The following is a 72,089-nucleotide window of genomic DNA, read 5'->3' on the forward strand; positions in this document are numbered from 1 at the left end:
TTTGGGGGGGTGAGAATTGTTAATCTCATTCCTTAAATTAGATTATTTGTGTGACATCAATGGGCCTGAGAAGAGAGCACTCAGGGTAATGAGAACATGACACAGGGTTTGCTGAAGTTGCATGATGGAAGGAGAGGGAGGCAACTTGACATGGTACTACCATCTATAGCAACTACTTAATAAAACAGTTAACAAGAACTTCAGTGAAATATAAGACAGTTCAACATTCAATTGAATTTTAATAAGAACACTCTTCTTACAGAGACAGCCTGGTGAAGGCAAATCAAACAAGAGCCAAGATCTGGTATCAATCTTCTGAGACTCCTATTGAGCAACTGTTCCCATAAATGTTTGCTGATGGACAACTAAAGAGGCCATACTGTTTCTTCCTGCCAAATCTGCCACTAAAGCTTCACCTGTCGCAAGTTGCTAAGAAGTCAAAGACTGCAGTTTTATTAGAGCATTCCATAGATCTTCATCTTTTTGCAGAAATTGTAGTAATTTATTAAATATGACTTGAGTTATTGTAAGCATCACTTGATTCTGATTCACGCTGTAGAGTTTGGCTTATGTTAAACTTGAAAGGTTCAGTGGAAGAAACAGCAAGAGGAATAAGAATGCAGGAGCTGCATGTCAAAAGATACCAGGACATAGTACTTTTAGTGAATTAGGTGCTTCATAATACAAGAACAGTTTTGCCTCAGCTAACGTTCTTAGGAGTCATCATACAGAGGGTTGTTGTAGTTTCCCCAGGATCCATAATCATGGTCATCAAAAAGTCTGCCATAAGAAGAATGCCTAGAATGAAAAAGAAACAATATCTTACTCAAGTTAGCCATCCCGTTCACTGTGCCTCCATTACAGATGTTTCTCTTTACCATGCTCAGAGCAAGGCAGAAAATGATCAATCCTATTCGTACTTCTGGAAAATAAAACTCTTGGTCCACTTAGCATCTGTCCTTTATGAATTAAACTGCCAAGTTAATGAGACATTGTAATTACGCTCTTCTAATTAGTTTGGAGAATCAACTTTATTAATAGGTAACTCGCCTCCCCTTAGTTCAGTACTTGCTCCATGGTGATCATACTGTCAATTTTAGGAATAAGTTCAGGAAGACCATCAGCAATGCAGAGATCTACCTCACTTAGTGCTACTGCTGCTACTCTTTAGCTTCCTGGACAAGAACTACAGACCAAGTTCCATATAATAAATGTAAGCAACTATTGTAGCTGGGAGGGAAAAGTGAAGGCGGACTGGAATTGTGGCATTTTGGGGAGGGGAAGCATTAACCACTGCTTCACTTATCACCCAGTCAACAGCAGCATTTTGTCTCAGGTGGGAAGTTCCTATCTGCACAAAGAAGGAGAAGATGAATATACAAACAGGGAAAGAAAGAAAGAAAGAAAGAAAGAAAGAAAGAAAGAAAGAAAGAAAGAAAGAAAGAAAGAAAGAAAGAAAGAGAAGGCAGAAAGTTATGTGGTCGTGCAGGGAAGATCATGCCAATTTGGGTTGCAGAAAAGTATCTTGGGTAGCCAAGAGATAATGGAGCAGCGATAGAAGCAAGTGTCGGGATGCAATAGGAGAAAGAGGTAACAGAAGACATGTAAATCTGTAAATGAGGAGACAGCAAAGATAGAGCGTCAGAACAGCAGTGGTGCAGCAAATGAATGAGAGAGAGAGAGAGAGAGAGAGGAAGGGGAAGGTTAAGAGCGTTTGGAGGTACAGTGAGAGAACAATGTAAATGCAGAGCAATAAAGGATCTAAATGAGGGAGACAGAGTTAACACCAGGACTTAATACAAATGTATGAACGGCTGTGCTCTTGGAGTGATTTAAACTGTATGGAGAATGAGGTAAAATCAGCCACAGTATGAGATGGGCACCATCCCCTTTCAGCAATAAAAACAGTTAAAAAGCCAACCTCTCCCCAAGAAATGACTGCTTCTCCTCTAAATAAGAGGTTGCCAAATCTTACCTGATCTTTAGAAATGCAGCTATGCCGAACACCAGTATAACCACTGCAATCACCGTTATAGTAATAGCTGCAATGCTTCCTGCATAGGAGAAATAGTGCATAAATTGGTTGGATGATCAGTTATCATTTCATGGTATTTTTCATTTTTGATTCATATCAATATAATGTATTTGCATAAGGTGTTCTAATGTAGGAAACGTAGCAATGCAAGAAAAGTTTTTAGGTATACACTGTCGCAAGAATGATCTCGAATTATGCACTAATACTATATTGTGTAATCTACAAATCTTCACTTCAGCATAAATATATTCTTTGCATACTTTCTTACTGCCACACCATTCTTCAGAAGTGCCAGATGGAATTATTCCTTAAATAATGTAGTATAATCATCATAAATTGCACAGACATAATGCAGTAAAAGCTGCTCACGTAGATCAGTATTGTCATCTACGTGCTGAAAGTGGCAGGGGAATAGCTGCTTGCCTTAAGCTATGAAATGACTTCACAACTATGAGATACGATCTGTGTGCTTCTCAGTTTTAAATTTATATCCTTAATTGGTTGCTAAATGCTGTTCCAGCTTCTGCACTAGCTCAGAAAGGAAGAAAAGGGACTTCAGAGAGCAGGTAGTGAATGACTTCCATTCGGGAGTTCTTTATGTCTTCTATCTCCTTGCCAAGGTTGAAGAAAAAGAGCTAGCCCAACTCCCTGGCTTGCAGGGGTTCTTCCCATTTCATTAATACTTGACACACACACGTATCTTTTAAAAGGTTGTACTTGCTATTAATTCTCCTTTGAGTTGTTCCACATATGTAAATTATGTGGGGGGAAAAGTAATTCCTTGACAAAAGTAGCATCCAGGAACTTCTGTGGACTTCTGTATAACTTCGATAATATTAAACAACAAGAAAAGATTTCCTTCAAAACCCAAACTGGCTTTATTTCTGGATTAAGGGGTTCCTACCATATGCAAAAAGTTCAAACAAACAAAAAAGCTATTCCATTTTCAAAAGATTAAGTTATTCATTGGGTGTCTAAATCAGTTATGTCATTGATGAGTTGGGTGGTTTCTATGTTGTTTTTTAATTGTCTGTGAGCTATTCAAGGTTATGTTGCATAAGATGGGAGGCTATATATGTTTACAAACAAATAAAATGTGAATGATAGATAGATACTTTCTTTTAAAGTATTTTACTAGAAAGAGAGGCTCACATAATTTCCAAGCACTGGGAAGAAAGAAGGCATAATATAATAATCTTGCTATACAGTGTCACTGTGGAACTGCTTGTAGCATACTTTCCTGCCAACCATGGGCAGAGCAGGAAGGACAATCATTCCCCAATTTTATGCCCTTTACATATTTTAGACCTCAGTTCCCAGAACTTCAAGAGAAGTTGATTTTTGGGAGAGGGGTTAGTGATGAGATCTTATACTCTAAAGTAACAAATAAAAAGGTAATTCACAGAAAGCCATTGTTATGCAAAGAGTTAATTGAATTGGCTCACCTGAGCTCAAAGCCTGCTGAACCTCTTGCATGGTTACCCCTGAGGAGAACGTGGTACTGCCTGTAGGGGAGGTCTCAACAGTGGCTTTACTTGCTAAAGTCCCTTGTGAAGATGTAAGCTTTACCACAGGGCTTGCTGAGGTGAGAAAATTAGTAGTGTCTCCAGAGGTAGTTCCTTCAGTAGGGTGTTTCTCGGAAGTCACAGGCACTGTTGACACTTCTATACTTGATAACTGGGTAACCCCAGTGCTGGTGTGTCTCTCAGGAGCAGATGAGCTGCTGATGGTGGATGACACACTCATAATACTTGAAGTGGCAGTGGCTAGGGTTTCTGCAGTGGACATATTAGTTGTTGCTGACCTATCAACTGACATCACTGAGGTCGACATGTGTTCTGTGCTTTGTAATTCAGTGCTTGGCGGTGATAATGAATTAGTTGATGCAATCATGTCTGGTGTATTTGATGGGACAGAAGTTTCAGACAACGGGATCCTAGGGACAAGAGTAACAGGTCTTGTAGCTGCTTTTGTGGTACCCGTTGTTATACTACTGATGAGCATAAAGGTCTGACTGGCCAATTCTGTTCTTACAGAAGAGACTATGTTTGAGGTGGTAGATGTACTCGTTGAGGAGGCTGAGTAGATATTTAGTCCTGCATAGGCAAATATGAACAAATATATTAGTAGCCTTCCATCCAGCAGATTTACTTACGTCATTGCCTTTTAGTTATCTGAATGAAAAATAAGTTCCATTATCAGTGTATTAATTATAACTGGTTTTAAATGGCCATTTATTTGCCCTCCTTAATTTATTTTCAGTAAGTTAATTATTGTCATTGAACCCTGAAGGTAAATATAGAATGAGAGAAAAATCTTAAAAGTAAAATAAAACAGAAGTTGCTATTTAGTCCTGTAGAGAAATGAAAGCACTGTACTTGGATAAATTGTTGAGATGAGAACCAAACCTACTTTTCCATGTCAGTATTTATGTTGTGAATTGCAATTCATCAAAATAGGGGCTCAAAAATACTGAATACTGGATGAATACTCCTATCTATATTACTCAGTGAAACAGGTGCATTCAAATGGAAACCAGAGCTGCAACCTTACGAACTGTGTAGAACAAATGTTTCTCTACTTAGCATCAGAAGACAATTAGAATTTCTCAAACTCCCTTAAAAGACCTGTGAGCTAGGGTATAAGCTTTATGGCCAGTAGCAATGATTCCATTTCTGCTTCTCTTCAGCTTCCGTGGTGAGAGTTTCCTTGGCTCTAACGTGACTTGTCTGTTGCTGGCAGCAATGGCTCCAGTTTCCTCAGTCTGCTGCAGGATCCCTACCCTTCTCTCCTGCCCTATGGAGGCTGAGAGTCATCTTTTCACTATCTAATGTCCCTATGGACTCAAAGAAGAAATGATGGAGATTATCATTAAAGAATTAACTAATATATTCAGTACACCCCCCCCCCAAATTAAAAACAGAATTCATGTTCTAGGGGATTCTGGCAGGCTTTCATTCCTATAGTTGCAAACCCAAGAGAGTGTGAGCCATGAGAAGGGACTCTGAAATTTAAGGAGTAAATGAATCAGAGTTCTAATGAGCAGATGTTCTGCCAGGTGCTTATGAGAAGACCAAGAGTCCATGGTAAAAAATAAGCGGCACTGCAAATTTGAATCATTCATACAGATTGCAGCATTGTATTTCTCTTGGTGAAAAAATCAGGACTCTCTGTTTTAGTAGAAAACTGAATTTGGAGAAATTATTCAGAAACTGCTACAAAAACAAAATGTTCAGAAGCATGCTCTCTGGATTTTGTTTCCACCCAAGTCTGAAACATCCCAAACCTTCTGGGTTTTGCTTCTGTAAAACTGTGACTGATCTGAAATGGTATGGCAGAACTTTTGGAATGTGATGCTCTGTTTTGCATTTGAGACAAAACATATTTCCCATTTTCTACACACCATTTCATTTAGCTCTTATGCCCTTTCATTTTAAGGCTGCCTTAGGTACACCACACACTGTAAGTTCCTATTTCTGAAGAACACAGGGAGGTAGAACTTTGCAACAATGACAGCAGCAGCATTTCTACCTGCCGAGTGGGGTCAACTTCAGTCTGACTTTGCAATGTAATTGCACAACTACTGTGTGCTATTCTTCTTTTGATCTTGCACCTTACTTTTCTGCTTCAGGCAAACTGTTTTTAAAAATAAATTAAAACTGCACACACGTCATAAACTCACCTTCCGCCTCTTCATTAAAACTAAACAAAACACAAAAGCTAAACTTGCTGATCTACTCCAGGAATGGCAGAGAAGCTGCATGAGCCAACTGGTGCCATTTTCATTGGCTTTTTTTACTCTGCTTAATTGTTACTTTTTAAGTTGAATTTTTTTTCAGAAAAGAGTATAAGCAAAAGAAAGTACAAAGGAGACAGAAAGGAAAGGAGACAAAACACAGGTCATGAAAAACATATTGACAGGTAAAGAGTCTAAAGTATCATAAAAACGATGATGTTCCAATATATCATTAGTCACTTATAACATTGTAAAATATATATCCATTTTTTGAACAAAATCCAAGAGTCCCTATTTAACTTTCAAGTTCATTCACACACTGTAATTCACTTATAAAACTATAAACTACAATACATCAATACTCAAAGTCTAGTTATTCATCAAATTAAAATATAGACTCTGTACATTCCCACTCCCCCCACCCAGCCCCAACCGTGGATGTGGTACAAATGCATGTAAGAATACTTTCAAGTTAGAATTAAAATCTACATCAGATTTGCTTTTTAAACACAAAATTATTCTGGAGATTGAAGTGTACTCCCACAATTTAGTTAGCCATTTTTAAAGAAGGAATCAAGCATCTTTTTCAATAAAAGCATATAAAATCCTTGCAGCCATTAATATATTCACAAAGCTAGTTCAGTAAATTTTAAAAGGATATATGGTTTAGTGAAATTCTATAAAAATATCTCATGTTGCAATAGAATTACCATATTCAAAATCTGTTCCATTCTACTATGGATAATTTTCCAGAATTACTGGGTTTTACAGTATGAAAAAAATGATCCAATCCATTTATTACATTTCCAGCATTTTTAAGAAAGGGAATTGTTCATTTTAACAATCAAAACTGGAGTAATATGCCAGTGGTAAAGCATGCTGTACCAATTCTCTCTAAGCATAATTGTCAGAATAAATTTAATATTCATCTTCCCTTGAAATTCCTATTGTTGTATCTCTATTACTCTATTCAAATTCTGCATCCATTTAATCAGTCTTTGACTTGTTCAGATTCTGAATCCTACTTCAGTAGTACTTTATAAATGAAGCCCAACAGCTCCTTAAAGCTGCAAGAGACCTGATTTTTTCTAAAAATGTGAGATTGAATTGGTGACTGCGCTTAAAATGTTACCAGGTTTTTGTCAATTTTTTTTTACTTTCCTAGGAAGTTTATTGCTTTCAATTCATTCTACATCATTTTCAGTTACTGCCCCTTATTTAAGGTTTTCTATCCAATCATTTCTTTGGACTTGGGTCATCATGTAAGAGTATCTGTAAAATCATTTCTTTTCAGAAATGATGTGTCTATTGTGTCTATTGTATTATTATTGTGTCTATTATTACTATGGGGTGTCTATTGTGTTTTTATGGTTTTTAATTCCGTAAGCCCCCTGGAGTCACTGGGTGTGAGTTGGGCAGCCTCACAAATCTGTTTAATAATAAATAAATAAATAAATTTCTTTTATCGCATACTGTATATCACATATTCAGATAATCTTCTGGCAGAACCGTATATGAAAACAATTCAGTGGTCTTAAAATGTTAAGTCTGGCATTACCCTTTATTTAATACTAAGTAAATGAACAGGAGGGCCTATTGTTGAGGGCCACCAATAATAGTCTGGTGGCCCTCAACAGAAGTTCAAACAGGGAGAAGAGGCAAGAGAGATGACTGATGAGAGAAACTGTACGTTCTTAGGAACAGTGTGCTCAACTATGTGGGGTGAAAACATCACCCCCTGAATAACTGCAAGAAGTTCATTGTAAGAGGGGCTGATTGCCTACAGTGAGTCCCTAACAACTTTTCTCTCCAAATGGATAATGGTATTGGACTGATAGTGATAATTGGACATCAACCAGCAGTTGTGACATGCAATTCTTGGGGCAAGTTTGTCTTCCAGCCTAAAAACAAACAAAGCATATGTTTACTGCAAGTACAACCTGGTAGGCATACCTGAAGAAAAAGTATCAAGACTGGAGAAGCTGCTACATTTCAACTGACAAGAAAGGAGGAAGGTTATTATATAAGGGGTTGCCCAATTACAGATTGTGACCCCCCGGGGTTCACAAATTTTGGGGGGCACACAAAGATGGAGTCCTGTCATACCACACTCCATGGATGCAAGAAAAGTTGACATGGAAGCTGCTTGAAAAAAAGTAAAAAGAATTATGATACGGAGTGCCACAAAAATGTGTGGAGTTATGCTAATGAATGTTTATGTTAGACAAAACAAATGAAGCCCTATAATAGGAGTTGACAAAGGACACTATTTCTGCATCACTGGAACACAGAAACATCCTTTAGACCTCACAGAAGAAATCTCCTAAGGGAGTTGTTTTAAGTCATGTGGGGACTGACAGCACAATAGGGTTGTTAAGTCTCCAATAGCAATCAGTACCTTGTGAATATTTGATTTTTATTTTTGGTAAATAGTCATTTATATCTAAGGAAAACTGCAACAGTAGGAACAGTTTGATAGTGGAACCAGTTTAGTGGTTGGCTCCTCTCCGCTGCTGAAGAAGGGGCTGGCTAGATCAGAAGTTTAGACTCAATGGCCTCTTCCAATTCTATGATTCTCTATACAGTGGCTATGTCTGGACATTACTTAAAATGCTGACTTAATGATGAATAATCCTGAACATTTTAGTTTCTCCTGCCAGAAAAGATGGTTAAAGAAACCAGCATAATGACTTGTTCTCTTAAGAAATTAGAAGTATGTGTCAAGACTTGTTCTTGGGTTATTAGGAGAGCAGCAAGCTAGCTAGAGAATCACATGACTCAAAAAACAGTGTGGGCAACCTGTAGCCCCAACGTAAGATGCAGCCCTTAACTCTACTTTTTGCAGGTCTTAGATACCTATCTAATCACAATGATTAAAAACTTACAGTTGTTGATTCCCACTACTTAAGATAAAAACCATGATGTAATGCTAACTATGTTTTAAATTATAAGTTTTAAATTCTAAAACTTAAATATCACAGTGAAAAAGCAAAGATCCACACTCTGCCCCTAGAATGAATTGTCTCCACATGCATTGTGTGGCCCCTTCCCCCTTTGTGGTTCCTAGGCCCTTCAAAAACATTAAGCATGGCCTTCAGCTGCTCAGAGTCTCTAGAAATGCAGCAGTATATAAGTTGCAGAAATAAATAAAGACCTTGTAGGAGGAGAGCCATGTTAGTTTACCGTAGCCAAAAATCAAAAGGAATCTAGTAGCACCTTTTCAGAGTAACACGTTTTATTAAAAGGCATCAGCTTTCATGAGCCTTTCCAATAAGTAACAAATGATCATTTAGATGGTACCTCTTCTTGTGACACTAGATGGCTTACAATAAATCCTCAGTGCTAAACAATCTCATTCCCAATCTGCTTGTGCATGTTTTCAATGTAAAATGTTCAATCTCCATACTGTATTTCTCTGAAGCCCTGGGGAGCTGTTGATAGTCAATAGGAACAATACTTAATAAACTCTAGTTGCTTTGTTGCTATGCTTTAATGCCTTTGCCACATTTCAGCTGTTTTAAATACAAAAACAGTAATTAAGAATGTCTCTAAAGTTATCCTGGAACTGACATCTCAAAAGAAAACAAGCAGTACCTAGAAACAGCCTAGCTTGCGTTTTTTTTTTTTTTTTTTAATGTTAATGGTGTTTATAAACAGCCCTGTGTTTCTAACCTGCTTTTTAGATAGAATAGAATTTTAGCCAAGTTGAAAGCTAACATATTTCTGTCTTAATTGCTAGAAAGTGTAATGTTTTGCCCTGGGGTTTTAGAATCATCTGTAACCTCCAGGTCAGATTACTTCTAGGTCATTTTTGACAAGGAAGGCTTTGAAACTGTTACCAGAGAAAAATACATTTAAAGCAACTTCAATTGCTTCTCATTTTAGTACAGTCTGTGTATGGCTTCTCACTTTCATCCTGAGAAAATGGAATAATCATTCTAAACTGAATCTCTACTGCTTAAAAAAACTCCTTGCGAATTATAACTTTATAGAGATTTTAAGTGCTAAAGATTTCTGTTGTTGTTATGGTTTTCTGTATGGAACTCTCCTGAGAGTTTTCAAACATGTGGGCAAGTATAACCGTGTAAATTCTTTTTAAGGATACATTTCAGACATCTGTAGATGAGGTTTCTCATGTTCCACCCGTGGTATCAAGCCCCATGAAGCTGGGCAAGATCAAGGAAGCAAGAACCACAGATTTCAGTAACTTACCTTTAATGCTAGTTTGGGGTAGTGGCAGACTCTCGGAAACTGTAATGGGAATTACTGTAATTCATTTATAGTGCGTTGATTAAGGTTTAGTCTCTTGGAATGCTTGAAACCCAGATTCATCTTCATCTGGGCTATAGTAAGTTGTTATTTATTTGACAACTGCCAATTGACTTGCCTGCTGTCTCTCCACTGTTTGTGTCTGCATTCCTTTCCCACGTGGGGTTTCAGCTTTCCATTGTGAGAAGATTTGTTTTTCTTTAAACTACATTTTCTTAAAATGTTTGTTATTTAACCCATGGAAGAGAATTCATGTGTGTATCAATGCAAATGGAAGAATCCATCGTACAAATGTAAAGCATAAAAAAGAGTATGGCATGTAGGTCAATAACAGTACATTATAATACAAATAGATTAGAGAGATTGTGCAGAAATCAGACTTTTCCAATCCCATTTTTGAATTATGGGGAAGAACTGATGAAAGGATTTTTGTTGCCTTATGAAATGACACGGAACGCTGAGTAAGAATTAACTCTGACGTGCGTTGCTGGTTTTTCCATGAAGCTTAAACTTCTTGATATTTCAACACTGAACAGGCACTAAAATGTTACCTGAGCAGCAAATAATAGACAATAACAATTTGTATTAGACTTTTAAATTTTCCCAATTAAATATCTGTCAATAGAACTATGCTGAAAGTTGGTATCAGGAGCTGCTGGATCATCATGCTAATTTTGCTAAATTTGAATAAATCCCAGGTTAGGTATATTTATGATATTTAACTGGAATTTGAACTTTAAAGCTAGCTTTTGCTAGAAGATTCGATAACTAGCTGCTGGGACATTTAGAATTTTCACAAACTGGAGCCAATAAATACAATTTAGGCAGAGCTGGTTTTGGTACGGAACTCCTGTCTTAACATTTTCTCACAATGAAGAATGCAGCAGTCTTCCTCCTCCTGCTCCTCCTCTTTTTTTGGTTCTTGGTCAATGCAAACCCATCTAAAGCTACCTAGCAAGTCTGGTGCACCAGAATGACTGGGCAAAGAGCTCCATCCTGAACAGTGCTATTTCTCAATCAACCTTTTATCTGGGACGAGAAGAAGAGCGTGGCTAATCCACCAGCCCAATTTTCTCTTTCCTTCAATCTTTATAATATGAATTGGAAAAAGGAAGTCCCATAGACTAAGCAGGACCTCTTAAGTGAATTCCTTGCCCTCTGTAAGAGCCAGTACAGTGACATCTGACTAGCTCTGGGAGAACACAAGTTCATCCTCAACCATGGATGATCATTGATGACTTCTGAGTAATTTTGAATCGATCATTACCTCTCAGCCCAACCTACCTCATAGAATTATTACTACAGGGAGAAAGTGAGCTGCTGGAGTAAAGGCAGATTATCAATCTAATGTATAATAACTGTTTATAGTCTAGGTGCAAGATGATATCCTATGCCAAAAGAACTTGCTGCCATTTTTAGGACAAATAGATCCTGTTCATTCTATTGTCCAAACACTTCTCATAAAACTTCCTGCTGGCCCAGAATTTGCAATTTATGAAAATTCAAACATGATGCTATTGAACTAAGGTAGCATAATATTTAATCCATATGTAAATTATGTAAATATATACACGGTATGTGTGTGTGTGTGTGTGTGTGTGTGTGTGTGTGTGTGTGTGTGAATAGATCCATGTCCCTTCTGGCTGGTAAAGGCAGCTCGGGAGGTGACGTGTGGTTGGGTCCAGACGATGGTAAATGCATCCTTGTGGGAGGGGGTGTTTCTGGTGGTCTTTAAGGAGGCTCTGGTGTGCCCCCTCAAGAAACCATCGCTGGACTCTACTGTACTGGACAATTTTCATCCAGTCTCCCACCTCCCCTTTTTGGGGAAGGTGGTTGAGAAGGTGGTGACATTGCAGCTCCAGAGGATTCTGGATGAAGCGGATTATCTAGACCCCTTTCATTCAGGTTTTAGGCCCAGATATGGAACAGAAACAGCATTGGTCACACTTATGGATGACCTCTGGCAGGAGCGGGATGGAGGCAGTGCATCCATTCTGGCTCTCCTTGACCTCTCAGAGGCTTTCAATACTATTGACCCTGGTATCCTTTTGGGTCAGCTCAGGGAGTTGGGGGTGGGCAGCGTAGTTCTGCGCTTGTTCACCTCCTTTCTCCAGGGCCGGTCTCAATTGGTGTTCTTTATTAATTTATTTAACAAACAGAATTACATACAAACAATAATATCTTACAATACAAAAAAGAAAAGAGAAGAGAAGAAAAAAGAGAAGAGGAGAGAGGGGAAAAAAAAGAAAAAAGGAAAAAATAATAAATAAATAAATAAATAAATAAATAAAAATAAAAATAAGGGGAGGATAAGATGAAAAATAAATAAATAAATAGAAAGATTAGGGTTTCCAACTTTCTAGATGGTACAGCTTAGTATCCTAGCGCGTTATTATTTTTTTCCTTAATACTCTAAATTGCCTTCATTAATTCTAATAAGAGATTAAACAATTAAGTAATTTACTATTTATATACTATATATTCATATTAACTTTTTGAGTCCATTCCACATATTTGAAAAAAGGTGTCCAGTCCTTTTGAAAATCTTCCATATTTTTATCATTTAGTTGGTCTCTTAGTTTTGCCATTTGTGCCAAATTTAGGGATTTAAGGATCCATTCCTCCACAGATGGGATTAATTCTTCTTTCCACTTTGCAGCGTAGAGAATTCGGGCCGAAGTAATCAAATACAGTAGAAGTTTTCCATAGTTTTTTTTCCAAATCTTTGTTCATAAAGCCCAATAAATAAAGTTCCGGTAATTTATCAATATTAACTGCCAGCATTTTACAAATTATATTATGTATAGATGACCAAAATTTTTTCGCTTTTTTACAGGTCCACCACATATGGTATAAAGTTCCAGTTTCTTTTTTACATTTCCAAAAGACATTTGACGTATTTCGAAACATTTTTGATAATTTTTCAGGGGTGGTATACCACATGTACATCATTTTATAAAAATTTTCTTTTAAATTATAATTTGATGTAAATTTTAATCCCTTAGTCCACATTCTTTCCCAAACATCATATTCAATATTATATCCAATTTTTCTCTCCCATTTATTCATACATTGCTTAATTTGTACATTTAGTATTCTCATTTGCAATAACATTTTATATATTTTAGAGATCATGTGGTCATTATTAGCATAGATTTGTTCATCCCACCAAGATAGTTTTTTTGTAAATTTGTAACTTTTAGCATTTATTTTAAATTGTTCTTTTAATTGAATATATGTAAACCAATGACATAAATATCCTTCATTTTCCAATTCTTCTCTTGTTTTCATTGTAAATTTAGTCCCTTCAAATTTTATTAAATCCGAATATTTTAGCCACTTATCATTTCCTATTTTTTTTCGCCTTACAAAAGCTTCTTGTGGGGAAATCCATAGTGGTATTGTCGATGTTAGAGTAGATTTATATTTTCCCCAAATTTTAAGAATAGACAATCTAATACAATGATTGTTAAATGTTTTATTTACTTTCAATTTGTTATACCATAAGAAGCCGTGCCATCCAAATTTTAAATCATGCCCTTCTAAATTTAGTAATTTATGATCTTGTAGGGTGATCCACTCTTTTAACCATAATAGACCACATGCCTCATAATATAGCCTGAAATCAGGAAGACTCAAGCCTCCTCTTTCCTTGTCTTCTTGCAGTAATTTAAATTTAATTCTTGGTCTTTTCCCTTGCCAAATAATTTTTAAAAGATCTTTTTGCCATAATTTAAAAGTTTTATCAGTTATAAATATTGGAATAGTTTGAAATAAAAATAGCATCTTTGACAGAATATTCATCTTAATTGCAGAGATTCATCCCATAAGTGATAAATTTAATTTTTCCCACCTCAATAAATCTTGTTTAATTTCCTTCCATATTTTAACATAATTATTTTGGAATAAATCACTAGTATTGGTTGAAATCTCTATCCCTAGATATCTAACTTTTTTGACACTATTAAATCCTGATTTAATTTCTAATACATTCTGATTATTTTGTGGCATATTTAAATTTATCATCTTCGTTTTTTGATTATTTATTTTAAAACCAGCTAATTCTCCATATTCTTGTAGTGTCTTTAATAAGTAATCAATTGATATTAACGGGTTTTGTAAAATAATAACTAAATCATCCGCAAAGGCTCTTAATTTATATGTTCCTTGTTTAATCTTTATCCCTTCAATTCAATGATCCTTTCTAATAGCTTCTGTTAGAACCTCCAATACCAATATAAATAATAAAGGAGATAGCGGACAGCCTTGCCTTGTTCCTTTTTCTATTTGACATTCTTGTGTTATCTCTTCATTGATCACAATTTTGGCTTCTTGAAATGTATAAATTGATTTTATTGCTTTTATAAATATATCACCAAAATCCATCAATTCTAAAGTCTTAAACATAAAATTCCAATTTAGATTGTCAAAAGCTTTTTCAGCATCTAAAAATAACATAATCTGTTTTTCATTATGAAATTGAGCATACACTATTATATTTAAGACCATCCTTATATTGTTTTTTATGTATCTTTGGGGTAAAAAACCATTTTGGTCATAATTATTTCTTTCTTGAAGTATTGTTTTTAGTCTTTCAGTTAAAATTAAAGTAAATATTTTATTGTTGTTGTTTATTTGTTTAGTCGCTTCCGACTCTTCGTGACTTCATGGACCAGCCCACGCTAGTCATTGTTTAATAATGAAATAGGTCTATAATTTTTGCATAGTGACGGGTCTTGTTTTTCTTTTGGGATTAGTATATTTGCCTCTGACCAAGATTTTGGTATTGGATTTCCTAACAGAATCGCATTCAATAAATCTTTAAGTTTTAACAAAATTTGATCTTGAAAATATTTATAATAACCTGCTGAAAATCCATCTGGACCTGGAACTTTGCCTATTTTCAATTTTCTAATTGCCTCTATAATTTCCTGGGTTGTGATGGGATTATTAATTAATGCTTTTTAGTCGTTAATTTCTTTAAATTTTGTTTTAATAAATAGTTCTCAATTTTATCAACTGAAATTTCTTGTTTCTTATATAAATTTGTAAAGAAATTATGAAATGCCTTTTTAATGTTTTCATTGTCAACTAATTCTTTCCCATTTTCTCGAATTTTAGTAATATTTTTTTTCCTTTTCTTTTCTTAATTTATATGCTAGCCATTTTCCAGCTTTATTAGCATATTCAAAATTTCTTTGTTTAATATATCTCAATTTTCTTTCAATTTCATCTGTTGTAAGTATTTTTAATTGCTGCTGTAAAAATTTTATTTGATCGTTTATACCTTCATCTGATGGTCTTATTTGAAGATTATTTTTTTTTATCATAATTTGGTCAAGAACTGTTTGAATTTTTTGTTGTGTTTTCCTCTTTAAGCAACTATTTAAATACATAAAATATCCTCTCATATATGCCTTGCTAGTATCCCATACTGTCCCAATACTCACTTCATTATTTAAATTCCATTCAAAGAATTCTTTCAATTTCTTTTGGCAATCTTCTACAAGTTCTTTATTTCTCAACAAAGTTTCATTTAATCTCCACCTATAACTTTTTGGGTGGAGTTTTATAGCCAATTGAACTGGATTATGGTCTGAGAAGGATCGGGGAAGAATTGATACATTTAAATTTTTATTTGCCAAATTTTTAGATACCCATATCATATCGATCCTGGAGAACGATTTGAATCTGTCTGAATAAAATGTATAATCTCTAGCCGTACCGTTTTTATATCTCCAGGCATCTACAATAGCCAAATTTTCTGACATATCAAAAAAAGATTGGGGCAATTTTCCTTGATTTTTTAAAATTTGTTGTTCAGATTTTCTGTCAATAATTGGTAAGGTAACTCCGTTCCAATCTCCCATCATAATCCAATTGTTATAAGATAATTTGGAAAGTTCATTTAATAAATGTTGATAGAATTTATTCTGATTATCGTTAGGGGCATAAATTCCAACCAGTATTGCTTTGGAGTTTTGTAATTCTAATTCTATTATTAAATATCTCCCATTTTTATCAACACTTATTAATTTAGGATTTAGATGGGGTTTTACATATATTGCAATTCCATTTATATTTTTTTCATTTGCTGCTATAAATTCATTTCCTAATTTGTTATTTACCAGATATTTACTATCTTTTTTCGCAATATGAGTTTCTTGAAGACATATTATATCTTGTTTTAATTTGTATAAATAGTGAAAGACTTTTTTCCTTTTAGCTGGGGTGTTGGCTCCATTTATATTCCAGGAAAGGCATTTTAATTCACTCATTGGAAAGGAGCATTGCAAATTCTTTAGAACTTGAAGCTAGTTCCTCTGCACTTTGTTCCTCTGTATTTAAACATTTCACTTTACTTTCTTTACTTTTTGGCCTTTCCCTTCTATCTGTTTCTGATTCTAAATCTTTCTTATATTTTCTGAGAAATTCCTGAGCCTTAAAAATAGTATTTAATTTGTATCTTTGTTGTTGGAATGTGACATTCACTCCTTCCAGTACTTCCCACCTAAAGGGGGTTTTATTTCGTTTAAGGACTTCAGTAAGAAAGAAATAATCTCTTATTTTTTAAATATTCTCAGTGGTATGTCTTTCAATAGCATAATCTCCTCTCCTTCAATATTAATTTTTTCCCCCCAGGAGGCCTGTATTATCAAATCTTTGGTCTTCTTCCTCGCAAATTCAATTATTATATCTCTTGGTTTCCGATTAATTTTTGCATATTTCGAATTAACGCTAAATATTTTTTCTATATCTTCTTCTAGCCTTTCTTTCTCCCATTCAGTTAAACTTGCAAGCATTTGAACCACTATTTCTCTTATTTCTGCCTCTTTTTTTTTCCAGGTACACCTCTAAGTCTAACACAATGTTCTTTTTCTTTTAACTCTAACACAGTTAATCGGTCTAATTCTATATCATTTTCTACTTCTAATTTCTCCACTCTTTCTCTTACCTCTTGAATGTCTGCTTTTATTCTTTTGTCCATTGTCTCTAACTTATGATCTAACCTTTGTCAAAGCCATCTATTTTCTCCTCTAATAGCGTTAAATTTTGAGTAATATTTTGAATTGTTTTTTGTGTAAAATCTTCAAACATAGCCTTCAACCATTCTCCTTCCCCAGTTTCTGAGCCTCTCCTTGTGTTCATTTTGTCCTTATAAAAATCTTTATTTACCTATCTTAATCACTACACCTAATGTTATATTTATCTATATAAAGCAGTGTATAATATTTATATCCAAACATACAGAGCATACAATTCAAGATAATCTTATAAACATCTGCAATATAGTCCAATATGGCGTTAGAAATTAATTAATTCAGTTCCTTTTAAGTGAGGACTGGCAGTAAAATTTTTTGGTCTCCAAAGTATAGAAAAGTTTTTTTTTTCCCCGCCTCCGCTTAGAAAGTTTCTTCTTTTTCACTTTTGTAGTCAAAAGTTGTTGTTTCTTTTACTAGAGATGAAGGGGGCTGCAGAATTGCCTAGATGACTAGGCTACTCACGCGGGTTCTACAGATGTACCTCCAGGCTTCCTGGCTGCTTTGTTGTTGCGGTGAAACTGAAATATTGAAATAGAAAGCAAAGCTTTCGCCTGCCGCTCCGAAGCCGCTGGAGTCTTTCGTCGGCAGTGCTCCTTTTCTCGCGCTGCCTATGAGGTCTGCCCGTCTCTCTCTGACTCCGCAGAACTCTCGACCTCCACGTGGTAGATATCAATTTTTCCGAGCTGTTACAAGGCTCGACCAGCCGCCATACTCCTTCACCGGAAACCCATAGGGTTGATAGGGGAGGAGAGATTGGGCCTGCGGCCCCTCCTTTGTGAAATGCCACAGGGCTCAGTACTCCCTCTGCTCCTTTTTAACATCTACATGAAACCATTGGGTGAGATCATCTGTTTTCACGGGATGAGGTATCATCAATATGCTGATGATACTCAGCTATACATCTCCATCCCAGGGGAAGTAAGTGATGCTGTGACTGCCCTTTCCAGGTGCCTGGGGGCTGTTGGGGTCTGGATGGGGAGCAACAGGCTTCAGCTGAACCCTGGTAAGATGGAGTGGCTGTGGGTTAATGGCCCCTCAGTTCCCAGGGATTTGCCATCTTTAGTTCTGGATGGGGTTGCACTGCCCCAGACAGACCTGGTGCGTAACTTGGGGGTCCTCTTGGACTCACGACTCCTGCTCGAAGAGCAGGTGGCAGTCATGGCCAGAAGGACCCCTGCGCAACTTCGTGTTGTGTGCCAGCTACACCCTTTCCTGGAGCAAGAGGCCCTTCTAATGGTCACTCATGCCCTGGTCATCTCCCATATAGACTACTGTAATGCACTCTACATGGGGCTAGTCTTGAAGAGTATCCGGAAGCTTCAGCTGGTACAGAATGCGGCCGCACGGGCGATTTTAGGTGCTTCAAGATCAGCACATATAACACCTTTGCTCCACGAGCTGCATTGGGTGCTAGTTTGCTTTATGGCAGAGGTCCAGGTTACCTGAAGGACCGTCTCATCCCCACTACATCAACCCATCCCACCTGGTCATGCAGAGAGGGCATGCTACGGACCCCGTCTGTAAGAGAATTCCATCTGGCAGGGTCCAGGAGGCTGGCCTTCTCTGCAGCAGCTCCGGCCCTTTGGAACATTCTTCCCCCAGAAGTGAGGTTAGCCCCCTCTCTCCTGGACTTCAGGAAAGAATTGAAAACCTGGTTTTGCCACCAGGCTTGGAGTGGGGGGAGGAATAGCCATTCTTGGGATTGGCTGGTTCCCTAGTCTGGCCTTCGACTGGCCTCACTGGTTTATGAGCTGAACTAGATCTGCCATTACTTGGATTTGATTATATTTTTATATATTTATTAATAGTATTATTTATGATTTTTATTGAATTTTAAACTGTTTTTATTGTGAACTGCCCAGGGTCCCTCCTTGTGGGGGAAATGGGCGGCGATAAAAATGTGACAAATAAATAAATAAAAATATATATTTTAAAAACGAATCTAATATGTCTTCTTGGTCCATGTTAAAAAGAAGCCAAGATTTGTAACCATAATGTACTGAACAAGCTATAAAAACAAATTTGCATGTAATGCTAGGGCATAACAAATAGGTAGGTGTACAAATATTAAGGCAAAAACAAGAACTTAGCCTTAACCAATATGTGATCATAGTCTTTATGTATTATTTCAACTGGGGTTATTATAAACCATGACAGATAGAACAGAAGTATTTATGTAAAAAAAAAAGTGATGGTCATCAGGGACATTTCCTTCTTGCTTCATTTCATACCCTACAGCTGCTATACAAGGATATTTCTTACCTGTTATGTTAAAAACAAGTATTTTGCAATTCTGAAACTTTTTAAAACAAAAATATAGAATGAGAATCTGTGACTGGTTACATAGGCTTGAAAATGTGGTTAGTTCAATACAATGAATTGTATGGTATTGAAATGCAGTTGTATGAACTGAACGGGGGCACTTTGTACAGGTGTGCAACTGTTTTCTTTTTTTCTTTTTCTTTTGTCAACTTTTCTCTTTGGTCATTAGACAAAGAGCAAAGTGGTGTGTATGAAGCAGCTGAGCTGCACATGCCACCTGCCAGTCTCAGCCTTTGTATATGCTTGCTTGCTGGATCCATTAACTGTGAAGCAATAAGGGCCTCCATGGACACACAGTACGGCAAAGAAGCTAAACTATACATCATGTACTATGCATGAGTGAGGACTCTTTCAATGCCTCTCTGTGTTTTTTTAATATATAATTTTATTAAAGATTTTTAAAAAGGAAGATAAAAACGAATACAAGTAAGATATATAATAATATAAAGTAAGAAAGAAAAAGAAAAAATCAGAGAGAAAGCTAAAAGTGCAAGAAAGGGGAAAAAAGTAAAATAAAAATAGAAAATAAAGAAAAAAGGATACAAGCAGCAGCTTCTGATCTTCTTCACAACTGTTGTAAATACAACATAACTCTCCTCTTTCAATAATCTGTCCGGTCTAATCATCAAAACCATAAATCACACGTTCATTTTTTCTGTTTTATGCAAGAAGTCCATAAGGGGTTTCCAGTCAGTTTTAATGCCTCTTTGTAAAACAGGTCTGCCATCTGAACCTTCTGAAAAATTGAGACTGATCTGAGCACCCTTGTAATTTGTAACTCCTTTCCCCATGAGAACAATTCTGTCTGCTGGGAAACCTGGGCAGGAAGGTTCTCCAAGATAGTTTGCAGGGTAGAAACAGGAAATGATACTGTGAAGACAGAGAATGTAGTGATTATAAAAATTCTGCTTCCTTGAGGCCTTTCTGATTGGGTTTGGTGCTTCACAGGTCAATGACCTCGCGGCGTTCACCTGTTTTTCACTGTTCCTTATGAACTCTTCAATCATTTACCAACATCTCTGCTTCTGGAAAGTGGTACACAAATCAAAGTTGGCAAGATGGCAAACAGAACGTTGCAATGCAAGCTCTACCCCTTTTTCTATGTGTGACACTGCATGCATGGCTTGCATCACAATGCTCCATCTCCTTGTGGATGCTGCTGTACTGATACACTTTTCTTTGGGCACCCTGTTCTCAAAGTGAGACCCCAGATCATTCTAAAATATGCCAGGAACTGTAAATCAAAAACAAACTGTTCTGGATTCTGGTTTGTAATGAAAGCAATGCAACAAACAAATTGTTCTCCATTTGTTCAGTGGTCTTGCTTGCAGAGAAGAGCAATTTCAGAAAAATAGCTTATCTCAAAGTGTGAGAACATCACCACTCAGGGGACTTCTGGGGAAGAAATGGCGAACTGAAGATGGTTCCACTAAAAGTGGAGCCGACAATTGCGGTGGAACTTTTGAGTAGACCGGCTCTTCATAATTCCTCTCCAGACAAGGAGAGAACTTGAGATCACCCACAAGTGCTCCAGACAGCTGCTTGTGAGGATGAGACTTTGAAGGGTGGTCACTAGAGGGAACCAGAAGGAACTAAAGATTACAATTAAAGGAGAAGAACACTTAAATCTGACTCACAAATACAGAATGGAGCAAAATACTTCAAACACTGGATGGTATTTTTGAACAACGAACCCAGAAGTTAATTTTAAAAGTGTCTGCCCTTATAGATAGGCTGTCTTTAAAAGATGTTATGGAAAAGGAACAAGTATTACTGGACAAGACTGATTGGAAAGTGGATTTAAAAATGACAGGCTACAAGAATGATATGGAAAAAGATGTTACACTGGACATACAAAAGAAACTGGCTGATGTATTAATAATTAAAAGGGATATACAAAGAACAAACCAAAAGAGTGACCTGGATAATGTTCCTATATTGGATTTACAAAAGAGGCTTGTTCAAGCTTTGAAGAATTTTGTGAGAAGGGACCAAAAAAATAAATAAAAAGAAATCAAGTTCCAGGACATTATTTGAAGGAATTAAAGATCAAGATTGCTAAAAGTAAAAGGAGGGAATGTAAAGTTGGTTTATTTGATCAAGGTTAAAATAGATACAATGTTATTTCTGGTAACCCTTAATGGACTTTTGCTGATTAGGACTGAATGACATAGCTTTAAGGATCTGTTTATAGATAAGATAAGAGATATGGGAAGAAGAGATCATTTGTTGTATTTTAAGAGTAGGTGGTAAGTTACTAAAATTATAGTTGTTGTGATGAAAAAGGAAGTCACTTCTTTATATATTTCCTTTTTTTTCCTATATTCTTAATTTTTCTATCTTTCTATTTTTTTCTTTTCTGCACTTTCTATTTTTTCTTTTTTAGTTTGTATTAGTTTTTTTATTTTTTTAATTATATAATGTTTAGTACAATTACTATTTTTTTAAAAAAAGAACATCACTGTGTTAAATAATCTTAAACTGCTTGGAAAGAAAAAATAGACAAATTGATGGTAGAAAAGCAGGGAACTGAAAGATGAGCCTTTTGATCTGAGGTGGAAGGAATTTTTAATGGTCCTGATGATCTGCCACTTCCTATCAATTCCTCTCAGAACACAAGAATTTGAGAATCTTAAATTGGTTCAGGACAACCTGTAATGAGTAGTGCAAGTAGGAAGTATTATCTGCATGCTAAATGATCCAGGACAAGCTTAATTACTGGCATATCAAAGCAGAACTAGGGCAACTCACACCATTATCTTAACTTGAAACCTGCTGCCCATGTACCTTTTATGCTCTCAGGAGGTTCGAGGCAAGTTAAATAGAAGTTCTACTAGAAGACCAAGGTACCTATCAGGTACCTATCAGGTACCCAAAGCAAACAATGCCTTTGGCAAAGTTTTGGGCTCAGGCTTGTGCAAAATGCAAAATGATTACACACATATAAATAAATATTTCTAACAGCAGGGGTTGTAGGTCTTGAAACATGAAGCATGAACTTTATAAGCATCATGGACATGGTTTGCTTTATTGATCAGGTAATACAATGAAGTTCTGTCTGTCTGAACCCAGCCAGAGTAGAAGATACCTTTTAGATGGAACAATATTCAAGCTTAGCACAAAACAGCTTCCTATGATTCCATAATACATCAAGAGCATCTGTATATGCAGCACATGGAATCGTATTAGCAAGTTTTTGTGGCGCCCAATATCCCTACCTTACTGGTCAACTCCCTCTGCCAACGGATACGTCATCCAAGTGCACATAGCATTATTTGTAGAAGACCTGATGTGCTTCCACTGGGGACTGCACATGTGTTTGCCTAGAGATCAGAAGTTATGGTGCAAGCATCAGAATTACTGTTATACTGGAAGATTCAGAGGAAGAACTTTTCCAGTCTGGGTCCTCCATATGCATTTGATCGTAACTTCCATCAGTCCAAGGTGATTATTGGCTGTACTGGATGCAGAGAATCCAGCAGGGTGGGTAAGGGTTGTGTGCGCCAAATGGTGGAAAAAGTGTTGCACCATCACAACATAAACCCCAACCCTTTTGTATGTGCATCATGATGCTGCATGCACATATGAAAGAGTCAGAGCCTGTGTTGCGACACTGCTTTTGTCATTTTGACAAAAGCATCAGATCCTGTGGATGCCTCTGACTGAATAAGCTCGATAGGAATTCTTTCAACAGGCAATAATGTTCTAAGCAGAAAGAATCAAGGATTCTAGAATCAGGGACAAACTAAGCAAAGAAGCTAATCAAAATGTGATCAGGTTTAGCTTGCCAACAAACTGTAGCAGCATTCTGTAGTTGACAGTACCCATGAAAAACTCAAGGCTGAAAAAAGAAAACATGGCAGCTGTAGAACTGAAATGGAATGATTTTGCAAAAGCTGCCACAAACCTATCATAACAACTTCTCAGTTATGCAAATACTAGGAAACTGGCTCTTGATGTGACTGTTAGCATGAAATATCACACTTGCTAGGTTATATGGTAGAAGCTGGAAAATTCTTAACCTTCTTGGTTACAGAGGAAACTTCAAGAAAACCCCCAGTTATTATCTATTAACTCTGCATTTATCAAGGTCTTCGCCAGCAAATCAGACAGCTCAATAATGTGTTTCCTGGAGGTGGGGCTAAATCTGATCACGGACTTGACAAGCAGAGTGAGAATATTTAGCCCTTTCCTCCCACACTGGTTTCCTAATCTAAAATTATCCTCCTAAAGTTATTACTTATTCCCCAGGAAGACGGGGAAGAAGTTCAGCTCCTCTACCTGCTTCGTTCTCCTGCCAGCTTCTGTTGCAGGAAGGGGGTTAGATTAGGAAAAACAGCTTGGGAGAAAAGGTCTCACCCCCCACCATCCATGTCTCCCTAATCAAATTAATAGCCTCAAACAACTTCTCTCAATTAAAAAAAGTAAGCAAACCAAATGTTTTGGTTTGGAACAGTCAAACCAAATACAAAACCTCAGGTCATAACTGCAAGCCACATGTTCACTCACCAAAAAGAGCAGCAGGTGTTGATTTGTGAGACTGAAAGCTGTCCCCCCCTTATTTCTATTTATTTATGTATTCACCTATTTATATACTAACTCCTCAGGTGTTGACACCCACAAGCTTAGAATATTTTAAAATGACTCTTTTATGTAAACCAGCCTTTAAGTTCTGCCGATCACTCCCATAGACAGTAGTTAGGGTTTTAAACTGAACGACAACACTCCCTGGCCAAAACTGATGTGGATCACAGGTAAAGGGAATCTGATTCTTCCTCGGAATCCTACAGTACAACACTGCTGATTCCCATGGAAGCACATCATGTCTTCTGCTAGAGATGTAACCTCAAGTTGTTAGATGAAGAAACAAACTTTGTGTTAGCAAAAGGACCTTACTCGGGGGGGGGGGGTGATCTGTCTCTTAACCTTGCTATTGTATTAAGGGAGAAAAGAACAACAAAACATTAAGTATTGTGAAGAACCCTAGAAAAGGGGGGGGGGTAGAAGAGGAAGCACCGGGACTATTGGCTCTTTCCTTTCTCTTCCCCCCCCCCAACATGATGCAATGTAGGTCCCAATTTGACTTCATACTTAAATTAATTTTAAGTTTCTGTCTTAAGCAAATTCTCTGAAGTTTAGAGTTCCTTTCCCTTGAAAAGAACATGACTGGTATAAATCACTACTGTGACAATTGTCTTTTGTAACTACAGTAGGTATATACACCTGTAGTCAAATACCATTAAGGTAATTATGATACAATGCTGAAACATGGCTTACATGTTGCTTTTCTTGTCCATTTCCTTTCCTGTTTGTCAAAAAGCATCATGTGTACCTTGATGCAGGCAAAGATCTGTTTTGTTGTTGTTTTGTTGTTTATTCATTCAGTCGCTTCCGACTCTTCATGACTTCATGGACCAGCCCACACCAGAGCTTCCTGTCGGTCGTCAACACTCCAGCTCCCCAAAGGACGAGTCCGTCACCTCTAGAATATCACCTACCCATCTTGCCCTTGGTCGGCTGCTCTTCCTTTTGCCCTCCACTCTCCCTAGCATCAGCATCTTCTCCAGGGTGTCCTGTCTTCTCATTATGTGGCCAAAGTATTTCAGTTTTGCCTTTAATATCATTCCCTCAAGTGAGCAGTCTGGCTTGATTTCCTGGAGGATGGACTGGTTTGATCTTCTTGCAGTCCAAGGCACTCTCAGAATTTTCCTCTAGCACCACAGTTCCAAAGCATCTATCTTCCTTCTCTCAGCCTTCCTTATGGTCCAGCTCTCGCAGCCATATATTGCTACCGGGAATACCATTGCTTTTTAAATCCTTTATTGCCTTCAGTTTTTTCTCGTATTTCCCCATTTTGAGGAAGCATATAACCTATATGAAATGGCAATCTTCATACCTTGGTGTCTTCCAAATGTAAGGAAAACAGTAGTCTCAGTTACAAATTACTGATTAAATCTTGTTGCTCTTTGCCTATACTCGTGAACCTTTTAGGACAAATTAGGAGTAAAATATTTTTGCTGTATTCTTGTGTTTCTCTTCTTAGATCTGTGAACTGCTTTAAGCACCATTTTTGTATATTAGATAAAACATTCTTCAGTGGAGAAATTTATCTTAATTATGCCCATGATCAGAAGAATTATCACCTAATTGAACTCTCCAGAAGCATTTGTTGAGATAATAAAAATATTAGCAAAGATGTATACAAACTGCCTTTTGGAGAAAAAGAAGACAGAAACCATCTTCCATTTTTACTAAGGTCCAATGTTCAACTGCAGCCATCCTGACCCAGCAATCTAATAGCACATAATCCACCTACCCCATGTGCACCCACAACAACAGCCCTTCACTAAGTTCCCACATAATTAGTCAGTCAAGGAAGACAGCCCTCATACAACAGCACCACAATCCCTGTTTCTTATTTTGAATTAATGGGAACTGATCAGTTTCTATCAACCTAGAGAAATGAGCACAAAGACCCCCAGCTTCTTGAATAGCTTGATTCAGTGTTTCTGAAAGTGTAGTTGTAGGACCCCTGGGGGTCCCCCAAGACCCTCTCAGGGGTCTGCAAAATCAAAATTATTTGTCACCCTATGCTGAAAAATAATACAATATTAAAATCCCATCAAACAATCCTGAGAAGCGGTAGCAGCAGTGAATGTATCAATTTTAATTTTCAATAGGGTAAATATTGATAAATATAACCCATACAAACAAAAGCTCTTTTGGGGTCCTCCATAATTTTTAAAAGTGGGAAGGGGTCCTGAGAGAAAAAAGTTTAAGTAACACTGGCTTAATTCAAACTAGCATCTCAAGCTGGGACAAATCCTACTGCTTTTCCACACACACCAAATCCATACATTTGGAAAGCTAGTTTTCATGGAGTAGGGGCTTGCTATGGATGCCCATCTGTTTTTTATATGCACATTTTTTTAAAAAACTCTCCTCAAGTCTGACAAGGCACAGTCCAGACAGAAGTTTACCACTTCACTGAGACATTGATCAGAGCCTCAACAGCTTGATGGCTTTGAATGCTAGATAAAGGCACTTGGAGCACTCAAGTTGTAGCCTAGGGATTTTGCTAAGTGATTCCAGTACAGAGCCATAAAAAGGCTGAACATGTTTCATTATACTGGAAGAGGCAGGGGAGAAAAGAAGAGATTTCTAAGCCTCACTCTCTACAATCTACTTGTTTATGATTTAAAGCAGCCTGCATTCTCCCAAAGTAATTGAATGTCATCTACTGGGAGTCATACATCCCTGTCTGCCTTGCATAAATCACCACCTTCCACATTCTGGCCAGCTGCTGTTTGAGCCCACATCCCTTCACCAGGCCAAAAAGCATCACAAGGCTTTTTCCGCCTTGGCCAAACAGGCTTCTCCGCCAGGCCTATTCTGTTGAACAGAGCAGTCTGCTTTGTGTCACTAAGTCACTCTGACAAGTCAGGTGACATTTCAACATGCAGTCCTTGGAGGTGATAGGGAATGACCTGTTTCTGTACTATTCTTCCTGTACGAATATACAGTTAACACAAGCTATAACAAAAGTGCTTTCAGATCCAACTGTGCTTTCACTATAAACATATTTAACCACCAATGCATTCTTACATAAGCAATTTTTTATGACCAATGAAACCCTATAATTAACTATGGTCCAGGATCTCTATTCCACATTTCTGCAAAAAAGCAATAGTAAAGTAGTATCGACCTGAGAGTTTGATTACCTGACTGATTCAATTTTTTCTTTTAAACGAATAAAGGATTCTACTCCCTAGGATTTTGGACAATATCAGAAGCCAAAGTAAATGCTGAATAGATCACCCAGTAGTCAGAGGATGGAGTTTTAGCTTGTTGCTCCACATAGGAAAACAGCAGAAATTGTTCCAAATACCAATTGTTCCATAAAATAAAGAAGTAAATAAAGCAAGCAATGGAGATTCTACAAATTTGCATAGCCAGCTTAACTTCCATAGGCTACAAAATTCAGATCTTTATTTCATAAGGAATAAATGCAAATATTTAGCATAGGATAAAAGTCCTTTAGGCTTTCTTTCACCCTGATTTTTTGTTCTTTGTAATTATTTTCTCTCTCTTCTGAAAGATCAGTTCAGGCTCATATTTGTTTGCTATTATTTACAGTTGCTCTGACTGAAAATTACTATATTGTGGACGTTAAATGAAATCTTAAGAGTACTGTAGCCTCTTTCCTGTATAACAGCAACATTTCAACAAGACTGGTAATAGTTTACAAAAAGTCTTTAGAATCCAGAAAAGCAAATAAATCAAAAGTGGAAGAAGATGAAAAAGAAAAGTACTTAGGAATTAGGGTAAAATGAACCATGAACTAACAAGGAAAAGGATAACAGAACCTAAAGAAAGAACAGCCTCTCTGTTTTGCTGCAATTGTATTGTTGCACTTTTTCATAAAGAGACTTGCTCTGAAACACGCACATTTTTGGTGGTTCTAGGATGAATTATTCTATCACTTGATTTTTATGTGGAATTTGTTTTTTGGATACTGTTTGTGATGCAATGATGTAACCAATTTCAGGGAATTCTTATGGAGTTTTCTTTTGAGGTATAATAATCAGAAAGCAGCATTTACTTTATCCCTATCTTCTCCCAAATAGCAGTTATTGCTAAATGCAATGAGGTTACAGTATCAGACACCTCAATTAATGCTAAGTTATATCCCTCAAACCTATTAGGTTACACTTTAGATGTACAGCTCAAAGTGTTCTGTATGAATGAGGTGAAGAGATTTTGGGGAACACTTGTAACAAAGAGCTATACTGAACATAGACCCGTGACTGGTTGTGTTTCCCAGCTGAGGGTACACAATGTGGAAGCCACCTAAATGAGCTAATATATGTTGGTTAAGCAAGTCAAGGCACAAATAATCCTCTACTCCTTTATGGAGGATGGAAGCAAATAAGCCATGAAATCTATTATTCCTAAATTGAAAAATGAATGCCTCTGAATAAGCCAGGATATCAATACAATTTCAAACTACCATATTATATCTCAGCTTGCTCAAAAGCCATTAACTCTAATTTTCTGATTCAGATGAAAGAGAAAACTTAAATAATGGAAGATTCTCTTTTTTATATATACTTATTTAATTATTTGAGAGACCAGCATAGTGACCATGTGCAGAATTCAAAAGGGTTTTCTCTTATTACATCTTACTAAGCCGATGTATGATCATTTGAATATTACCAATGTATGAAAAAGATCTTCCTACTCAACATTCCTTGATGCCCAAATTACTTGTGTCCAGTTCTAAATGTTTCAAAGGATTTTACTACACAGCATTCTTAACTAGGTTTTTTCACCAAAGCAAAGATGAGTCTTGTCTCAATGTTTCTACTTGGGCCTGTCTCCTCTTACCACTTAGAAATTTTTGTCATTGACATAGATCCATCTTGTACATCTGATGCCCTCCAAAAGTGCTTCAAAAGTAATTCAAAAGCATGGTTTTAGGACTGCTGGCTGGGGAATCTGGGTAAGACAGTAGGTTGGGGAAGGCTGAATGGGCTATGCTGCTTAATTCATGCCTATGCAAGTATAGTTAGCAACAAAATGAACTTTTATGCTTATGTGTGGTTGATTGGGGTGTCCAGAAAAGAGAGAAAACAGTTTGATTGATTCTTTATATAATCTTGTCCTCCGGGGCAAGGATGGAACACAGCTATGCTCATGGCAGTGCCATCTAAACTCACTCCCTTCTTCCCCTCCACTGCTGCTGCTTCAAAAGCTGGTCCTGTTGCATGCTGGTTAAAGACCATAATAAAGTTTGCCTGCCTGCCTGCCTACCTACCTACCTACTGCCTCTTCAACAGCATGGCTCTTTCAAGCAACCCAGCCCCACAGTTGCTGGAGCTGCCACTGCTGCCTCCTGTTCTGGCTTTACTGACCCTGCTCTAACTTCTGGAACAGCCACAGCTTCAAGAGTATCCTCAGGGAATAGTCAATACCCAGCAAGTGTACCAAGGAAGAAAACTGGAGAGGGCATAAATAATCCATCTGGTCTTCCTCAAGAGCTTGGGCTTCACCAAAGGCACCATTATGGCGCTGCAGCAACTGGAGAAGCAGGAATGGGAAAGCTTAAGGAGGGAGTGAAGTGCAATTCAACATCCAGAATGTTCAAGCACCAACCTACTTCTATTTTTATACTGATGCATGTAGGTAACATCTTGCCAACCTGGGACTTAAACAAACTTGAAGCGTTTAAATTAGGTGATCTACCTTGGCCTGTGCCCCGCACCCTGGTGAATGAGTTATTCTTCACCTGATTTCTGAGGCTGGCTGAATCCTCTGATCCCAGCCATCCGAAGGAAAGTAGTAATGGACATTTTCAGCAGCGATGCCTTAAGTTTGGAATTCTCTCCTCACAGACACTGACTATACTCAGGCTAACTGTATTCTGCTCAGCCCTAGGCAATGTTATTTCTATTCTTTCCGCTTTTGAGATTGAGTTATTCCTTCAGCATATTTTAGCCTGGAGGCAGTGTACAAACTAAGAATTAAAATAGTAAATTACAGTATGTTAATACACAAAGCATAAGGAAATCATACCAGTTAAAGGTTAAATAGATAAAATTCTGCCAGTTTAACTCCACAACTTTCTCCATAAAGGATAAATAGACATCCCATGAACGAACTAAAAAATAACCACTTTCTAGAAAGTATTTATCACATCCTAATTATATTACCCCTACGCCTACAAAGTAATTTGGCCCTTGGCAGTTTAGCAAATGTTCCCAGCACGTCCACAAAGGGAAGGTACTATCCAGCAACTTTTCAAAGCTGTTCTCAGCTGATAAGTCTCTATAAAGAACATGTGATCTACAGTTTGAAACAGCTTTCAACGTTGTTTGAAAGTCTATACTGTATATTGTGAAAGCTTTGATCTCTCTGGTATGCCCACACACTACCTCTAGTCAATGAAGAGGATGACAAAGCCCCTAAATTTAAAAAGTCATGAACCACTGCTTACAAACCTTTAACTTCCAATGTAAAAAGATCTGCTAATGGGGGGAAAAAACTCTTTAACTAAAAAGACACTGCAATCTTTTAAAACAAGCAATTTAATTGTAAGGGCCTTGGCTCAGTTTGATACACTCCACGTTTTACTCAAAAAATTACTCGGGAATATTTCCAGTAGTGCTTTCTCAGCTAAGGCTCAAAGAGGGCACCATATAAAAGAAAAGGTAACACCCTTCCTTTGCATAATTCCAAAACTGGAGGGATCAATTTAATAACTTTGTGACTGAAAAAGTAAAATTCCATTTACAATACTTGCCAAAGATCATGCGACCTGCTTCCACATCTGACTGCTCAAACATGATTCCCAGATAATCCAACTAAGGGCTCTTCTGCACAGCAGACTTAAGCTGCTTTCCTCCCATCTCAAATGAGCTGGAAAGGAAGCTAGCTTAAGAAATGGCTGTCAAAGTGTCAATCCATTCTCCAGCTCTGACTATTTTGGTCATGGGTTCTGTCCAGATCGAAGTTACCATAGCCCTTGACAGGTGAATTCCCTGCTCCTCTGCCTCTCCTGTTTGTGCCTGAAAAGCAAGCCCAAATTGCTTTTCTTTCCTTGGTGGTTCTTTGAGGACATCTGGTTTCCATGGAGAAACCTTCTGTACCAGCCCCCTCTTTGCTGATTTCCGCTCAACAACAACAACAAAAAAAGGGGGGGGGGAGTTTTGGTTTGGCACATCCAGCAACATAACCCTGAAAAACAACAAGAGGGTTATCTTGGTCTAAAAGAGAACACTAGTAAAACCTTTTATCAATTTCACTTGGTTTAAAAAAAGTGTTACCATTTCACTGCCCTCCCAGTGAACCAATTAAAAAGAAAAAGAAAAGATTTAGCATTTCATCAGTCCATAGGTGGCAGGAAAAAAAAAGAAGTCCAGCAATTCATTGTTACTCTCTGACCACTTATTATTTGCCCTACATTGCAAGACGTGTGACTAGCAAATAGAGGGAACTCATGTAGTACCTAAGACTTGCCTTGCAAAACACAGCAAGGTTCAGGCACCTTCCATGGGACAGTCCTCTCTTCAGTTGATGCAGACATCTTGACAATGGCTGTGAGGGCAGCACACAGAGAGGAAGGAGTGTGCTGGCAATTTCATAAGCAATGAACAGCAGTGCAGGTATTACCTAGACTGAATGAAAACACAGCCAAGAAACTGCACTAAGAACACCACTTCTGGAGTAGAGTTTTGCAGGCTGTCTCTGCATAGGGACAGGGGTGAGCTGAGGCTGACATGCTCTCTCAATGCAACTGCTTAAACACTGTCCCCGCCCCCATTAGTGGGTTGTGCAGGTGTAAAAACCAAAACAACAGTGCTTCCTATAAAACATCTGGAGTTCTTCTTTGATGTATATAATGGGTCCTTCAGCAATTCAAGGTTCTAGAGATCCAAGATAGAACAGAACACACACACAGACCTGATCTGTAAAATAATCCCTTCTACTTCAAATAAGGAGGTCTAGGAGGGTCAGTTGGCTTAATCCCTGAAGAAGCACAGTTCTTCTCCCCCTGAACTTAAATAACACAGGAGGATTTGTTCTCTGAATCTCCTCAGGAGCAGTATCTGGCTATGGGGAAGGAAAGAAGGAATTTAAAGCTGTCTCAGGCTGTGGGTGTGAAATTTTAGGATCTAGGAAGGAATATAACTTAACCCAGATTTCTAGATATAGGGAGTAATCAGAGAAAATCACATTAGGGTTGATTTTATTTTGCCTGTGTTCAAGACAAGTTTTCTTTCAAAACCTGTATTTTTCTGATGCTTAAATGAATGGGCTTCTCCAGTGTTCCGTTGTTCATCCTACTTCTCTGAAGCCTAATCTTTTTTTTAAAAAACCACAATACCCACTCATACATTATTCTTTGCTGTTGCACATTCTTAACGCACTCTAAACATTATTTTAAATAAATATTTGTCACCAGGAAGTAACTTGTCAAGTATGATTCTGCCCATTCAGTCTGAAGTGCTGGAGAAGAGTCCTGACTCCACGTGAGGTACAGGATATGGATTTTCTCTAACAGCCCTGCATTTTGGAATCCCCCCTCCCCCAAGTTAAATTTGGCCCTGACTCTCCTTTCATTCCAAATGTCTCTGAAGCCTATTTTATTTCAAGAGGTCTTCAGCTCTTGCTATAACTGTAGATAACCACTGGGTTAGCTTTTATTGGGTTAGAACAGCGTTTCTCAACCTTAACAATTTTATAATATGTGGACCTCAACTCCCAGAATTCCCTAGACAGCATGTTGGGGAATCCTCAGGTGGCTTTATTGTCTTTAGTTGATGAAATATTGCCTTGACATTGACATAAGTAATGGAGTGGGGCATAACCAAACTTTTGCTGCAATTTAGACTCCAAATCTTCATTATAGGAATAACAACAAGAATGAAATGATTTTCCCACACATGCAAAGACAACCAAGTCTGCATACAACTTAACTGGCCCCTTAAAGTTAAACTATATGCCAAAACTGAGTTTCATCCCTTTGTGCCAGACAATGCCTCCCTCTGCAACTTGTAGTATCAGGTTTTCTAACATTTAATCAAGTGTGTGTGTGTATAATTATATATTATATTATATTATATTATATTATTGTTAAGTATATATATGCTTTATGAGTTCAAAATATTTTTGGCAGACACATTACATTTATTTTTTTTTCTGGCTTTGCACTCCAAATCAAATTATTGAGGCTGATTCTCTGTTTTTTGTTTTAAAGGAAATACTACGTTTTGTTTGCAGTGTTGTAAAACAGCCTTGAAAACTGATGTAAAAACAATTAGAAAATGGGTCTGTAAATAGGAATGAGAGATTTGTTAAATTATTATTCCTCCCTTTTCAGCTAAATCAGAAATGTAAGTTGACCGATTAGATGTGGCCAGAGCTAGGTTCCTTAAATCATCTGGGAAAATTATTTTGTTTACTTTTATTAAAAATCAAAACTGAGTCCCAAAGATTTGACTGTTGTGGTCCAGTAACAGTAAGAAAGGAGCATTTAAGGAGTGGATAAACTGATTGTCCACTGCCATGGCCACTACCCCTCCTGGCCAAAGGCCTGTTTCCAATGTCTGTGTGAAACGGGGCATGTGGAGAGACTCAAGCAAGATTCACAGGTTTCTTTAAAGAGGCCTGTTTCCTCCCTAATGAATCTTTAGCTCACTTACTGGATAACTAAGCACATGTTCCAAAAGTCCCAGCAACAGAGCAGGTTGCAAAGTTAGCCAGCAAATACTAAACTGCTGCATCATGTAAGAACAGTATCTGAGTCGAAGCAGAATTTTAGAACAAGATCCGAAGTGTCACTTTTTAAGTCTTTTGAAGCCTAGAACAAAATGAATTTAAGGCAACAATTCCATACCCAAAGGTGGAAGGGTTCATTTTTTCCCCTCTAGGATATTTTGTTTTCCTCCCAAAAAGGACGAAAATACTGTACAGAAACTTTTATGTAAGACAACATACAGTATCAGATCATTATAACTGCTATACAGAGAAGACAAACTACACAACTCTCAAATGTAAGGCTTTCTCCGGTTTCTGAGGGCTCTTCTAACAAAGACAATAAAGTATTGAGGAAACTTAAGGATGAACAGAAGTATTATTGTTTAAACTTCCACGGACTGCATATCTGAAAAAGCAAATTTCTACTAATTTTTCATTTGTTTGAAACCCCACCCCACCCCATCCTATTTTCCAACTGCTTCAGAATTGCTGTAGATGTTTTATCTCTACACTTAACTAGGTGCAAATTCCAATGAACTTAGTTGGAATAATTCTTGAATGTGCGTGCATAGGATTATTCTGTGAAATGCTGTTTTCTTTCTCTTTGGGGTGGCAAGGACATGGCCATTCAGAAGACTACCTCAGTGTTCTGTTCATCGTTCCAATGGTCTGGGTACATCATAACGTTTCGCATGTCAATTTCCTGATCCGTGTCTGTCATTTGCAAGGGGGGGAACTTCAGCCGTGCTGGGCTGTAATCTCCTTACTGTTACTGCGGAATGTATGTTTGGGTTATTGCATGTGTTCAAGGTTACTTTCCCAGGCCGATGTGTAACGGTTACCAACACCTGGGAGGGGGTGGTTGCTATGGTGGGGCGAGGGGCGGGATCCGGTTTGAAGTGAGGGTTTTTAGTTTGTATTTGGCGCGCTTTTGGTCATTCTCAGCTTTCTTTGTATTTGCACACTATTCTTTCAATGAATCAGTTTTCATTAAGAACCTGCTTGTGAGGCTGAGTATGTCAGAATAAGGCAACCATTACACTCAGCTTCAGTGGGATGGTGCCCACCTTGTTATACAGCCTCGTGTGGTGCAGAGTGGTAGGCGGCAGTATTGCAACCGAAACTCTCCCCACAACCCGAGTTCGAGCCCAGCGGAAGCTGGATTCTCAAGTACCCGGCTCAGGTCGACTCAGCCTTCCACCCTTCCGAGGTCAGTAAAATGAGTACCCAGCTTGCTGGGGAAGGCGATGATTGGGGAAGGCAATGGCAAACCACCCCACTATAGTCTGCCAAGAAAATGTCACAAAAGCAGTGTCCCCCCAGAGGGTCAGACATGACTCGGTGCTTGCACAGGGGACCTTTCATACTGCCCACCTTGTTAAAGAGCTTAATACAGTACAACCTTCTTCTACCTGGTACTTTACAGCTGCATTGGGGCTCCAACTGGCTCAGAATTATGGGAATTGCATTCCTAATTCCTCTGTAGCGTACAGCCTATCCTGTCTTAATATTATACTCAGTTGGCAGATAAACATGCATACTTATCATAGTAAAGTTATAAACAATCTTGGGCAAGATTGAGCAATAAAATAGAGGAGCTAGACTGGACTCCATGGCATTCCTATGTTGAATCTAAATATATGCAAGATAAGAGTCCCCTGTTGGGGGAGATGGGCAGTGATATAAATTTAAACAAATAAATAATAAAATAAAATAATAATGGAATAACAAGAATAGATTATTTGGGAAGAATAACTGTCCATGTTAGTCTGTTACCTTATATAGCACACTGGGGAGCAAAGCACAAGCCTTAAGCAAGCATGAATATTTTTTGTGATTGCAGGAACTGTTAGACTCCTTTCATCAAATATGCCTTGTCTCAAGCTTTCTGGAAAGTCTTGTATGCCAAGGCTACTTTATATACAAAACAGTTAATATTGTCATAACAAAGGACAGGACAGACTACCCCAAATTATGGCAACAAGCAAGAATGCTTTTCTATTCCCAGGCAACCACAACATCTGTGCACATTTTAGCATGAGTATTGGGAGGATACTGTCATGGCTGTGAAATTGCTGTGAAAAATCCCTACACTTGTCATTTGATGATGTACAAGTGAATTAGATACCTGTCCTAAATGTAGCCAAGACTTCAATAAACTTCATTAATGGAGCCCAATCACAGGCTGCTTTGGTTAGTTCACACTAATAATCAATACGTTATTCCTCAGCTTTGCTGCTCCTGACCATTTGAAGTTTCCTTTTCAATCAGTTCTCTCTTCCCCAGTTTTTCTTTGCTCAGTGCAAAACCAGATCTGGTGTAAAGTTTCCACAATGATACTTTCCAACCTTTTTTCAACCAGAAGGCATTCATGGGGGCTCTGTTTGTTATGGGAGCAGCAAGGATGAGGAGGGGAATGGATGCTTAACCTTTGTGTCCTTTCCTGGGTCCTAATCCCGCCCCCTGGACCGAGCCTGAGGCAGAGAACAAGACAGCACCCCTTCTGAATTCATCTGTAAAGCCAGCTAAGCAAACAGATGGGAAGGCAGCAGGCTTGCTGAGGGGTGCAGGGCGGGACACATGTGCCCAGCTTTCTATTGCAACAGCTTCGTGCCACCTGTCATCTGAGGCTTAATGGCAAAACTGTCCCTTTCACCATCCTTCCTCTACAGGCTGCAGTTGAAAAATCCTAGGTAATAAATAACATTGGCACAGTACAGCAAAGAGCAGTATCTGCTAACAGCAAGCTCACAATTAGGACAATTTAAACCTGGAAAATGGTAGAGAGGAAACATTAAAGACAAGAGAATAATTTCCTTGCTCAAATAAATATCTGCATGCACCCTAACAATGCTTTTCAAGTAAACTAAACATCCAACAGTGACTGAAGTGACAGAACAGATAAACTGATTAAAAGGTTAGGGAATTATAGGCATATGGGCACCTGCCATGAATCAAAACAGACAGAACGGGCAATTCTCCTTGGCTTCATGAAGACTGTAATAATTCCCCCAGTATTTAGATGAACATTTGACATTTTCCAATATTTACTGGATATTTTAAATAAGGCACATTGACATTTCATAGATTCTTAGGTGGCAAGGAAAAAACTTTTGCAATACTGGGAAGTTTGCACCTTTAATCCATTATGGCGACTCTAAAAGCAATCACCTTATATGTTGACTCCTAACTTGTTGATTGCACCGAACATCCAATAAAAGAGTAATTTTTCTGGCAATGAAGAAAGTTATTTTTCCAGGTCTAAAACACTTAAACTTTTAGGGTTACATTCTGGGTAATTTCCATATACTTCCTTTAACCTTCTTGTAGTTCTCCTCCCCATTTCATTACTGTTTATTAACATATCACTGGAGAGCAGAAGTAACGAACATTGTGAGGTTCTTAGTTGTTATTTGCCTTATTTTTTAAAAAAACTTTTCTAACCTTTTAGCACTTGCTGAAATCAAGAGTTACCAAACAAGTTTTCTTTTAAGCTGGGACAGCTCCTTTGTTTGCTCATGACAAACAAAACTCAAAATTATGCAAATTCACTAAAGAGCAAGGAATGGTAGGCCATGGTTGCTCAAACACAACCAAACGGTGAAGGCTTCTAGAGACCCATGTCCCTAGTACATCTTCAACCCAATTAAGGAAATCTTAAGCAATTATGCATGTAATTAATGCTCTCTCAAGATAATGTTGTGCCATCATAGATATAATGAGCTCCCTAGCCACACTTGCTAGCTACAGGATAGGAGAGCTTCTCTAACTCAGTGTGTCTCAACCTCAGCGACTTTAAGATGTGCGGACTTCAACTCCCAGAATTCCCCAGCCATCATTGCCAGCATCGCTGAGGTTGAGAAACACTGCTTTAACTGCAGTGTACAATTCCATACATGTCCGTCTGACTAGCTGCTCGCTGATACAGCTTTCTCCAAACCTGTACCCTCCAGATGTCTTGATCTGCAATTCTCCAACGGTAGAAATACATGTGGAGAGTGCCAGGTCAAGGAAGGCTGTTTTACATACCTGCACATCACAGTGCATGTTGCAGAAAATACCAGTGGAAATGTAGGTAACGTAGCTGCTTTACCACAGTGAAACATCTCTTCAATACATTTTTCCAAATGTATTCAGTACTTTACATGGTAGTTCTTATACCTACAATGTTTGAATATATATACGATGGTTGCTAAAATGCATTGTTTTATTATATAATATAGAATTTTTTTTGCTCCAGCAAAGGATCATTACCTTGTCGTGGTGCTGGAGCTTGAGCACCTCAGTGATGCCATGAGCTAAACCGTGAAGGGCCACCCAAGACGGGAAGGTTGTGACAGAGAGGTCAGACTAAATAAGATCCCTAGGGAAGGTAACGGTAATGGCACCGCCCCCCCCCCCACCAATATTCTTGCTGTGAAAACTAAATGGATCAGTACAACCAGAGTTATGTTGGTATACCATCAGAAGATGAGACTCCCAGGTCGGAAGATGGTCAAACTGCTACTGGGGAGGAACAGAGGATAACTTCAACTAGCCCCAGATGTGATGACGCAGCTAGCTCAAAGCCGAAAGGACGGCTAGCGGCCGACGGTGCTGGTGGTGAACGGTGAATCCGATGTTCTAAGGATCAACACACCATTGGAGCCTGGAATGTATGAGCCAGGGCAAATTGGATGTGGTTATTGGTGAGATGTCAAGATTAAAGATAGACATTTTGGGCGTCAGTGAACTGAAATGGACTGGAATGGGCCACTTCACATCAAATGACCACCAGATCTACTACTGTGGACAAGAGGACCACAGAAGAAATGGAGTAGCCTTCATAATTAATAGTAAAGTGGCTAAAGCAGTGCTTGGATACAATCTGAAAAACAATAGAATGATCTCAATTCGAATTCAGGGCAAGCCATCTAACATCACAGTGATCTAAATATATGCCCCAACCACAGATGCTGAAGAAGCCGAAGTAGAGCAGTTCTATGAGGATCTGCAGCACCACCTGGACAACACACCTAAAAGAGATGTTATTTTCATTACAGGAGACTGGAATGCTAAGGTGGGCAGTCAATTGACACGTGGAATTACAGGTAAGTGTCCTAACAACCAGGAAACACACTGAGACAAGGAACTGGTCTCTAATATTTATTGCTAGTACTTAACAGGAATCCTAACAAACTGAAGAAGCGTGGGGAAAACCCAGACATATAACCCCCAAGGGTTAAGGCGGTTCCAATCTGTGTCTCTTTGAATGGCTGAACAATTCATCAGTGCTACGCATGCGCTTGACAGTCTGGATGGGAGCCCCCTGCTCGCCATCCTTACTCATGACATCAAGCACGGCCTGGGAGAACAAAACGAAGCAGGACATAGGCTGACAGAAATTTGCTAAGACAACTCACTCTGGATAACAAACATTCTCTTCCAACAACCTAAGAGACGGCTTTATACATGGACTTCCCCAGATGGACAACACCGAAATCAGATTGACTGCATTCTTTGCAGCCAAAGGTGGTGGACATCTATACAGTCGGTAAAAACAAGACCCGGAGCTGACTGTAGTTCAGATCACGAACTCCTTCTTGCACAATTTAGGATCAGACTAAAGAGATTAGGGAAGACCCACAGATCAGCTAGATATGAGCTCACTAATATTCCTAATGAATAAACAGTGGAGGTTAAGAATCGATTTAAGGGACTAGATATAGTAGATAGGGTCCTGGAAGAACTATGGACAGAAGTTCGCAACATTGTTCAGAAGGCGGCAACAAAATACATCCCAAAGAAAAGGAAAACCAAGAAGGCAAAATGGCTGTCTGCTTGGACACTAGAAGTAGCCCAAGAAAGAAGGAAAGCAAAAGGCAACAGCGATAGGGGGAGATATGCCCAATTAAATGCAAAATTCCAGAGGTTAGCCAGAAGAGACAAGGAATTATTTTTAAATAACCAATGTGTGGAAGTGGAAGAAGACAATAGAATAGGAAGGACAAGAGACCTCTTCCAGAAAATTAGAAACATCGGAGGTAAATTCCAGGCCAAAATGGGTATGATCAAAAACAAAGATGGCAAGGACCTAACAGAAGAAGAGGAGATCAAGAAAAGGTGGCAAGAATATACGGAAGACCTGTATAGGAAGGATAACAATATCGGGGATAGCTTTGACGGTGGGGTCAGTGAGTTAGAGCCAAACATCCTGAAGAGTGAGGTTGAATGGGCCTTAAGAAGCATTGCTAATTAACAAGGCAGCAGGACATGACAGTATCCCAGCTGAACGGTTCAAAATCTTGCGAGATGATGCTGTCAAGGTGATGCATGCTATATGCCAGCAAATTCGGAAAACACAAGAATGGCCATCAGATTGGAAAAAATCAACTTATATCCCTGTACCAAAACAGGGAAGCACTAAAGAATGTTCAAACTATTGAACAGTGGCACTCATTTCACATGCCAGTAAGGTAATGCTCAAAATCCTGCAAGGTAGACTCCATCAATTAATGGAGTGAGAATTGCCAGATGTACAAACTGTGTTTAGAAAAGGCAGAGGAACTAGGGACCAAATTGCCAATATCCACTGGATAATGGAAAAAGCCAGGGAGTTTCAGAAAAACATCTATTTCTGTTTTATTGACTATTCTAAAGCCTTTGACTGTGTGGACCGTAACAAATTGTGGCAAGTTCTTAGTGGTATGGGGATACCAAGTCATCTTGTATGCCTCCTGAGGAATCTATATAATGACCAAGTAGCAACAGTAAGAACAGACCACGTAACAACAGACTGGTTTAAGATTGGGAAAGGAGTGTGGCAGGTTTGTATACTCTCACCCTACCTATTCAACTTGTATGCAGAACACATCATGCGACAAGCTGGGCTTGAGGAATCCAAGGCTGGAGTTAAAATTGCTGGAAGAAACATTAACAATCTCAGATATGCAGATGATACCACTTCGATGGCTGAAAGCGAAGAGGAACTGAGGAGCCTTATGATGAAGGTGCAAGAAGAAAGTGCAAAAGCTGGCTTGCAACTAAACCTCAAAAACACCAAGATTATGGCAACCAGCTTGATTGATAACTGGCAAATAGAGGGAGAAAATGTAGAAGCAGTGAAAGACTTTGTATTTCTAGGTGCGAAGATTACTGCAGATGCTGACTGCAGTCAGGAAATCAGAAGACGCTTCATCCTTGGGAGAAGAGCAATGACCAATCTCGATAAAATAGTTAAGAGCAGAGACATCACACTGACAACAAAGGTCCGCATAGTTAAAGCAATGGTGTTCCCTGTAGTAACATATGGCTGCGAGAGCTGGACCATAAGGAAGGCTGAGAGAAGGAAGATAGATGCTTTTGAACTGTGGTGTTGGAGGAAAATTCTGAGAGTGCCTTGGACTGCAAGAAGATCAAACCAGTCCATCCTCCAGGAAATAAAGCCGGACTGCTCACTTGAGGGAATGATATTAAAGGCAAAACAGAAGTACTCTGGCCACATAATGAGAAGACAGGACACCCTGGAGAAGATGCTGATGCTAGGGAGAGTGGAGGGCAAAAGGAAGAGGGGCCAACCAAGGGCAAGATGGGTGGATGATATTCTAGAGGTGACGGACTCGTCCCTGGGGGAGCTGGTGTCATGAGTACTGATGGCGAGCAGGAGGGGGCCTCTATCCAGGGAGGAAAATACATGCGTAGTACTGAGGAATTAAGTAGCCATTCAAAGAGACACAGATCAGACCCGCCTTAACTTTCAGGGTTTATCTGTCTGGGTTTTTCCCACGCTTCTTCAGTTTGTTAGGATTCTGTTTAACGTAGCAGTAATAAACACTAGAGACCTACTCCTCGTCGCAGCGTGATTTCTGACTGTTAGGACAGCTGGGGGTGGCGACGACTGACTGGAAGCTCTGGCATGAGCTGGTCCATGAAGTCACGAAGAGTCGGAAGTGACTTAATGAATAAACAACAATAGAACTTTTACATTGCTGCAAAGCAGCCTGGATTTCTAAAAAATAATAGATTAAAATATATGGCTGCAGTAACACACCCATTAGACAAAGCCAACAATATTAGACAAAGCCAACTATCAGCAGTAATCTACTTTAAATGGAGACCAAACAGCATCCTGTGTACTTATTTATCAAGCCACCCTCTAGATCTCCTGCTCTTTACTACACTATTTGCTGTCTCATCACTCAAGCTAGATTTGCAGTGGTTAACTTTCAGTTTCTCCAACTTTCTCTCTTCCGCCTCTTGATTTCTTCATGTTGTTCCTTTGAAGAACTTTGCCCTCAATTCCCCGCCCCCTCCCATCACACACCCTCTTTTAAAAGAACCTGAAGTGGAGTACTGTATTCACTTTAAATTATCCATTCAATTCCAGCACTTCCATTAGGACAGCATGTCCTATTTGCTGGGTATTTCTATCCAGCCATTTCAGTGCCCCATAGCACCAAATATGCATGCTTAGGACCATAACCCATTTTGAAGAACGGACCCCAAACAGTGCACTTGAAAAATCTGTACTTGCAGGCTTTGAAGATGAAAAGAGGGGGAGGTATTTTCGTTTTAGAAAAGAAATCAATTGGAAGGTTCTTCGGATGACCCATGCTGGCTAGCAGCTTCAAAAAGTTCATTTATGTTATACAACCACAGAACTGAAAGGGAATTTTCTAGACCACCGAGTCCTCTCCTCCATTTAAGTAAGAAATCCAGAATTACAACTTCCCCAACAGACGGCTGCTCCCCCGAGAAGGAGCGTGGAGAGAGAGACTCCCGTGGCAATTGGCTGCACCGCTGAACAGTCGCTTCCATTACAAAGTGACTTCCCTCCTAATGCTCTAACAAAAACCTATCTTGCCTCCTTTGCCCAAACCTGCATAAGGGCCTCCGGATATTTGCAGACTATCTGCCATCCAGCCTTACCGCTCCTACCTCGTCTCCCCCCAGACTGACCATGCCCACTTCAGTTTCACCTTACAGGAGCGGCTGATCATCTTTACACTCTCTTCTGAACCTTTTTTTTTTTTTTTGGTACAATCTTCTCCCATTGCGATGCTCCGACTCGGGTGCGGCAGGAGTCTTTAAGCGTGAAATGCAGCGGAACTATTATTTCAAAGGACTTCGAGAATAAGATGGTCTTAAATCAACCTAAGTATTCGCTTTCCTTATTTTCGGCTGCATCGAACTGCTGACTCACGTTCAGCTTCTGATCAAGTCTATTTATATCCCGACCTGGCCAGAATTGGCGCCTCTGATCTTAATAATAGGCTGACACGCTAGCAGTGTTTACATGACGCTGTGAACCACAAATCAGCAAATCTCATTTTAGCATAGCTGTTGCACCCTACACTAAACCAGCCGGTTAGTTTATGACTCGTCGCCGCGTTGTGAAAATGCAGAAAACTGGTTTGAGCAAAACACGAGTAAGTTAACCGTGAGCGCGTCGTGAGAACAGAGGCCACTTACTATTGGTTAAATACAAGGCTATGCGCGAGCGACTACACTCATAAACTTTCTTTAACAAACCGCACTTCCCGCTTCCTTACCGGCCGCTATGACAATCAGGCAAAGGACAGAGGGAGCCCGGCCACCTTTGGGCGACATGATCGTGCCAACCCGAGGTCCTGGAACGGCAAGGCGGCCTTGCTGGCTTCCGAGTCGCCTTCTTGCGCGGTTTTGTGAGAGGCGGGCAAAACTCCTATCACCCGAATTAGGAGCACTTCCTCTGATCGCTTCAAGAAGCGCGTCTTCTCTCTCGTCCAGGACTGCGGCAGTGAAACGCCTCCCTCGCTGGGTCTCGGTCCGCCGCCCACTGCCACTTACCGCCCTTCGCCGCCGCCGCCGCCCGCGCTCTGTTCCAGGGCGGCCCCTGCTGGACGGTGCGTACAGATTTAGCAGTGGCGGTTGGTCGAACCGGGCGGCAGCCGCTTCCAGTCACACACCCTGATGCTTACTCCTGGCGGTTTTGTCCTCGGCCATCGGGTTGCAGGGTTTCATCTGTTCGGCACCCGGTGCACAGCTAGCCCGCCTAGCCACTTCAACCTTTGGATGTTTGTGCGTCCAAAATAACCGTCAAGCATGCTTATCTGCAAGTGTGCAAATTCTGGCTGTCTCTGCACTACACTGCTCTACACTCTTAAGCCGTGGCTTACCAGCCAATTCATATATCTAGCGACTCTATAGACGTGCATCCCACTAAAAAGTAAGGCCTACAGAATTCTTAGGACTCCCCGATCAGCCGGCTTCCTAATACAGTATAACAATATAGTTGTCTAGTGTAGCTTTGCAAATACTTTTGAAAAACGAATCAGCGTTGTTCCAACTTTGCATCCTTACAAATAATGAATTAAATTTAATACATTAAATATAGTTTATTAAGCCTACACGCAAATCAAAATAGCACCGTCAGCATTTGTAATGTGATACCTAAGAACTCTGTCCCCAATTTGCAAGATTCAGCTTGCAAATGAACTCTGCAGCAGGTTTCTCACCATCTGCTGAAAGAGGGGTTGATTCTACATGCAACATTGCTCTAAATTTCTATAATATCAAACAAATTTGAATTGCAGCTGAAAAAAAAGATGAGTGTCCCATTTGACAGTTTACAAATTATACCTAATATCTAGACTTGTTTTGTTGTTTATTCGTTTAGTCGCTTCCGACTCTTCGTGACTTCATGGACCAGCCCACGCCAGAGCTTCCTGTCGGTCGTCAACATCCCCAGCTCCCCCAGGGACGAGTCCGTCACCTCTAGAATATCATCCATCCATCTTGCCCTTGGTCGGCCCCTCTTCCTTTTGCCTTCCACTCTCCCTAGCATCAGCATCTTCTCCAGGGTGTCCTGTCTTCTCATTATGTGGCCAAAGTATTTCAGTTTTGCCTTTAATATCGTTCCCTCAAGTGAGCAGTCTGGCTTTATTTCCTGGAGGATGGACTGGTTTGATCTTCTTGCAGTCCAAGGCACTCTCAGAATTTTCCTCCAACACCACAGTTCAAAAGCATCGATCTTCCTTCGCTCAGCCTTCCTTATGGTCCAGCTCTCGCAGCCATATGTTACTACAGGGAACACCATTGCTTTAACTATGCGGGCCTTTGTTGTCAGTGTGATGTCTCTGCTCTTAACTATTTTATCGAGATTTGTCATTGCTCTTCTCCCAAGGATTAAGCGTCTTCTGATTTCCTGACTGCAGTCAGCATCTGCAGTAATCTTTGCACCTAGGAATACAAAGTCTTTCACTGCTTCTACATTTTCTCCCTCTATTTCCCAGTTATCAATCAAGCTGGTTGCCATAATCTTGGTTTTTTTGAGGTTTAGCTGCAAGCCAGCTTTTGCACTTTCTTCTTTCACCTTCATCATAAGGCTCCTCAGTTCCTCTTCACTTTCAGCCATCAAAGTGGTATCATCTGCATATCTGAGATTGTTAATGTTTCTTCCAGAGATTTTAACTCCAGCCTTGGATTCCTCAAGACCAGCTTGTCGCATGATGTGTTCTGCATACAAGTTGAATAGGTAGGGTGAGAGTATACAGCCCTGCCGTACTCCTTTCCCAATCTTAAACCAGTCCGTTGTTCCGTGGTCTGTTCTTACTGTTGCTACTTGGTCGTTATACAGATTCTTCAGGAGGCATACAAGATGACTTGGTATCCCCATACCACTAAGAACTTGCCACAATTTGTTATGGTCCACACAGTCAAAGGCTTTAGAATAGTCAATAAAACAGAAATAGATGTTTTTCTGAAACTCCCTGGCTTTTTCCATTATCCAGCGGATATTGGCAATTTGGTCTCTAGTTCCTCTGCCTTTTCTAAACCCAGCCTGTACATCTGGCAATTCTCGCTCCATGAACTGCTGAAGTCTACCTTGCAGGATCTTGAGCATTACCTTACTGGCATGTGAAATGAGTGTCACTGTTCGATAGTTTGAACATTCTTTAGTGTTTCCCTTTTTTGGTATGGATCTAGACTTGTAAAACGAGCATATAGAATCCCAGAGTGTTGTCATATGGTATTACTTTGGAGTAAATTGCAGTACCTCAGTGCCATTTTTTTTTTTACTTTGAGTTGCTTTGTATTGGGACCCATTACAAAAATAAGACTCTCTTAACTTTTGAAAGCTGCTCCTTTGACCTTTCTGCTCACAGGCTTGTGTCAGTATGGAATTCACATCGCACTCCTGCATTCCCGCAACATATTGGATATTGGGAACAGTCAGCAACTGAGTCCCTTTTAACTTAGGTGCTGCTTGAAAGGAAATACTGCAAAAATAGTGTGTTTCATGTTGTGGGACAGGCTGTAGGTTGAAAGTCTTGCCTTATCTATTTATTTATGAGCTTATGAAACCAGAAAGACTCTAGGCGGCTTACAAAAGTTACATATAATGCAATACAAGGCAATGTAATATTTTATTTATTTATTTACAGAATTTATATGGCTGTCCAACCCAAACATTGCAACTCTGGGTGCTGTAAAATAAACCAAAAGCAGAACAATTCCAATTAAAATCCAACCAGACCTTAAGAGGCAGCCAGGGACTCACATGCCTACCCCGCTCAGGATGGGGACTCCAGTCATCCTGGTCCCACTGCTGGAGGAAAAATCCAGCAGAAGTGCAATGTGGCAGTATTGTGACTGACCGCTGGGCCTGCATGCTGCTGCATTCTGGCCTAGCTAAAGTTTCTGAGTGGTCTTTAAAGGCAGTACAGTAATTTAATCTAGAGACAACAAGGGCTTGAGTGACCCCCTTCGGTACATCCTATTACAGGTAAAGCCACAGCTGATGCACTAGACAAAACTCTGCAAAAGCCTTCCTGGCCATGGACTCTATCTGCTCTTTGAGCAGGAGCTGTGAATCCCGGACTCCCAGATTGTGACCCTGCTGTTTTTACTCCATCAAGAATCAAAGATGGTACAATCCAGGAATCAGATGTCACCAAATCAACAGCCACTCCGTCTTGTTTAGGTTGAATGTGAGTTTGTTTTTCCCCAGCCAGACCCTGACAGACTCCAGAGACTAGTCATGACTTCCGCGGCATCTCCTGCGGGAGAGATGTATACAGTAATTGAGTATCTCACCTTCATCTAGATACTATGAAAGCAAAGAGGCTATATAATTCCTCAGTAATTGGACCTGTTACATTACAAAGATGGGTCAAACAACTTTGTACCATCAGAATGTAAAAGAAAATAATTAATATAAAATAGCCATCATGAATCTTACTGCTACCCATATAGTTGAATCGTATGAGTTCCTTGAGTTTCATTTTCAAAAACCAAGGACATTTCAGGATGAAAGTGCTTTTTTATTTTTTGTAACCCAGTGTTTCTCAACCTCGGCAACTTTAAGCTGCATGGACTTCAACTCCTAGAATTCTCCAGCCAGCACTGGCTGGGGAGTTCTGGGAGTTGAAGTCCACGGATCTTAAAGTTGCTGAGGTTGAGAAACACTGTTCTAACCCAAAGGAACGTTGGAAAGGAGCTATATAAAAGTCTCAGGAACTCTGGGATTTTGTCCCTCTGTCAGTCAGCAGGATAGCTCTCAGAAAACAAGGAGAATTGGTCCAACTTTGGTATGTGGGGAGAAGCCAACCAAAGAAAGAAGGTCAAATTAAAAATGGATCAGATCTAGTCAGGAGCTGCAGAGAAAACCCTCCCCAAAATATCCCTAGGAGAGAGACAGTTAGTTGGCCTGCTCCATTCCACCTCCACCACCACCCTCCTCCTGGTTACATGCTGCAGAGCATATGCAGTCTGCCCATAAACACCTGTAGATGTAACATAACAGGAGGGCAGAAACACACACACAGATGCAACACATTACTTTAGTGTCCTGAAGATAATATGGATGCTTCCTATAGCCACTGCTGTTAAGAGGGTAGGAAAGAATTCCAGAAGCTGTGCTGTGCATGCTGCTCCACCTTATTTTTAAAAAATATGTTGAAAGATGAGTTAAGATCTAAGAGGGCCTTAAGGTATAGAAACAGCAAGTTGGCCTTGCCATTGTGCTCAGTGTCAACAGTGTGCAAAGGCAAAGGATTGCTGCTGAAAGACTGATGGAAAACGGATGCATAGATATTAAGCTTTAAATTAAGGTGCTTACACATTTAATAGAGTAACAAAATTTTACAGCAGTAACATGTTAAGACTTAACTCTCATATTGTAAGTGGTAATATAGCATATTGCTCACTTGTACAGCCTATGGCACAATTCTATGCATGTCTTCAGAAGTCCCACAGAATTAAATGGGCCTTACTCCTAGACACGTGTCCCAATCTCATGGATCCTTAATACGTAAGCAGCTACTGACAAGTAAAATTTCCTAAGCAGATCCCTGCACTTGACAAGGGAAGATGTGTATGTGGGAGGGATTGTTGAGTGAGTGTAAGAGTGTGAAATCAATGGTAGATGCAGCTCCCCTTTTCTATTTATGGATGAGCCCTGTATTCAAGAGTAGCGTGTCTAGGCTTTGAGCGTGTGAGGCGCGAACAGTAAGCATAAAGTTTACTGCAATGGCAATCTATAATGCATCCCACCCATCTCTATGACATCAAATCACAAATGCAGACAGGCTTTATATCATAACAGCAGTGGCGAGGTAGCACTATAAATTTTTTGCACAGCATGTTCTGCGGCAGACAAGAAATCCACATGGGCTATGTGTATTTTTTTAAATGCTACTGCATTATGACTTGCAAATAACAAAACCTTTTAAAAAAATATGTAGAATGCAGCAGCCTGGATACTACAGTAACTTTCCAATATTGTCATATAACACCAGAACTTGGGAGCTGCTAGTAGTTTGTTTCTGGTTACGATTCAAGGTAGTAGTAACAAAGGGAGCCAGTCTGGCCTAGTGGTTAAGGTGCTGGGCTAGAATCCAGGAGACTGGGAGTTCTAGTCCCACCTTAGGCATGAAAGCTGGCTGGGTGACCTTGGGTCAGTCACTCTCTCTTAGCCCAACTCACCTCACAGGGTTGCTGTTGTGGGGAAAATAGGAGGAGGAAGGAGCATTAGGTATGTTCGCCGCCTTGAGTTATTTATAAAAATAATAAAGGTGGGATAAAAATTAAATAAATAAATAACATATTAGAGTCCTGTTGGGCCTGGCATCTGTTTATCTGTGGGGCTGCTTACTCTTAAATAGGATCTGCTGGCCAAAGCAAGCTGTGAAAGACACTGTGCTAAGAGTCCTCACTCTTGTGTGTTTTCTGTGCCAGCTTTCTCTTAGTTTCCCCAGAAATAAGATAAGCATGTTCACTGTTAATATCCAAGAGATTAGTAAAAACTTGGCTAATTAAGCAGGCATTTAAGGATGAATATGAAGAATGCATATACCTAGGATGTTTGTGGACTGCTCATTCCGTTATGGTTAGTGTGATTTGATAGTGGTGATGTTTCTTAATATGTACCATATAATTTGTTATATATCACTTCTGTGATGTTAACATACTTGGTACCACGCACTTTGGGGTGGGGAGTTCATTTAAGTTACTAAAAGGACCGCATCAGGGACTTTGGGATTTTATCATGCAAACCACATGCTGTACCACTCAATATTAGTAACCTCTTCCCTTAGTCCTCTTCACCAGTGACACAATTTGGGGCTCATGGCATTGAATGCATCTCGAAAACTAGGAGACCATCTTACCAGAAGCTGAATTAATCTCTTTTTTAATCTTCTCTTATGCAATATGGAAAGGGATTGCCAAATACATGTCAAAGCCTGAATATGTATTTTACGAGATAAATTTGGCTCTAGGAGATGTCACAAGCTACTGACTCCCTGCTTTGCTGGTATCTCCTCTCTTTTATCACACTAAGCAAATCCTGCAAATTTGACAATTTGCTTGAGAATAATCCACATATTATTACTTCATTATTCATCTGCTTCATTTTTAAGCTGTTTTTCAGCTAGCAATCTTATTGAATAGCTCAAAAAATCACAAGTACTGCAAAAATAAAGTACAGCTTTCAGTCACAGGATCAATAAAATACAAAATAAAAACTAGCTAAAAAAATAACGGTCAGACTGCCCTGGACAAATAGAAGAGTATTTTATGTGGACATCACAGCTGAACAATCCTCTCTCCCATCACCAGATATCCCTTTGCTTGAGACAGGGGACTCAGAATAGTCTCAGATGAAGAACATCGTGGTCAGACAACTTCATGTAGTAACAGGTGGTCTTTCAAACACTTGGATTCCATGCAACCGAGGAGCTTCAAGATTCGCAGCAGCACTTCAGACTGTGTTAGTAATGGATGGCAGATACAATGATTGTTCGAGAACAAATGAGATGTCCCTATATTCCACTTCTATTAATTCTAAATAAATAGAAATTCTGATACACACTACAGATATGCTATAGTTGTCTAATCAGGAGATTACAACAGCATGAATCACCATGGCCAAAATATCTCTGTTCAGAAGAGGTTTCAAATTGTCACATCAGCCTAAAGTGATGGAAGGTACTTGATACTACAAATATGGTTTATAATTTCCCATAGCATAATGACTTATATGAGCATTCCTTACCTGCATCCCTTATCTGTGAGAGCAAAGAATCCCATTTAGCAGGATGACTCAACGACCATCAAAACTCCATCTTGTCCATGCTGAGCTTCAGTTATTGGAGTTCATCAAGTCTGTTGTTTCTCCCAAATATTGACTCCACAACTGCTTGCCCATGGCACCTTACTTCAGATCTCTAAGTGACTTTACCCAATGCTTTTATTTAGGTGTTGATTAGCTGGGAGATAAATAGAACTTGGTTCTTCTGTAAAACTCTACTCTTAATCCAGTCTACCAATCCATTGTACGTGATGATACTGAAAACAATATCACGTTGCTTCTCTTATTTTCCCAGTTCCATGAAATTGATCTGGTTAATCAATCCCAGGGTGTCTGACATTGCAACGAATCAGTAATTAGGAAATGGGTGTTTGCTACTATCTAGCAATTGTTTACATTTTTAGAAATTATAGGAGGTTTCCATAGAGCATCCACCTCAGAACAGACAGTTGTGCAGCTGCAGAATTTAAAAGCAGCTACGTAGCCACCTACTGTATATCAAAATGACTACAGTAAAGGCAATATTGCCTAGTGACTTCATGGACACATCCAAGTAGTTTTCTCAGAAAAAATACCAAAGTGGTTTCATAGGTGTCTGTTCCTACCAAAATGACAAAATGTGTTGTGACCATAACACAAGTTCCACCCATTTGAATTTGCATTGGCTTGTGGTACATGAGTACATAAGAATGGAATTTACATTGCAATGCCTACTTTGTCATTTACTGTATCCCCCCCGCTACTGCTTTTTCCTGAGGATACCTATGAATAGGTGGCCATTGCCTTCTTCAAGGTAGCTAGGTCCTGCACAGTGTTGAAAGGTACATTGTACTGGGGTAGACTAATAGGTAATGGATCAGATTCCCCTAAGTGTATCTTCAAATTGCAGAAACTAGAAACTATTTGTAAGACTTGACACTAAATATATTTTCTGAACTGCAGAACATGACCAATTTTATTTTCACACGTTTACTAAGAAGCTGCTGTTGACTGACATTAACCTATCCTTGGCCAAGCTGAGAAAGGCCTGCACCATGCAGAACAACTCTTGAACATCACTGTATCATTTCTTCAGTTCCTGTACTACCCACAGAGAAAGTTTAAAGGTTTGCTCTTACCTTCTGTGTTCATGCCATCTCCCAAATCTGATTTATTGTCTTGCTGTTCCTGGTAAACCAAGGAACCGAGAGAGTGCTCTTCAGATGGACAGGTTCCTTTCAAAGTTATTGGGAACTGTTGTCATAAATATAATGTTATATATATAACACAGAAGTAGTGTAGTATCAAAATAGATAATGTCATGGGTTTAATTTTAACATACTGTAATGGATTTACTGTAGCTATTTTTTGAAAGTCTGCTAGTACAGTATTTCTTTTAAATGCCCCTTCAGATGTACTACTTGTAAAACAAATCCACAGATTACCGATTAACATCCTGATTTTATGAATTTTAAAATAGTTGTATACCAGGGGTTAATTTTTGGTCATACTGATTTTTTAGGGTTATGTAATATATATATAGTGAAATATATATACAGACTTAATCTGCATTTGCTTCTCTGGGTCTCATGATAAATTTTGGCTGCCACCTACTGGTCAAAGAACCTCCGTAGTGTCCCTTCATTTAGGAACATTCAAAACCCAGCACAATTTTATTTTATTTGAAACTATTAATAAAAAAGTTGCCTATGAAATATGCCACAGTTATGAAATTCTTTTTTTAAGATAAGATGAGCTGGCATCATTTTACTGATTTTTACATGTCAGCGGAATTAATCCTTTTCTGCCATTTTCTTCCATGATTTTTCAAATGTATTTCAAACCTTCCTGCTACTTCCATCTGCTCTTTAATGTTTTGTTTTCTTTTGTAAATAAAACCAATTCCTATCATAAATCATTCAGATGGCTTTTAAATGAAAACGTGGTCTTAGGGGCACATGCCACAGCTTTCACACGCACCTTGTGACTACTATCTGCTGTTGAACTAGAAAAGATTTAGTTTCTCCATGCTACTGTATAAAAAAATTGCAGCAGAAGTAAAATGTAGCTGAATTACAATAATAAATGCTAGAAAGCCATGAATATGTCCCTGTCCTGGAGATTCCTGCAGCAGTTGTCAGTGTTACATCCTATGCTATAGATCAGCATTCCTCAACCTTGGTGACTTTAAGATGTATGGACTTCAACTCCCACAATTCCCCAGCCAGCACACAGCTTAAAGTTGCCAAGGATGGGAAACTCTGCTAAAGATGATTGCTGTTGCTACAGAATTTTCCTGAGCAGGTTTTCTGCTTATGTGTTTTGACATTTCATGTTGGTAATCAAATTACTTCTATCAAGCTGAGCATTGTCTCTGCTGTCTTGAGCTAAAACTCCACCAGAATGGCAAGCACTGAATTTTATTATGTTTGGCTTTTTTCTTTGACTTTATGCTTCAGCTGACCATTTCTTTCTTACTGAGAACTGATAATTGTTTTTGAATGTGAATAAAATGGTAGAATTGCCAGGCTTTTGACTAGAACCCAATATCTATCTACAAGCTTCATTTGGAGCTGAATTTATTAGTTCTAACATTTCAGAAAATAAAATTTCCCCTGGAGTGATCAGTTCAAAATTTCATCCTTCCTTTTACTGCTGTGATTAAATATAGTGAATAATAAAGGGGAGGGGAGGATTGCAGCCACACTACTGACAGGGACTAGCTATGGGGAGCAGATCCAACAACTGCACTGGCTCCAAATTTCTGTACAGTTCTAATTATGTTCTAGACAGCTTGGACCCAGGTATCTAGTTGCATGCAAACTTTACATAACCTGGTCAACGGAATCCAGACATGAACAGAAGCTGACCAACCCCTACCTAGTACAGAGTTAAATTTGACATCATTCTGCAAATCCAAATGCATGGTTATTATTCATGTGCAGTTTTATAGATACAAAATAAGAAAACTATGAGTAGGGCAGGTAGAGGGGTTTGAACACCTTTGAACATGTTTCCAGCTTATTCAGTGCTCTCTTTTTTTTTACTGTGAAGTTGTTAAAGAAGTCCCCAAAAGGTGATTTCTCATCAGGATATAGTTAGCCAGGTGAAGGTAATTCCACAAGTGAACTAGCACTGGTGAACAACTAGCTGCTTAGAAGTTATGGCAGCTACCACCCACCTTCCAGGTGACACCTCTCATGGCCTCTTCCTCCTAACCCCAGTCTGTGTGTGTGTGTGTGTGTGAGAGAGAGAGAGAGAGAGAACTCCCACAATCTGTATTGCCCTTCTGGCATATTGGAAGTTAAAAATGAAAAACAGAAAATGAAATTGTTTCTATAGTACAGTCCCCTAGCCCCGTAGCACTGAGGCATGCAACTAGAGGTTTCAGCTCCTCCTGCCTTCAGAGGTAAAACAATCTTGCAAGAGATGTTACAAGAAAGAAAATATTGTGAGAAATACATGAACAGAATTTGAACCTGAGGAAGAATGCAGACATGCAAAGGCGGGTGAAATGCAAGGAGGCAACCAGATCACGTCTGGATACCAGTTACCAGAGGTACGAATTTCCATGCAACAGATCACAGGGAAGCATTCCATCAGGCTCTGACAGGTGCTGGAGGACAGCAGCCAGCTATAAGAAAGTTAACAGTTAACTGCAATGCAGCAAGTCATATGTGTCCCAGCAACCTAACAGGCCAACAAGACTAAAGTGACATGGAAAAGAATATGTGACAAATATTGCTGCTGCTGCTGCTGCTGCTGTTCAGTTGTTAAGTCATGTCTGACCCTTCGTGACCCCATGGACCAGAGCACGCCAGGCCTTCCTGTCCCCCACTGTCTCCTGGAGTTTACTCAAATTCATGTTCATTGCATCGGTGATGCTATCTAACCATCTCTGATTGGTTATCAAATTATAAATAGACAAGCTTACACGTCCTGTCAGATGGCCCCCATTCATGCACACAACTGTCATCTATAGAGTACTCCTGTCCTCCCCAGCCCCAGTACATCCCTTGACCAGGACAGGTGAGTATGAATAAGCATGATCCTGTGCATGTAATACTTATGCAATTATAACGAATAAAGCTTTTGTAGATCAATAGAAACTCTTTGTGTGCTGTGTATTCCATTGAGCGTTTCATTACTGTGTAAGATCCTAAACTCCTGTATCTCTGTTGAAAGTGTGTACGTGTATCCATTAATAAATCCCCCCTCCCCCAACCAAGGTTATGTGCCACAAAGCCTCAGCTACACCTGTCTGGTCTCTGGAGTAGGTAGAATAGAAGGGAGGCAAAAAGCTCATGTGCCTCAATGGGATATCTGAAAGAGGAAGATAATAAGCAAACTGTAAATGGAGAAAAACCAAATTTTATTTTAAATAAAGAAACCAAAATATGTTATTTAAAAAATCCAATTTACAAAAATACATGCATTCAGCAGACCACCAGATGATGCTGGTCTACTATAATCAATGAGCTTGGAGAGGATCTCTGTTTCCACATTAGATTTCTACTCACAAAAAATTAATAAAAAGCAAAATAAATCTTCTTGGCCCCAGAGAGATATTATACAGAATGCCCTACTTATGCAGAGAAATAACAACAAGAGATAAAAAGACTTAACTAGTACACACAAATACAGATCAAAATTCTAATGCTAAACTTGGTTACTTATTTTTTCTTCCTAAAAAGAATCCTCTGAAAGCAAAAGTCCCCTGCTTCTTTTTCTTGACCCTGCCCCAGCTTTTTGGGGTAATTCCAGCTGTTCATCAGAGCTGTTAGGGAGATGGTATACCCTACCTTTAGCTGGCCCTAGTCCCCCTAAACACTTTTCCTATGCTGCCCATCCCCTGAATATCATCATCATCAACAGTAACCACAGATGTGGAGGTCTGGACAAGTCCTGAGTTGGGAAGGCTGAGGCAGGTGTCACAGTAAGCCAGAGTAAAAATCTTCTAAATTTAGATATTGTTATATATCTCAAACAGTTTACTGGTTTAAGGAGCAGAACTGCTTAGAGAGAGATACTGGGGTAGGGAAGCAGAATTAGCTTGCCATTATGTGTCCACTATATGGGAACTTATTGTTTTGGCTACCTAGTCATAGGTTAGCATATAAAGGCCTTTCCAAGATAGGCCTAGTGAATGAAGTGCTTTTTCCATCATTGCTCTCCAGCGTATGATGGAGATACTGTATTGCCCAATGCAAGGGAATCAGTCCAGCTGAGTAGAACCTTTTTAAAAGACCAAATAAGAGGAAGGCTCAGCTTTCGATTGTCTTTATTTTTAGTAGCCCAGCTTCCCTTCGCAAAGCTGCATTTGGGACATTTCAGGGGACTTGGAATATTTTCCACAAAAAAATTGATTGAACTACCTCTGAAGAGGCAAAGTTGTAGTGCAATCCTGGTTGGGCTCCATGTAGTAACTGGGAGATTACTTTGGCCAAATGAAGTTTTATAGCTCCTGGAATGAAAGAAGCACCATTATTTTGATGGAAGGTAATTATGGCTGCAGCAGACTTTGAAATGTTTTGTACAATGAACTTTTTGTGGGCAATACAACGGCTGGATGCTTGAAGAATGACTGCTAGACATTTAAACATTTTTATTTGTTCAATGTCTTGTCCGTTTATTTGGCACTTACAAGAAAACTAAAACTTTAGTTTTAGAGTAATTTATCAGTAGCTTTCCTCCTTGCAAAATTCCATAAGGGATCATAATGCCTGCCTTAGCCCCAATGAGCCAATAGCCTGAACACAATTTTTTATAAGAAGCTTTGACTTTCTTTAGCTCAGGATTTTTTCCACTGCTCCAAAATAATGAGCAGACCAAATGCAAATGGATGCAGGTTTTTGGCCAGGGGGCAAAACAACTATCAGTTTTCTCAGCTGCCTATCCTGCCTTCTCAGTGCAGCTTCAGCTCTGCAGCTGGCTGTCTTTCTTTCTTTTTATTTCAGTTTAATACCACCCAATTATCATCCAGTGCTGAGGAAACCACTCACTGGTGGTTCCATTTTTTTTTTTTTTGGCTTCAGTTTTTTCTTCTTCTTTTCTCTCTGAGCTTTCTTTTTCAAGAGACTTCTTCCCATTGAGACTTCTTCCCTCTCCTCCCCTAAAACTTTAGCTGCCTCCTCTTTTCTCCCCATGGGGCACTAGTAGTTACTGCCACTAATCTAGCCTTCTCCATGACTCCTTTCTGATCCAATTCTCACAAATAGGAAAGTCGGTTCCAATTACCAAACTGCAGGCTAATTTGGGGATTATATCTACCACCATAACTTAGTCAATATCTTTTATTTATACCCTTATGCTAATTAGTGGGACTTATTCTGTCTGGCCAAAAACACTAGTTAGATGCTCTTTTCCAAGGTGTGGATGTACTCCCTGCATCGAGGCTGTTATGGTACAGTTTCCCCAATCCCCCCAAAAGGAGGAAGAAGAACACAAAGGGGCCCCAATGAAGTAATCCACCTGAGCCTGCAAATCTGAATCCTGCTCTTGCTAAGCACGGATTTGATTAGTTAAGGAGTCCTGCTTTCTGCTCATAGAGTCTCACAGGGTATGCCAAATGTCAGGGATGGGTGGTTAATGTGATAAAGCATCAGCCTGCCTATTCTGTGAGCTAGAAATGTAAAAGTTTCTAAAGTTCAAACATGAAAAAAAGCCATATGCTGTGTTAGATTGGGAGAAGTTTCTGAGTGGTCAATTTGGATCTTTATAGGTGCATTTCAAGAGATGATACCATTGCTAAAAAGCTTCTTTGATGGCCAAATGCTGATGAAAACCACATATTCCTTTTGGCTGGGAGAATTTGCCAGAAAAGGACTGCACAGGGGAGAAGCTGTCCCCAAATTATGAGGTGGATTGTAGAAGCACAATTCTTACTGTGAAATCAGAAGGCCAGGTTGGATTGGGATGATGGTGGATGGGCTGAAAACGAATGTTGCAGCTGGAAAAGAAATACCTTTTGAGGGTTGGAATATCACTTAAAGAGAACTATAAGATGAATCTATTGTGTGGTCAAAGATAGAAAAATAGAAATAAATTTACAGTAAAAATTGCCCCCTCCCCTACATTGTATGTACAGAGAGCATAGGGAGGAGAGCTCCTAACAGAAAAAGGAATCTTCCTTAGCTGAATTTATCTGAATTCCTTCTGAGGAAATACATAATGAAACATAGGTACATCAGAAGAACATTTCTCTAGCTTAGCATACAATACGTAGACATGAAAGCACTGAAGAACAGTTCAAACAATTCCACCAAGTAAATCAGCAGTTCATATAAATAAACAATAAAAATGCCTTGAAATCATGGGAAATATGATTCATAACTCTTTGAAAAGCCCAATGCATTGTTACCCAATCCAAAGGGTATTACTGTATATTGACAATTCGTAAAACCATCAAAAACAGTTAAAAATATTCATGACTCTTATATAAATCAGATTATAAACTTCTCTGAGTCCAGTTTGGTAAAAATGTGTACCATCAGAAATGAGGGAAAAAGATAATGATCCCCAAATAGTTACATAGTAACTAGTAGCCACAGTCATAGACTACATGTAGGAAACCATCCCTTTTAATAAAAAAGGTAAGAGCACTGGTAGCACAGGAGGGTGCTGTAAGCTGCCACTAATACATTGTTTTAGGCAGGCCAACTCTATTTTACATTGGGTAGAACTGCTTTGTGGGAATCTAGACACAAGAAATGGCTGATTGCACACAACCAATGGAGTGGGTGAGGGTCAATATTCCCCCTCCCTGTAAAAAACATTAGTTCAGCCCATATAGTTGGCAGGCAAGGTAGGAGGGTGCACTTGCAGAGGGCTAATAAGTGGTTGGGATCCAAGGAACTGCAAGTTACAAGTCTTACATCCAGGGGAATCAAAGGTAAAGTCATCTGGGTTTCAACCAATATGCATTTCCAAGACTTCTGAAACATGTAATGCAGCAGGCAGAGCATAGTTGCGTAAGATGGAGCAATGAAGTTGCTCATGGCACCAAAATATACTAAGACCTGTGGCTGTATTTCAAAACCAGTCTGGCTCTATAAGGTAAAAAGACTGAGTAAATGTCAATGCTTAGCTCTGCATATCTGGGCTTCACTTAATTTCTGATTGCTCCAGCCTATGGGTGCTGGGGATGCCTTATTTCCTAACAAGCCAGAGAGGGTCATAATTTAAGTGCAAAGTGGGCTGTTTCTCTAAAATATAGACACAGATCTTGTGTGTGTATCAATGCAATTTTTATGGATAGTTACCTCCTAGGTGCATGGGTGGGGCAGGGGGGCGTCTTCTCTTCCCACCATACTGTAATTCCCCAAGTTTTTCATCAGTGCCTAGGCATTGGTGGGTTAATGCTGCCATAGTTTCTAGTATGTTTGATAAATGAGTTAGTCACATGTTTTATCTGATAGTACCTCAGTAAACTTTTAGGTAAGCATCTTTCATGCCAGGCCACATCCTAATCTAACAGCTCCAATTTAGCAGCATACTCCTGCACCAAACACATTCAGGTTTCAGAGTGGGCAGTCACTGGTTTGACCAGATCTCTAAGTTAGCTTTCAGGCATGCCACAAAATCAGTGCAATTGTTCAAGTCTGAGTTGTTCTCAAAGAAGGGCAATTGTCCATACTACAGCTCCCTCAGTCATTAGGCAAATTATATATCCTATACATGCTTAGTTGGTAGGGAAGTCATCTATCCCCAGGGAGACAGTTTATATTGAGCAAAGGAAGCAGCTTGGATTCCAATCATAATTGTCCCAAAAGAAGCTGCACCTTTTCCTGGGCTTGGATGGCACTCCTAGGAAAATACATACTTGAGTTAAGAAGATGCCAACAGGATCAGAGGGAATGTAGCTTCTTTAAATCAGCATCAGCAGTTCAGCAACCACAACAATATGCCTTCTGAAGCACCTTTTCCACTTCAGATCTAAAAAGCTGCATATGCTATTTGAGATACAGAGATCCAATGGTTTCCCAGGGATTAAATGCAGTTCAAGGCATCCTGGCAAACTACATTTATTAACTGGTTATTCTATGCAGGAAGGTCTATTTCACACTGTTGATAGGTTTATGACCTACATCTAAACTAAATTTGTTTCCTCTTTTCTCATCATTCCTTCTTTCCCTTCTTCAGTTCCCAGCAACAGCTGTGTGTATATAATACTCCTCACAGGACTCTACTCTGATGCAAGACATTTTAAGTGTGTACTTAAAACAGTACATTATGAATTTCACAGTAATAACCAGCTTGTATATCTTAGTTTATTATGCTTGTTTATTAGTTAGAGAACCAGCGTAGGGAATGACTACTGAGCATATTTTCATAGAAAACTCTTTCTGCTATGATGTAATATGTAAAAAGACAGTTACAATAAAAACAAAACACATCTTTTAAGCAAAACAATTTGTTTGACAGTTCTAAGGGCTACCTTTCCCCCCAAAGGTACTAGTATTAAAACACTTTTATCCAGTCTTCTCCCATTGTACTGCCTTGTTTTCATTGCCAGCTTCAGCAGAGAGGCCTAGGCTGATGCTGAAAGCCTCATCCTACGTTTTCCAGTTACTTAGTTACTAGAAATGTTACCCTTAAGAAGTGTTGTGTAGAAACAATGTCTGTTTCAGCATTTGAGGCTGTTTCATTTCTTTCTACCTAGGTTTGTTCTCATATCGAAGGACACCAGATCATTCCAATAAATAGTATCAGGGGTATCATGACAGCTGGTTTACTTAAAGGTGAATGATCCAAACCTGTCCTTGAGTTGTATAGCTACCTAAAGGATAAGATTGTTTTGCTACTAACTCCCATGTTGGAGGAATGCCAAGTTAAATTGACATTTGAAAATTATTATGAACTTACAATTATCACTTTTTGACTAGAGCCAGTATTAACCCTATTATGCCATTTTACCTAAACCAGCAGAACAAAAGGTTCTTGGATTAAGGAGGTATCACACTTCTTCCATAGCTAGGATCTTCCCATGAGAAGTACGTTGCTTTTGCTTCCAATCTAAAGCTACAAAAGTAAAAAAGAGAGAGAGAGAAACGCTGGCATAAGTAAATAGAGAACCCAAGATGGCTGCATCTATCTTCTTCCTACTCCACTTACATTGTTTCAGGACAGCATAGGATAACTTTGAAGCCTATCATAATATACTCACAGTGCATCCCAATGATTGCAGGACAACTGATAATGATAGGGTAAACAAGACAGCCTCTTTTTCTAGCTTTTAATGTGTTTATTTTGATGATGGGAATTATAATATAATGGGAATTATACTGTAAGGCATTTAGCACAGAAAAGGAGTACTTCACAGAAACAGCCTAGCTGCTGAATCAGTATGAAGCTAAGCACTTGTTGTTCTGGAATGCTTATGTGTACTTTGCCTCAGGATTCTTGGTGCAAACATGCAACAACTAAGAACAAGGAATTCCATTCTCTTAAACTTATAAAAACTGCATGCGTGGACACAGGAAAGGGTTTACAATGACTCATTAAACAGAGTTGAGTTCACTGTGACTTACTGCTGTCTCAACCTGGAATGCCACCATTTTGGTTCTGAGGAAAGCAGAATTTGAAACTGTTTTCACTGTGATCTAGTTTGCATATTATCTCACACAAGTTTGCTTAACTGTAGGCTGTCGAATAAACACACTAGGCTGAATTCCCACAAATTGCTAAGCCATAAATCACATTAACCAGCTATGGTGATTGAGTTCATTCAATATGCTATGTCAAAAACAAATGAGATACTAGCTTACTTAGGCGTCCAGTACAAGTCATGCTGTTATATGCATTACATTTGTGTTATATGTGCAGTAATGTCATGAGGCACATAATGTCACTTGTTTCCTCCTCTTCTCATAGAGGACCATGATCTGCATATAATTCACTGTTAGGGAAGTTATTGGCTGTTCAATCCCTAAAGCAGGTGAAGATTTAAACAAATAATATACCTATTCATTAAACTACTAAAAACCTTTTATCGCTTCTCACCTCACTTTTTAAAATTTTGAATAGAACATAATTTGTCAGCTCCAAATTCCAAACCATTTCCCCTAAATCTAAGACTTTAGAGTCATGCTTAATTTTGGAATTTTATATAATAACGATAAGATTCCATTTCTATTAAATGAAGTACGTAGTCTTGCGTTTAAAGAACTGGAGCTTTTGTAGTGTACAGTAATGTTTAAGATGTTGGACAAAGACTGGGGGGGATCCAGATGCAAGTCAACCTCCAGGTGTGAAAACTCGTTGAATGACTTTTCATTTCAAGAAAGTCATACTTTCTCAGCCCAACCTAACTTACAGGACTATTGCTGTAGGGATAAAATCAAGAGAAATCCCTATCCAAGCCACTCTGAACTCCTGGAGAAAGGTTGGATTCAAACCTAACAAATATAAACAAACAAGCAAGCAGATGTACACTACTGTACTCAATTAACGGTATTATTTTAAGTGATGAGATGTAGGTCTTTTACAAAAAAAAAAAAAAAAGACTTTAAATGAATATTTTAAACCAGGCTGATTTTGTGATCATTCCTTTTGCAAAATATATTCAGTAATATTTATACTCATACTTAAAAAGAGAATGATCAAAGAATAGGAGAAGAGAAATATCAGAAGTGAAAAATTGTTTCCATCCTTTGCAAACTTCTAAAGTAAGTTTTAAATACGTGTATGAGACAGTAGATATGCATTTCTTACTGGCAACAAGGAAGGTTACTGCACTAACCAACAGCCAATCCAGAGCTATCTCAAACTATACCCATTGGACATTTTTCATATCTTAATAATGTAAATGTTCTTAGTCAAGAAGCATTAAAATGGTATTTCAAATTTGATAGTACCATATCTCCACCATGCTTTGGTTTATTCTATATAATTTGTCTAATCTTATTTTTTAAATATTTATGTGTAAATGAAGAAAAATATATTTGTATATACACAACCAAATAATAGAATATTGAATTTGGAATGTTTGAATCAAAAACAAGATTTTTAGGAAGTACAGTTATGTTAACTGTAGTTATTCTACTAATCAATGATAAAGAAAAATATTGCTATGACTAGTTCAGTTTTAATTCTGCAGTGAAGAGGGTTATTTTTAATTTTTGCCAGTACATTGTAGCAATTACTCCTAATTTTAATTCAAACTACAACCGAGATATATTACCATCTCAATTTTTAAGAAAAGTGAGCATATCATTTACAAACAGATTACATGATCTTCAGTTTTTTCTATTTTAGACTTGAGTATTCTTATTCTTCCTAATATTAGGAATAACATTTCTAAAACAAGATCAAACAAAATAGGTAGAGTAGATATTCTTGTCTGGTGGTCTTATGCATATAAAAGTACCTGTGTCTAATCCGTAGATGCAAATTAGCGCTTTTGCCCATGAATATAACTGTTTAATTATACAAATGATTTTGTGTCCAAATCCAATTTCTATTAATACTTTTTTAAAAAAGAATTCAACTTACAGTTTATCATATGCTTTAAAAAATTCAAAAGTCAGCAGGGCCAGTGGAGTTCTGATATATTTGCCATATGAATAAATCCAGACTGATGAGGTGATATGAATTTACATAGAAATGTAGTTAAGCTTGGGGTAATAGTGCACTAAATATTAATCTTGATTAGCGGTGGGATATAATGTCTCTATTGATCATTATTTAAGAACAATCAGAAGTTAGGTTTGACCTGACAATATCTACATTTGAGACAATATCCACATTTATTGATGACTGGACCTTACAGACTTTTTGCATAAAGAAGAAAAAAATGAACTGTGATTTATGGTTTTGATGATTAGACAGGATAAATTATAGAAAGAAGAGAGTCATGATGCAACTTTAGAGAGAGAGGTTAAAACATAATCGTACTTATAACTGCTGTGAAGAAGATTGGAAGCCACTTCTTTATATCTTTTTTTCTACTTTTCTTCTACTTTTTTTTCATTTTTAGCTTTTTCTATTCTCCCTTTCTCTTTCTTTTTTGTTCTGCTTTAGTTTTTATTAGTTCTTACTATTGTTCTTGACACTTTCAATAAGATATATACATATATGTGTGTGTGTGTATAAAAAGTTAACTTTGACTCAAGAGGCAGGGAGTTTGCAGTTGTAAATATACAGTGTCAGATATAGCATTTAAAAAAAACACTCTATTATTCAAGTCCCAAACCATGTGGAGTGTTACCATTTTTTAATTGCAGCACTTGTCCTGTAGGTCCTCATAGTCATCCAGGGGGTCTTTTAGAAACGCTTATCTATAATTCCAGTCTGAAGAATCAAGGAACTCCCATCTTTCCCCAGAATAAAAGTGAAGTATCCTTGGGATTGCTCCGGAATCCCAATGACTTCATACATATAGTTTATTTAGCAATAACAGTGGTTTTCCACTGCCTTTTCTGGGATTTTTGTTTTCCTAATCCAGCCTACAGCCCTGGCATATTTAGCAGTCTCCCATCCAAGTACTGATTAGGCCCAAACCTGTTTAGCTTCTGAGCCTAGACAAGATTAGCTAGAATGAAAAAAACAAAAAAGAAACCTCTTACTAAAAGAAACATTATTAAAAGAAACGTATTATAGGGTTTTATAGTTTTATATTTTTATCTATGTTTTATTGTAAACTGCCCAGAGTCCCTTTAGGGAGATGGGCAGTGATAAATTTGATTAATAAATAAACAAACAAACAAACAAGAACACTACTTGTTCTGGCTTTTTGGGTTAAGCCCAAGGCAGGCTTGTGCTAGTTAAAGAAACACAGGAATGCAGCATCGGGTCTTCTGCTTTATTCTGCTCTGCAGGGATGCACCTACTAAGGGCAGGATTGCTGTCCCAATTTCCCCTCTCCCAATAAAAGCTCTCAGATATCAGATATCTAGTCCTCTGAGCCGTGGCGTAATTGCCCCAAGAGCAAGAAGTAGGACGTGGGAAAGATTTCCCTATATCCCTGCAGGAAAGAGGCTGACGCCAACCCCCGCCCCGTCTGTGCCAGAAGGAAAAGGAGCTGTAAAGGCGCGGGGCGTTCGGGCGTCTCCGGAGCGGGCGGGGTGGCTGAGGGTTCTTTTCGCGCAAGAGCGTTAAGGGCGGACGGGCGGCGAGCGCTGAGCCCCGCGCCCTCCAGCAGCGGCGAGCAGGAGGAGGGGGAAAGCCCTGCCTCAGGTTGCCACAGAGGCTGCGCCTTAGCGCCTCGGCGGCGCCTCCCGACTTTTCCAGGAGGCGGCGGCGGCTGCTTCGCGTAGGTTGCTGCAGTCCGCTGGCTGGCTGAGGTGAAGGCCGGCTTGGATGGCCCCAGACGCGCTCCTGGGTTGTGGCCCGCGGTTGCTCCTGGGTGAGGATTGACGTTTCCCTTTGTATCTACCGCGGTTTGTCGGGTGGGCTCCTGGTTACTTGCTGCTGTTCCTGCATGGAGTACCTTCTGATAACTTCGCGACAGGCAAACGTTCAACAGACCCTGTCCTCACATAGGGTTATGCAGTTATTACGCACAGGGGCCCTTGCCAAGAAAGGGAATGGCTTTTGTAACTCAACCCCGCTGCCAACTTTTTTCTCCTCTGGCAGAAATTTCCAAGCAATTTATAAGTTAATAAGCAAAACCCCCGGAGGACCAGCTTCACTTAGAGTGTTCCTGCTTGTCCCGGGTAGGAAACCCGCTAGAATAGAATGGTTGGTAACTTACCCGCGTCTTCTGTCTACTGGAACAGTAAAGCGCTTGCGATTGTGACTTTTCATACGATTAGCAAGGAAACAGCAACAGTTGCCTGGGAAGAGGGACCATTTTTTTAGCTGCGAAGCCCCGTGGAAGGATAGCTTGGGCTGCTGTTGGCCAGAATTCATCCCTTCCTCCTTCGAATGTGGTCAAATCCATTCCATCAGCTGAAAACCCATGCTCTTTAATGATAAAGGCAGGCTCTGTTTATTTAATATTTATTTTCACTTAATAGAAAGGCACCTTGGGCATGTTGAGATAAAAAACCTGATTACATCATTGTGGTGCTAAAGCCAGGCCTTGCTACTGAAACCAACAACCCATGTTTTTTTCATGGGTGGAGAAAGCAGAAGCAGGAGGATTTTTTACTGTGCCAAGTATACCATCAATTAGATTTGGCTTTAGATTAGGCCTTAGCTACAACATTGCCTGGCAGGATACCCATTAAATAGAGTACCTAAGTGTCTATTTTTAGCCTGTGTGTTTATTTTAAGGGGCCTTAGAACCCAGGACAGTTTGAAACAAGTTAAAAGTTAAAGACCAAGCTTCCTAGTCCTGGTGTAATCACATGTACCTTAAATAGTTTGTAACATTTCTTGCTTGAGCGTTTTTGCTATAATGTGGGGCTGTAATGTTTATTTAACTATACTGTTCGTTAACTAAGTTTTGCAATCATATCACTACATATCACTAACAATCTATTACATTGCAGAGAATTAAAAGTAATTACCGAGTTAATACTTTCCATTATAAACTCATGACATTTCCTAGTATCTGTTTGCCAGTGAAAAAGAATCAGTGTAATTTATAACCTACAATGTATTAATTAGGGTTGTTTGAACGTATTGTCATAACAGAACATTTGTCTGGATTTGTTTATCTGATAGTAATAATCTTTGGGAGATACTTTCTGCCAATTAATTTAACTAAACATCACATTATTTATATTGGTAGTAGATTAAAATATTGGAATCTTTTCCAGTTCTGTGGCATTTGCCTTAAGATATTGCAAGTGGTTTAACTAGATTACATGTTTTTCTGGAACTCCTGGAATGTTTTAATACCAGTAGTCAAAGCTTAGTGATGAAACACCCTGTTGAAAACATCCATGAGTTTCTGTTCCTATTTACATCCTTTGCTGGGACACAGTTGACTGGCTGGTTTGCTAAGAAATAGAGTGTACTTCTGGACAAAGATCTGTTCTTACATCTGGTGAATGATGCCCATTTTATAAGTGTTCCAAGATAGATAAAGTGTCTCTCAAGTTAAGCTCAACTCCTGGAGACAACATGGACACATTCATGTTGCTTCTTTGACAACAGCATGGAAGTGGTTTGCTGCATTCTAGATTTTTTTTTTTTTGGTCTTCTTTTCTAGTCTACCAACCCACAGTTTTCTTAGATCTCACATTCAAGTACTGTGATGGAGTGCCTAAAAGACCTTTGGGACTCAAAGGAGGCAACAGGACAATTATTGGAGGAAACAGGGCTGTGACTTGAGTCCAGGGAAAGAGGGAAGTCCAAGAAAGAGACTCAGAGTAACTCCACTTTAATTATACCTTAATTACACTTGAGAAAAACCTATACCGTATAGAAATTTTAAACTATTAATAATTTCTACAATTTACAAACTAATAATATTTAACTCACAGAGAAGTAGGTGAATGCTACGTGTAGCCAGAACTTCACTGCCAAGTTCCAGACCTTAATCTTCCTAGACTCCAGATTTCTCTTTAATCTCAAAACAGTTGATGCATAGTTGCAAAATATGTTGAAGGTTCAGACATTTTTTTTCCTTAGGATTTCCTATTTGTCTCTATTCAAATACTGACATGGTATTTTTCAAAATATACTTTTGAAATGCTTTGTCTTTTTCTTCTCCCCAACTGAAGGTGTAATCATTTTCAACTCTGTGACTAGCAGTGAAAATGCAACAGCTGGCCCTGAAACCAAGATGCTGTCCTGCAGTTACATGAATGGAACTTGTACAGGTAACTTATGTATTATAATTCCTCACAGTGGTGTTATTTTTCAATAATAGTGAGTGGAACTGTTCAAGATAGTGAATTAATTAACTGATTAATTGATGTAGTGATTAAGATGCTGGACTAGAAGCCAGGAGACTGTGACTTTTAGTTGTCCCTTAAGCATGGAGACTGGTTGGGTGACTCTCAGTCACTCTCAGCCCATCCCAACTCACTATTTGTTTTGGGGAAAATAGGCAGAGATAGCATTATGTATGCTGTCTTGAGTTGTATACAAAATAAAGGTGGGACAGAAATCTAATGAATAAATAATTTCTATTCTAATTACATGTAACAATGTACAACATTTTAGAAAATTGCCAAGTACCAATCACAATTAGTAAGCTTTTGTTTTACAATTTGTTGTTGTTTATTCGTTTAGTCGCTTCCGACTCTTCGTGACTTCATGGACCAGCCCACACCAGAACTTCCCGTCGGTCGTCAACACCCCCAGCTCCCCCAGGGACGAGTCTGTCACCTCTAGAATATCATCCATCCATCTTGCCCTTGGTCGGCCCCTCTTCCTTTTGCCTTCCCCTCTCCCTAGCATCAGCATCTTCTCCAGGGTGTCCTGTCTTCTCATTATGTGGCCAAAGTATTTCAGTTTTGCCTTTAATATCATTCCCTCCAGTGAGCAGTCTGGCTTTATTTCCTGGAGGATGGACTGGTTTGATCTTCTTGCAGTCCAAGGCACTCTCAGAATTTTCCTCCAACACCACAGTTCAAAAGCATCGATCTTCCTTCTCTCAGACTTCCTTATGGTCCAGCTCTTGCAGCCATATGTTACTACGGGGAACACCATGCTTTAACTATGCGGACATTTGTTGTCAGTGTGATGTCTCTGCTCTTAACTATTTTATCGAGATTTGTCATTGCTCTTCTCCCAAGGATGAAGCGTCTTCTGATTTCCTGACTGCAGTCAGCATCTGCAGTAATCTTTGCACCTAGAAATACAAAGTCTTTCACTGCTTCTACATTTTCTCCCTCTATTTGCCAGTTATCAATCAAGCTGGTTGCCATAATCTTGGTTTTTTTGAGGTTTAGCTGCAAGCCAGCTTTTGCACTTTCTTCTTGCACCTTCGTCATAAGGCTCCTCAGTTCCTCTTCGCTTTCAGCCATCAAAGTGGTATCATCTGCATATCTGAGATTGTTAATGTTTCTTCCAGCAATTTTAACTCCAGCCTTGGATTCCTCAAGCCCAGCATGTCACATGATGTGTTCTGCGTACAAGTTGAATAGGTAGGGTGAGAGGATACAGCCCTGCCGTACTCCTTTCCCAATCTTAAACCAGTCCGTTGTTCCGTGGTCTGTTCTTACTGTTGCTACTTGGTCGTTATACAGATTCTTCAGGAGGCAGACAAGATGATATCCCCATACCACTGGTATCCCCATACCACTAAGAACTTGCCACAATTTGTTATGATCCACACAGTCAAAGGCTTTAGAATAGTCAATAAAACAGAAATAGATGTTTTTCTGAAACTCCCTGGCTTTTTCCATTATCCAGTGGATATTGGCAATTTGGTCCCTAGTTCCTCTGCCTTTCCTAAACCCAGCTTGTACATCTGGCAATTCTCACTCCATGAATTGCTGAAGTCTACCTTGCAGGATCTTGAGCATTACCTTACTGGCATGTGAAATGAGTGCCACTGTTCGATAGTTTGAACATTCTTTAGTGTTTCCCTGTTTTGGTATGGGGATATAAGTTGATTTTTTCCAATCTGATGGCCATTCTTGTGTTTTCCAAATTTGCTGGCATATAGCATGTATTACCTTGACAGCATCATCTCGTAAGATTTTGGACCGTTCAGCTGGGATACCGTCATCTCCTGCTGCCTTGTTAATTGGCAATGCTTCTTAAGGCCTGTTCAACCTCACTCTTCAGGATGTCTGGCTCTAGCTCACTGACCCCACCGTCAAAGCTATCCCTGATATTGTTATCCTCCCTATACAGGTCTTCTGTATATTCTTGCCACCTTTTCTTGATCTCTTCTTCTTCTGTTAGGTCCTTGCCATCTTTGTTTTTGATCATACCCATTTTTGCCTGGAATTTATCTCCAATGTTTCTAATTTTCTGGAAGAGGTCTTTTGTCCTTCCTATTCTATTGTCTTCTTCCACTTCCACGCATTGCTTGTTTAAAAATAATTCCTTATCTCTTCTGGCTAACCTCTGGAATTTTGCATTTAATTGGGCGTATCTCCCCCTATCACTGTTGCCTTTTGCTTTCCTTCTTTCTTGGGCTACTTCTAGTGTCTCAGCAGACAGCCATTTTGCCTTCTTGGTTTTCTCTTTCTTTGGGATGTATTTTGTTGCCGCCTCCTGAACAATCTTGCGAACTTCTGTCCATAGTTCTTCCGGGACCCTATCTACTAAGTCCAGTCCCTTAAATCGATTCTTCACCTTCACTGCATATTCCTTAGGAATATTAGTGAGCTCATATCTAGCTGATCTGTGGGTCTTCCCTAATCTCTTTAGTCTGATCCTAAATTGTGCAAGAAGAAGTTTGTGATCTGAACTACAGTCAGCTCCAGGTCTTGTTTTTACTGACTGTATAGACGTCCGCCACCTTTGGCTGCAATCTAATTATAAATATATCCTGTTTTAATGATTCCTTAAAGAAAAATAGATGCATACATTGTTATTGACCATCAATAACTTTGAATTAATAACCCCATAATAAGCAAAGCATCTGCATAAAACTTTATATAAGTGGAGAGGGTAAAGAGGATGACCTTGACAGAGATATGCAAGCTGTTACTTAGGGATTGAAACAGATTGAAGCATTTTTAAGGTCCAGAACTGCCAGATAACATTCAGAAGTGGCTCAGATACTTCCCCAATTCACTGAACTATAAGAGGTAGAAGGAGGTACAGCATGATCAGACTTGCAAGACTCTGTTATTACAGCCAATCTCAGTAAAGGTACCGTTAGCCTTCCGGCAGAGTTGATTTCCTGGTCTGCTCTACCTCGAGAGGCTGACAATAAACTTTTCATAAATCTAAAAGAGGAAAAATCTTATTTTTTTAACTTTGGTAAACAGTAATAGAGTCATGTAACAAGTTATATACAAATAATGATATAGTTCATTCATTGCCTGAGTATTTAGAAATGCCGCCATCTTTCTGAGCATCTTCTATGAAATAAATTTATTTCTTAGCAATAGCTACATTATAATTCCTGTATTACATTCTTTTATCTTTTGCAATGTCCCAAATTAAGTTTACATTTCTTGGTGTTTGCACAATCCCATCTTTTAACCATTTTTATCTTTTCATTCATAGAAGTATTGTCCATTAATAACTCTGTATTATGTAAACCCTGTAAACAAAAGTTTTATTTGTAATTATAACTCATTCAGTAGTCAGGCTGGTATCTCCATATCTTTCTGTTTACTCTGTCTCCTTCCAAATATTTTAACCTATTCACATTTCAAGATTTAAAACTAACTCTTTAGATCAGCAGATTTTTCAGTTAAAATAATTCCATCCATCTGGAAGAGCTTATCCTGTGAGGTCAGGATGGCTTCCACCCTGCTGACATTTAGGAAAGCTGTAAAGACAGTGCTTTTCTGCATGGGCTTTGGTGTGAACCCCAGTCAGGTAGAAAGCACTGATGGCTTTTAATTGTGGCTTTAATTGGCAATTGTTTTATTTATTATGTTTTATTATTGTAAACTGCCTAGAGTCTTGCAAATAGGTAATATGGAGATGATTGTATAAGCAATTAAAAATATTTATCAAAGGTTAAAATGTGACTCTTAATTATCTTTGTCAAAACTGAAGTTTTCTTTACAGCATATAGTCTAGGCCAATAGATATATTGAATTCCAAACTGGAATTCTGGTTGAAAATTATGTTTTTCAGAAACTCACACTGGTTTAAATTGGCTTTTTCTTTTAATGGTGAATCCCTAATTGGTGATTTGGTCTGCCTCCTTTAATTGGTGTCTGAATGGAAAGACTACATTATATACAGTTTCACATTTCATATAAGAAAGATATGATGAATCTATCTGCTGTAGAAAATAGCCAAATTTTACTCATTTAACATGGGAATATTAGTCCTGATGTTGTTCCTCAGCTTGCTTCAAACTTTGGCCACTAGTGAGAGGGTCAGATTCTTTGCATGCAGCACACTACCCTCTGATAACTTTCCCTTGCAAAACTCTGGCTTTTCTGCTGCTTTTTGAAAATATTCAGTTTAAGGGAGATAGCTTCTTTGTTGAAATCACAATCTGCTGTGGTTGTCACTGTGTGGATTCCTAACAAAGTATTATTCAGTATCCAGCCTGGTAACATTATCTGCACAGCTAATTATTCTTTTGTAATAGCATTAATCTCTAGCCCTTCTGATGATCATTCCTGTAATAGAAGATATTTAATTTAAGTTGTTGTGCTGTCAATTTTAAGAGCACAGATTTCGTACTACAGCTTTCAGATCCTGAATCATAAATGGTTTGGCTGAAATTGTTTTAAACTGGTTCCATAAAACTGGCTGAAGCAGATAATAACAATATATTTTCAAGGTTTTTTAAAGTGTGCTTTCCAGTTAAAAATAAGATTTGGAATGTATTCACTTACTTACATAATGCTAACATACAGCATGTGGCCTTCTATTCAAATCGAATTAGCCATTCAGTTGTATCTGATTCTCGGCAATTCTGTAAGCCAGCTCTCTCCTTCTATTAGGGAATATTAATATTAATATTCTATTAGGGAAGGATTATAAATTGATCTCTATTTGCTATCCAGAACAGCTGGCAATTGGTAGTATTGATAATATTGAAGTAGATTTTTCAAAAATTCAGTGAGGGTTTTTAAAGGATGAGGCCACTTAAATGTAAAGGCATAAAACTTAAGAAGCAACATCTATTGTTTATTGTTAAAAGAAAAGCTGTTTCCTAAACATCAAGTACTGTATTTTGTCTATTGAAGCCACTTTGAAACTGCCAGAGAAAGAACAATGACACATGGTATTGGGTTACCATTGAAACTGAACCAAATTGTGGCTTTGCTGTCAGGGCAGTTGCACACTGTGATTATTTGCAAATTGAATTGTATATCAAACAGTATGGATAGAAGGAGATGTGAGTTCTTTGGGGCTTTCGCATAGCTCCATTGAATGGAAGAGGCAACATGGCACCTGTGT

General features: G+C 38.9%; 2 protein-coding genes across 2 annotated transcripts in view; one reads left to right on the plus strand and one right to left on the minus strand.

Moving 5' to 3' along the window:
* Positions 1 to 214: 214 nt before the first annotated feature.
* Positions 215 to 43,466, minus strand: PARM1 (prostate androgen-regulated mucin-like protein 1). Its single transcript, XM_063300367.1, has 4 exons — positions 43,195 to 43,466; positions 3,481 to 4,131; positions 1,976 to 2,054; positions 215 to 798 (listed from the first exon to the last, which is right to left on the minus strand). Exons 1-4 carry the CDS (start codon positions 43,250 to 43,252, stop codon positions 714 to 716), a joined length of 873 nt encoding a protein of 290 aa, XP_063156437.1. The 5' UTR covers positions 43,253 to 43,466; the 3' UTR covers positions 215 to 713.
* A 20,647-nt stretch (positions 43,467 to 64,113) lies between these two features.
* The window catches only part of BTC (betacellulin), a 19,011-nt gene continuing 11,035 nt past the window's right edge, over positions 64,114 to 72,089 (plus strand). The window contains exons 1-2 of the mRNA XM_063300379.1: positions 64,114 to 64,539; positions 66,809 to 66,907. Coding sequence (XP_063156449.1) covers positions 64,494 to 64,539; positions 66,809 to 66,907 — 145 coding nt within the window. The 5' untranslated portion in view covers positions 64,114 to 64,493. The remainder of the gene's footprint in view (positions 64,540 to 66,808; positions 66,908 to 72,089) is intronic.

The sequence above is a fragment of the Candoia aspera genome, chromosome 4, assembly GCF_035149785.1.
Source record: "Candoia aspera isolate rCanAsp1 chromosome 4, rCanAsp1.hap2, whole genome shotgun sequence".
Lineage (NCBI taxonomy): Eukaryota > Metazoa > Chordata > Lepidosauria > Squamata > Boidae > Candoia > Candoia aspera.

Excerpts from the sequence above, each read along its gene's own strand:
- PARM1 (XM_063300367.1), bottom strand. The coding sequence starts at position 43,252 with ATGTCGCCCAAAGGTGGCCGGGCTCCCTCTGTCCTTTGCCTGATTGTC. Across the intron at positions 2,055-3,480 it reads TCAGCAGGCTTTGAGCTCAG|GAAGCATTGCAGCTATTACT; the intron begins GTGAGCCAATTC and ends TCTCCTATGCAG. Across the intron at positions 799-1,975 it reads GCTGCATTTCTAAAGATCAG|GCATTCTTCTTATGGCAGAC; the intron begins GTAAGATTTGGC and ends TTTTCATTCTAG.